The sequence below is a fragment of the Mirounga angustirostris genome, unplaced genomic scaffold (genome assembly GCF_029215605.1).
Source record: "Mirounga angustirostris isolate CCGP_5_RB_7025 unplaced genomic scaffold, mMirAng1.0.hap1 SCAF_13, whole genome shotgun sequence".
Classification (NCBI taxonomy): Eukaryota; Metazoa; Chordata; class Mammalia; order Carnivora; family Phocidae; genus Mirounga; species Mirounga angustirostris.
The window spans coordinates 81,097,629-81,168,674 of record NW_026991721.1 but is presented as its reverse complement, the minus strand read 5'-3'; the positions used below and the strand labels follow the sequence as shown (position 1 = coordinate 81,168,674).

General features: G+C 50.0%; 1 protein-coding gene across 1 annotated transcript; it reads right to left on the bottom strand.

The window, feature by feature from the left end:
- Positions 1-27,477: 27,477 nt before the first annotated feature.
- IGSF9B (immunoglobulin superfamily member 9B) lies at positions 27,478-64,172 on the bottom strand. The gene is made up of 19 exons (XM_064575862.1): positions 63,869-64,172; positions 61,973-62,119; positions 57,168-57,319; positions 56,778-56,895; positions 55,330-55,471; positions 54,865-55,010; positions 52,169-52,311; positions 51,713-51,853; positions 51,513-51,629; positions 51,082-51,232; positions 49,866-49,977; positions 47,315-47,490; positions 45,824-46,050; positions 44,930-45,014; positions 42,627-42,788; positions 42,208-42,253; positions 40,120-41,769; positions 32,222-32,343; positions 27,478-29,409 (listed from the first exon to the last, which is right to left on the bottom strand). Exons 1-19 carry the CDS (start codon positions 64,170-64,172, stop codon positions 29,201-29,203), a joined length of 4,350 nt encoding a protein of 1,449 aa, XP_064431932.1. The 3' UTR covers positions 27,478-29,200.
- Positions 64,173-71,046: the final 6,874 nt, after the last annotated feature.

Below are 71,046 nucleotides of genomic sequence, written 5' to 3'. Positions count from 1 at the left end.
GCTCCTGCATTGCTCCTCTTGGGGAAGAAGGGGAGTCTCCCCGAATCTGCCGCTTGTTGGGTCCCAGCTGGAGGAGCAGTGGCCCAACTGTGCCGCGGATCACAGTTTATGGCAACCCCGAGCTGAAAGCCCGTGCTTCAGCTCCATCTCTTAGCCGGCTTCCCCGCTTTGAAACCTGGGAGCTCTGCCACACTCAGGCACCCCCAATCTTTCTGTGACCCGGAGGGCCCTGAGACCACACTGTCCCCACAAGGGTTCCATCCCCTGCCTATCCCCTGGAGTGACGTCCCTCAGCAGAGCAGACTTCTAAAATTTCTGATTTTGTGCTCCTCGGCTCTATCACTTGCTGGTATTGGCTGATGGAGGCCCCCTCCCCAGCCATCTATCCTCTCAAATATCACTTCGGATTCACTTCTCCACACATCATACCTTCCAGAAAGTGGTTGCTTTTCTGTTCAGAGAGTTACTGCTATTCTTTTCTTCGATCTCCTGTTGAATTTGTAGGTGTTCAGAATGGGTTGATCCTTATCTAGCTGAATTCCTGGGACCAGACGAAATTTAGGTCTCCTACTCCTCCACCATCTTGCTTTTTGTAGAATTTGCTATGAATCCTGTTAATGCTAATTTATGATTTTTGTCTTTTTATCTTCACTAGTCTTGCTAGAGGTTTGTCAGTTTTATTAATCTTTTCAAGTAACTATCTTTTGTCAACTTTCATGTGTGTGTCTGTGTTAAATTTCAATAACATACACCTTTATTACTTCCTTTGTTCTGTATTCTTTAGGTTTAGTTTATTGTTATTGTTTTAGCTTCTAGAGCTGGTGCTTTAGATCATTGATTTTCAACTTTTTTCTTTTCTGATGTATGCATTTAGAACTGAAAATTACCCTCAGAACATCGCTTTAGTTGCATTACACAAGTGTTTTTATTATTATCTAACCAGAATGTTTTCTGACTTATATTGCAATTTCTTCTTTGAACTTTGGGTTATTTAGAATTCCTTAACTGAAAAACTTTTGGAAATATTATAATTATTAATTTATAATTTAATTCCACTCTAGGAAAAGAACTATTCTGAGTTCAGTCTTTTGAAATTAACAAGATTAGTGTTCTGGCCCCTTAGATAGCCTATTTTGGTAACTGACCCATGAGCACTTAAAAAGAATATGTATACGGCAGTTGTTGAGTGTAGACATCTACATATGTCAATTAGTTCAAGTTAGTTGATCATTTGTTCTACTCTTCCAAATCTTCACTAATTTTTCCTTACTTGTTCTATAAATTACCGAGAAAAAATATATTAAAATCTCCAACTCTGATTGTGTCTAATTTTTTCTCTTAGTTCTGTCAATTTTGACTTCATACATTTGGAAAGTATGTTATTAAGTACACACAAATTTAGCATTGATATATCTTCCTACTAAATTGCCCACTTTAGGGGAGCCTGAGTGGCTCAGTTGGTTAAGCAGCTGTCTTTGGCTTGGGTCATGATCCTGGGATCCTGGGATCAAGCCCCATGTCGGGCTCTCTGCTCAGTGGATCCTGCTTGTCCCTCTCCTCCTGTTTTGTGCTCTCCCTCTGTCAAATAAATAAATAAAATCTTTTAAAAATAAAAATAAAAATAAATTGCCCACTTTAGGAGAACCTGGGTGTCTCAGTCACTTAAGCATCTGCCTTCTGCTCAGGTCATGATTCCAGGTTCCTGGGATCAAGCCCCACATCAGGCTCTCTGCTCAGCGGGGTGTCTGCTTCTCCCTCTTCCTCTCCTTCTGCCACTACCCCTGCTTGTTCTCTCTCTCTCTGTCAAATAAATAAATGAAATCTTAAAAAAAAATAAAAATAAATTGCCCACTTTATCATCATTACATAACCTTAATGACAAAAAATATTTCTTACCTTAGAATTGACTTCATCTATCTACATCTGTGCCATTGAAACAAACAAGGTCATTGGGATTCCATGGCATGATTTGATTATATGGAGTCAGAATGATGCAGAAAATGGTGAAATTCAATTTTATGACTATGATCTAAAGGAAAACCTCCAATTTAAAAAAAAATCATAAAAAATTTTAAGACTTTCTTGGGGTCTATGGTTAGCCATGGACCCCATACTAAAGCACATATGTTCAAAGTCATTAGGTTTAGGCCAATGAAAAATTTCAGGGAAAAAAAAGCAAAAGATTAAGAGATAACAAGCCAATAAAACTCATTCCTTATTGGAAAAAAAAATTGACTTTGTTTGATTTAATAAAGCTTTGACAACTTTCCTTTTGTTAGTACTTCTGTGGTATATATTTTTAAATTTTATTGCTTCCCACCTTTCTGTTTACTTATATAATATGCTCCTGTAAACAGCATCTAATTGTGGTTTTTAAATCCAGTTTGACAATGTTTATCTTAGTAATTGGATTTCTTAGCCCATTTAAAATCAATATAATTACCCATATATTTTAGATAGTTTTAAGATAAATATCTTTTCTCTTTGTATCATCTGTTTTTTATCATTTCCTTATCTTATTTTAAATCAAGTATTTTAAATTATTCTATTGGTTTTTGTTTGTTTTTTAAAGATTTGATTTCATTTTATTTCAGAGAGAGAGTGAGAGAGAGAGAGCACGAGATGGGGGGAGTGGGAGAGGGAGAAGCAGACTACCCGCTGAGCAGGGAGCCTGATGTGGGGCTCGATCCCAGGACCCGGGGATCATGACCTGAGCCGAAGGCAGACGCTTAATGACTGAGCCACCCAGGTGTTCCTAAATTATTCTATTGTTTACTGAGTTATAGGTTGGCTGTTCCTTTCAGCACTTTAAAGATATTCCATTGTCTTCTGTCTTCCACTGTTTATGCTGAAAAGGTTGTCATTAATCTTACTGTTGCTCCTTTGAAGATAATGTGCTGTTTTGTTTTGTTTTTTTCCTGAACCATTTAAGATTTTTCTTTTTATCTTCCGTTTTCAGCAGATTGACTATGATGTGCCTGGTGTGTTTTCCTTTGTATTTATCTTCTGTATGATTCATTGAGCATCTTGAGTCTGTGGGATATCTTCCAACAGTTTAGAAAATTTCTCTGACATTATCTCTTCTGCCCATTCATTGTCTCTTCCTTGTCTGGGACTCCAATCATATGTTCTATTAGACCTTTTTGTTTGTGTTCCACATGTCTCTTTGGCTCCATTCCTTTCTTTCCCCTTTCCTTTTTGTCTCTGCACTTCTTATTATCCCAGCTTCTGGTTCCTTAGCGCTGTCTTCTGGCATGTCCAGTCTGCTCTTCAGTACATTTTTCTGCTAGAAACGTAGTTCTGCTCTTTGAAGATTTTGAGTTTAATTCTTCAGACTCCTTCCCCCATGCAGTTTCAAAATCTGGCAAATGCCTTAGGGAAAAGGCAGACTGTATTTGAGGAGGCCCTTCTCTCTATCTGGATTTAGTCTCCTTCGAGATTGCAGAATATTTCCCTCTGCCTTTCCAAGTCCTTGCCTAGTTCCCCACCCTCCTGTGCACAGACCCAATCTCAGAAAAATATCCTATTGGGAAAACCTAACCATACATTTGGGGCTCCTTGCATTTCCAATCTGTCACACCAGCTCTGAGCCCTAAAGCTTCCTAACTTCTGTCTCCCAGTATTGTCCCTCTGAGTGGGGCCAAGACTAAACACAGGACTGGTCCTAGAATCAATAAATGCCTCCAAAGGAGAAAATCATTGGCAGTGACCAGTTTTCCTCAGAAGGGCTCCTTCTCTCTGGAATCCCAATTCTTTTCTTCCTTATTGCTCACATGATCTCCAAAGTATTTTAAAATACACTTGTATAATGTGTCTGGCTTTTTAAAGTTAGGCTGCTGTCATCCAATCTAGAAGTAGAAATTCTAAAATCTATTCTTATTTCCCCTTCTTTCTTACTTGAAAAGTATATGCACTTGCATACACACAAGCATTAAAAATCAACTATAAAATGTCAGTGGCATATAACAATAAGTGTGTGTTCTTTATCTATCTGGAATCAGTTAGGTGTCAGCTAGATATCTCTCCTGAGTTGCCTTAATTTCTGGGGATCAGTTGATCTGCTCTGGCTGCCAACATAGGCTGGCTTCAACCGGAGCAATTAGAGCACTCTGGCTCTGCTCCTTGTTTCAGTAATCTTCCAGCAGGCTACCAAGGGCATGTTTTCATGGCAATGGCAGAAACATGATAGAGCAAAGCCCTAAAGCACAGGCCCATCCAAGCTTTTGCTTCTGCAATATCTGCTGATATCCCATGAGCTGAAGCAAGATACCTGATCAGTTCCAGAGTTCAGGAAGGAAGGCACTAGAAAACTACATGGCAAAAGGTTTAAACACAAGAAGGGATAAAGAAAGGAGGACATCTACTATATCCTGCAGTCTCCCAGATCCAGTTCATTCCAGATCTCCTCTCATCACCGTGGGCTTCTTGAAAGTCTTTATCACTCTCTCCATGTCTTCATCTCCCCTTTAACCCAGTCCACTGCAATTTGGCTTCCTCTTCTGATCTTTCCACTAGACTTGTTCTCAATAAGGTTGCCAGTGGACTCTAAATTGCCAAATCCAATATGCATTTTTTGGTCCTTATCTTATGTGACAGAGCCTGTTAGTTGGGCATAAATCTAAGTCCTACATTCTGTAGGCAGATCATGCTTGTGCCATATATCTTCCATTTGCCCCTCAAGATCTATTCTCCACCCCTCTCCTCCCTTCTCTCTTCTGCTGTATGGGTTACATCAATGGACACCTGTACCCTCTGGCCTCTAATTGGCTCCAACCTGTGGGAATTCTTATCAGGAGATTGGAGAGAGAAAGGAGGAGATCATGGTATTTATTCCCATGGTTCTATACCAGGAGCTGGTTCTCTCCCTTGCCACTGCTCTTCTCAAGGTGGCCTGCTCTATATGACACCTTCTCCTTCCCAATTATGGTGACTGCTCCTTCCCTTCTTGCCTTCAGGCATAAGATGGTGTCAGTCAGCCACCAATTGCCCGCTGTGCCTGCGTTACCTCACTGTGGTCTTCCTACATCCTTCTCACACCCATAAAAATAATCCCTTTATAAGTAAACCTTCCTCTAATTATCTGTTTCTTGTTGGAACTCTAATTGATACAGTGTAGTACCACTCATTATTTCCCTCTCCATCTCAGTATATCCATTTACATTTAGGACTCAGATGCTGTTCTTTCCACTCATCCAATCACATCCAATAATTTATTTTGAGGAAGAGAGGGAGAAAATGGTGAGTCCCTAGTCCCTACCCTTTGAAATTTTAGGAATTGAGATATCCTCATGGAAACAAAAACAAACACCTAAAACAGAAGGAACCAGCACTTCATGTATGCAATATGTGGCTCTCTCTGGACTATGGAGCACAGCATTCATGTTTGCATCCTTCCTGCTTATTTGGCAAATGAGACATGGAGTCATTGAAATGTATGGTTTCAATGGAAAGCTAATGTGATTTCATCCCAGCTTGTGAAGACATACAGATGATATTTACATGACCTTTCTATTATATTTTGACTTTACTGACCACTTCCTCCTTGAGACTCTCTACTCCCTGGTTCTCCTCCCCTTTCTGACCTGTCCTTTTAGGTCTGCTTCTTAGTCTCCATTTTCTCTGTCTTCCCCTTAAATGTTGGTGTTTCCCAAGATTCTATTCTTGGCCCCCTGCTCATCCCTCTTGCCATGTTCTCACAAGCAATCTTGACCACTGTCATGATTTAACATGAGGCTTCATTTGTTCTTCCTCTGCAACATGTTGACTTAGGTACAAGTGTTGGGAAAATCCTAAGATCAGGAAAGGAAATTGGTGTGCAGAGATACCTGAGCCCCAGAGGGGAAGTGATAATAGCTCATGGGACTGTGCCTGTTCTCTCAATCCTCCAAGCAGCAGAGAAAGGGCTGAGCAAATGAGTTCAGCTTTCTCTCTCCCCAAGCCCAGAAGAGTGAGAGATGATCAGGGAGTTGAGAGGCTTCACTCTGGTGCCTTACAAGAGGGTTGAAAGCTCCCTGCTGCTGTTGTTATCACAAGGAGTCAAAAATTATATTTGCAGATAGACATGGTCCAGGATATCACCTATGAACCTATATAAGAAAAAAAAAACTTGAGGAAAATCTTTACTTTCAATTTTTTTTAAGTCAAAGACTTCAAGATGGAGAGTGATGGAGATAAGAAAGTGGTGAGTAATAAATACACACCTAGATGTCATTTTGACTACATATCCATATGTACATATACATCAAATGTATATTGAAAATGAGTATCTGGAATATATAATCTAAGAAATAGGGATTCTCCCAAATTTAATAAAAGGGCAAAACAGCAATAAATAGCAACCAAAAAATAAATAGCAAACAAACAAAAATATAGAAAAGGAAAACCAGGAGACCACAAAATAAAATGAATAAAAAATATGAAAAAGGAATGCTACATAAAGTGTAACAGTTGTGACTCAGTGTGAATGAATTGAATGTTCCTTGGAAAAATACACCATTAGATTGCGTTTAGAAACATATTTATAAATATGCTATTTAGAAGAAAAGAAGCAGCATATTTTAAACAAAGACAAAGAAAAATTGGAGACTGTCAGTGTTGGTATGAAGGCTAACTAGATGACCTAGAAAGCTTCCTGCCTCAAAAAATCTAGAATGTTGGATGAAATAAAGCACACATATTTCTGAATGCAGAGCTTTCATAAGAAAGTACTAGTAATTGCCAGTAGCCAAAAATTAAAAAGGAATTGGAAACTAGAATCCTAAGCTTAAGCTGATGCTATGGTTGACCTGAGCTGAGGGTGGAGGGGTGGGGTGGGGAGGGAAGGGTCCAATCCCTATAAGTAAAGAGCTGGGATTTTAACACCTGGGGACAAGATCCAAGGCATAGTCTCGCATAAGGCAGAGTGTTGGTCCTCATATGCCACATAAAGCCAGGACCCCTGCAGGACCATATCCTCAGTGGAAAAAAAAAATCAGGAAAAATCCAGCCACCAACACAAGGAGACAGAGATACTTGTCTGTCTCAATCTGTGGTTCACATTTATTTGGGCTTGTTCTTATGTCTTTCTTTCTTTCTTTTTTTAGATTTTATTTATTTATTTGACAGAGAGAGTGAGAGAGCATAAGCAGGGAGAGCAGCAGAGGGAGATGGAGAAGCAAGCTCCCAGCTGAGCAGGGAGCCAGATGCGGAACTTGATCCTAGGACCTGAGCAAAAGGCAGACGCTCAACTGACTGAGCCACCCAGGTGCCCCTTCTTATGTCTTTCAATTAAATTTTACCATTTGATCTGTAAAGGTCTTGCCCATCTTTTGTCAGATTTATTCCTGTTTATATTATTTTGTTGTTGACATCACTATTATAAAGGTACTTTTTAATTTACATTTTCTGTTGCTAGTACAAAGAAATAGCACTCATCTTAAATCCAGCAATCTCACTTAGTTCTCTTATTATTTCTAATAGTTTGTTCACAGATGCACACAGATTTTTTATGTAGCTATTCATATTATTTGAAAATAATGAAAGTATTATTTTACTTTCTAATTTTTAAACCTCTTATATTTTTACTTTTTTCAACTACAGTGATTGGATTTCCAGTACAATATTTCACAATAGAATTGATGCCTTATTTCTTTTCTTATTCAGGGCTTTAAAAGGATGCTTCTAATGATTCACTTCTACAGGTTTTTGGTAAACATTCTGTGCTGAAAGTACATGATCAATCACCAGCCCCAGCCTGCAGAGATCAGCCACTGCTGAGCCTCCCATCCATGCTGGTGCCCTTCTCACTGACACATTCTTCTCTACTGGGTAAATCAGGAGTCCTCCAACCCAATCAGAAAACACAGTAGGCCAGTGGATTTCCTGGTTCTATATAATGGTCCATTCTAGCATGCCCACTTCTCCAAGCCTCTTGATTCCTTCCTCCACAGTCTGCAGCAGAGTTCTGATATATTTATTTCACTTCATGTGGGCCATCACATTCATCTCACTCTCAAGATAATTAAAAAAAAAAATCATTCCAGCAGCTCCTAGAATCACCTTCCAAGGCTCTCGCAAGATTGTGAAGACCTGTGTTGTGGGACTGTTCCCATGTTAACAAATTCTCCTGCAGAGTTTTATGTTTTGGCCCTTTTGGTTCAGTGCCCCCGGGATCTACTTGAAGGCACACTATCCAAATCCCTGCCCAGGGCATGTTAGCCAGACCCTGGTGAAACCCCTGTCTTCTCAGCAGACTCAACAGTTGCCCAGTGGGTCACACTGAGGTTTGACCCTCATTATTTGTCTGGTGATAAGAAGGGAAGAATGGGGTAGTTAGTAAGGAAGTGTCTTATGAGACACTTGCCTTGTTTGAGGCATCTGCATGTTCTTCAAGCAAGGAGGGGGTTCTATCTTCCAAGTGGTCAGAGGTGTGAGAGGAACCTGGAGGTTTAGGATTTTCCAATGCATTCATCTATATATTCCCATTCTGGATTACAGGGTCTCACTCCTTCTCTATCAAAGCTGTGACTTGGCATAAGAGACTCACCAGGCTGAAATTCAGCCTTGTCCATAATTCTTCCAGTCTCACAATTAAGTCCTGGGTCTGGTCTTCAGTTTTGTTTGCTCTCCTGTTGCAGGAGATGAAGTCTTTTTCTAGCTGCAAAGGAAGCATTTTGACTCACACTTGACTTTAAATTGGTGATTGATTGCCCTGATCCTGCATCTTCTTTCTTCAAAGCATCAGTGGCATTCTGCAACAGCCACTCAATAATTCCACATTCCTATAAGTATTCTTTTCCCAGTATCTCTCAAATGTAAGATATTCTAAGACCCAGTTCATCCCCTTCACCTGAACCCTACCTCAGTTCAGCATAGGTGATATCTTAGCATTTACGTTGTAAGCACATGCCGGGGGGTAAGGGTGCTCTTAACAATGTATTCACCACCATGATGTGGTCCTGTTGCCAGAGAGTTGGCAAGTGACCCAACACAAGAATGCCATCCTTAGAGTCTCCTAGCAGCAGGTCTTAGAATGGATTCCCTATGTGCAGAGCCTAAGGCAAGCAACTGGGCATATGTGGTATGTGGTAGAAATACTCTTCAAGAAAAAACATATAAGAGGGTAAGAAATCCTAGACAGAATTGGGGAAAGAAGGATGTGGTCTGGGGCACCTGGGTGGCTCAGTCAGTTAAGTGTCCCACTCTTAGTTTTGGTTCAGGTCATGATCTCAGAGTTGTACGATTGAGACCCACAATGACTCTATGCTCTGCGAGGAGTCTGCTTGAGATTCTCTCCCTTTCTCTCTGCCCCTCCTCCTGCTCACAAGCATATGCTCTCTCTCTCTCAAATAAATAAATAAAATCTTTTTTAAAAAACAAAAAAAGAAAGATGTGGTCTCAGCTGAATTCTAGCCTTGCCCTAATCCATGGAGATCACCATAGAGGTGCACTCTCTTAAGGAAAGGTTATGGTCTTTTGTATTCCTGTGTCAGTCATTGTCCCAGGGGGAGGGGTATATAACCTCTTGGCAAAAACTTGTGTCAGTCAAGGGTGCTTCTCTAGCAATGGGGAACTTGAACCATTAGTTACTACCACCAGAGAAGCTGGAGGATGGAAGTACCTGTCCAGTATAGGGGATCAAGATAGGACATTACAGCACCCACTGTGCTCCTAAACCTTTAAACAATGTCCTGGAAAACTTTCACTTAGTGGTCAGCAAATTCCCCCATGTTATCAGAACTTTCCCTCTGCCTCCTAGCCTTAGATTAGTCAATAGCCACTGTCTTGCCTTCCTCAGCCCACTTCAGCTGGACTGCTGTCCCCACCATTCCACTGAGGCTGCCTTTACCAACACCATTAATTACATACCTCTACACTGCCCAAACCTGTAGTCATTTCTCTGTTTTTACCTTACTTTTCTTCATTCAGTGGCTTTTAGTATATCTCTTATATACCCCTTCTCCACTCTACCCACTTCCTAGGACTTAAACACCATCCCTCTGAGGATCATCCCTCAATCTATATCTCTGGTCCTAGTCTTCCTCTGGAATTCCAGACTCATATCCAGTTGGTCACTTGTCATCTCCAATCGGATGTTTAATAATCATGAGATGTTACAAACTCTTGATATCCCCCCCTTTTCATATCTCCTCCTTCGGTCTTCTCATTCTCACTCAGGTAACAATTTTAGGAGTCATTCTTAACTCTTCTATTTCCCTCACCTCCCACATTAGATCTTTCAGCAAGCCTGTCAAACCTCCCTACAAACATGTACCAAACTGGCATTCCTTCTGTCCCTCTGTGCTATGACTGTCCTAATCTATAACACCATCTTCTCAATTTTGGACTACATGCATGGTCTTCTCACTGGTCTCCCTGCTTCTGCCCTTCCCCTCCTAACTTCCTACAGCCTACTCTCCACCAGCAGGGGAGGGATCTTTTTAAAGCGTAAATCGGATCATACCTTTTCCCAGCTTAAAACTCTCCAAAGAATTTCCATCACCCTAAAACAAAATTGAATTCCTTATTCAGGTTTGCAAAGCCCTGGTGTATCTCTCCAGCCTTATCTTCTGCCCCTCTGCCACTCTTTCCTGCACACTCACATCTCACTGCTCTTTGTTCTTCAGACATATCAAACTCATTCTTGTCTTAGGGCCTTTGCATTAACTGCACCCTCTACCTAGGATGCTCTTTTCTGGTTGGTCCCTTCTTACCACCAATGAGACAAGATTCAAATGTTACTTTGGAGAGGACTTCCCTAAACATCCAATCTAAAGCAGCCAACTAATCACTCTCTCTGCATAATGCCCAATACAATTTAATACTGATGGATTAAGAGATTGACTGGTTGGCTGGCTCCCTACACCAGAATTTAAGTTATAGGAAAGCAGAGACTCTATCTGATTGCTCTAGACCATTTCTCTCCCCTAAACCTGCTCCTTTGAGATATGTGCCTTTCAAAGCTACCACTTCCTCCCTCTCATTGCTCACATTTCCCTTCCTCAAGACCCTTCCATTCACTGAGCACCTGCCTCAGTCTTCCTCTCTTCCCAACTTCCACCATCACTTTTAGTGATGACCTGCCCAGGTGAGCCATCCATCACCCTTCTTATCTCTTTGGGCTCTTTGTCTTTAGTGAATTTTCTCTCACCCTACCTAAGCCATTCATCCACAGTGACAGCATGGACCTGGTCATTACCAGAATTACTCTTCCTTTAAATTATGAACACACTCTTATCAGGATCTGACCACAAGCCCCTATCCTTCAAGCACTGTGGCCCACACTGCCCTCCCCGCAAAAAAACAAGTAGCAATCAAGACTCCAAACCATTGGACCCATCACTTTATTTGTATTTATTAATCTTGTTCTATCTTATTTACTTATCAACATTAGATTCTAAGGTTTATTATGACTATTATCTTATAATCTCTCTCAACTACATTGTCCCTCTTCCTCCAAATCATGCTTTTCTAGAAAATCCACAAGGCTGGATAAAACACAATATATTGTCACCAACCTCAAACTGGCACACAAAACAGCCCAGCAATTCTCAGCATTTCTCAAGGAAGCTCATTTATTCTTCATATTTTTTCCACCACCACCACAACCCCTCTGATATTTTGTCTATCCAATAACCTTGTCTCTCACTTCATAAGAAAACATAAGTCACCAAATGAGAACTCTCCACTATTCCTATGACATCCTGGCATCAACTTCCTTCCTGTCCCAAAGGATAACATACCCCACCCTTTCTCAAAAGGCCAGTTCATTTGTATGTGGTCTGGATCCTCTTTGCTGTATTTAATCAAGAACCGTGTTACTTTTGTTGCCACCATTCTCTCTGGTATCATGAGTCTCTTCCTCCGTTGGCTCATTCTAGCATCTTAAAACATACTTTAATATCTCCTGACTTAAAAACAAATAAAGCTTATCCTTGTGACATCATTCCCTCACTCCCATCCCATTTTGCTGTTCCTCTTTGCTACAAGCTATATTAACTCTGTCTTTTGTTTCCTATATTCTAATGCACTGACATCTAGGGCCTTGCTGACCCTGGAGGGACTGCCCCTCCCAGGGCTAGCCAATACCTACAGATAGTAGATAATTTGCCCACAAGTGTATTTTTCAAATACAAACCAACCTATCCAGTGTCTACACCCCAACCAGCTCCTTTATCAGGCTCTCACACTCTAGGCCATTATCCCCCTACCCTAATCACCCCAGGGCCAGGGACCAGATGACTAGGAACAGCCCCTGTGCTATGGAGCCTGCTGAAATTATCCAAACTAGCCAATCCTTAACCTGTTTCCCCAGCCTTGCTCATTCCTTCCTGTGGAAACTACAATAAAGACTCTTGCCCTCAGCTCCCCTTCTCCTTCTGCCTCCTGAACAACTCTGGTGTGCCCCTGTATGGCCCCTTAATAGTATGGTATGTCCTCTCCCCTTGGGAACTGTAACAAACCATCTTTTCAGTGACAATTGTCTACTGATCTGTTGGCCCCACTACACCTCAGATTTTCTATTTTTTGAAACTCTAGTCTTCTCAAAAGTATTGCTTCTAGACTTGTCTCTCATGCTCATCCCCCATGCCTCAACTGATCCAGTCTAGTTCCTGCTCCCACCAGTGCACTGAAGCTGCTCTTACCAAGGTTACCAATGACCAGCAAATTCAATGCTGCCAAACAGAATAGGCATTTTCTGACCAGCCACTCATTCTTTCAATGTATTTATTAAATCTCTCTCTTGTGAGAGGCATTCGGACTCCAACAGTGAACAGGTCAGATAGGGCCCAATCTCCAAGGAGCTTACACACGAGTGAGGCAGACACACAATGAGCTAGTGTAACAGAGTGTTAAGGGGCACTTAAAGGGCAACACTCCTGCTGTCTTCAAATGGGCAACTAAGGCTCCAAACTGAGGATAAAGGGGAGCTAAGTACCTCTCCTTCTCAAAATAGCCACAGTTGTTAAGAGGGCCAGTTACTCCAGCACAACCTACCAAGAAGCAACATCCCCCACCCCATAACTCTGTGCTGGTAAGATAGAGGCCTGGGGAGGGAAGAGAAGGGACAGACTGAAGTCTACAGTCACTGCCTTATGGGGAGTGTTTGTAGATACTAAGAGGCTTATCTCTCCCCTCCCTATCTGGGCAGAAAGGGTAAGCTTTCCACTCAAAGCCAAATGAAATAAGGACTCTAAAATAACCTGTCATAGATATTGGGGTTGCCATCAAGAGGGAAAGAATGTTGTCTCTCTCCTTGGAATGGCTCCTGGCTGAGCTGCAGAACCTTGTGGCTCAATCTGGTGCTGCTAAGGGAACTCCCCAAGAGAGAATGACCAGTGCACCCTGATGTTTGAGAGTAAGCATCAACACAGAGAATGCATGTCTCCCACCCAGTGTTTCTTGAAGGAGGGATGCTGACAAGAATAACTCCATCAGAAAGGTTAAGTGATTTCCCCAAATTCATCAGTTACTCAATGGCAGAACCAAGACAAAGGGGGTCAGGGGATCTGAAGGGGATAGGGAGCAAACCATCATAAATATGACCAGTTTATAGATGGGGGCTGAGGGCACAAAGGAGAAAGGCAATTTCTCAGAAGCAGAGTGAGCTACAATCTGAGATTTCATGGTCCTGGGGAAAGATCTTACCCATCTCCCCTGATGAAGAAACTAAAGCATCTTTCCTTAACACCATGTTAGTGGACAGAAGGGTACAGGGGCCCTAACCATAGAGGGAAAGGATTCAGTGGAAATAGGGGAAAGGATCCCAAAAGGGAAGACTGGGGATACAAAAGGAAACTTCTGCTAGTTTACAAGTCTGACTTGGGCTTACCATGTACCATGTAGTCTGCATGAGGACAGAAGGTCCCTTACTGCCCAGGACAGCCTGGTTTCTTTCTAAAACCTAAAAGCAAAGGCTCTTGACCCCAGAAATCAGTAGTGTTTTGAGGTTTATAAAGCTTATAAAGTTTGCTTATCCCATGGTCTTTCCCCACCTTTCTTTGTCACTGTCATTTAGCTGAATTCCCACTAATAAATGTATTGGCTTTGCTCAGTAGGGTTCCAGAGTCTCATTTTCCAGACTCAGGGGCTATATGACCTCACTGGGAGAATACAGGTATCCAGGCACTGGAACGTGTCCATCTGAGAGGAAGCATAAGAGAAAAAATACAGGACCAGGACTAATGTCTGAGGCCTCTTCTTATTTTCTAGGCAACTTCTTGCTGCCTTATAGCCTTTGTGGAATGAGGAGGGGTATGGAAGGGCTGAAGGAAAGAAGGGAATGGGGGAGGAAGCAATGGGGATGCAGAGGCAGAAGGAGAGAGGGGGAGGGGAAGAGGAAAAAAGGGACATTGGTGACTCATTTGTTGGTTCTCACCCTCTCATTCCTATCTCTAAAAAATAGAGAAACACATATTTTACTTAAGCCATAAAGTTACCATAAGCACCAAATGAAACACATGTGAAAGAATTGTTTAAAGCATGGAGCACCAGGTCAACATGAAGTTAGGGCCAATTTTAAAAATAGATTGAAGTCCCTAAAATAACACAATTTAACACAGAGAAGGGCCTCCTGATCCAAACTACTTATTTTTTTCCTCACTAGTTAATTTTTTTAAAACTCATCTTTGCCACAGAGCTGACAAATGTGACAAAAATGTTCCTTTCTGTCCACAGGCTCCTCCTGTCAAATACACACCACTGGGAGAGGATTAATGGACCACTGGGTTTTGCCACCTACTGTGACGAAATTGACAGCTGGCCTGCGTGAGGGTGGGTTTGGCAATGTAGCCACCACACTCATTTATGTAAACAGGAGACAGTGAAACGCTCCTTCATGTATCGGCTTTTAAAAATCAAGTCCAGAGTCTACAAGAAGTATCAAAAAGATTTTTGTTATTGGGGTGCCTGGGTGGCTCAGTTGGTTAAGCTACTGCCTTCTGCTCAGGTAATGAACCCAGGGTCCTGGGACCAAGTCCTGCATCCGGCTCCTTGTTCAGCAGGGAGCCTGCTTCTCCCTCTACCCCTCCCCATGCTTGTGCTCACTCTCTCTCTCCCTATCAAATAAATAAAATCTTAAAAAAAAATATTTTCATTATGGTCTGCTAAGAAAAAGGGAGGGCAGAGGCCATGAAATGGAAACTAGGTATGGATGAGAACTGTGACCAATAATCAAGGCCAAAGCAAGATACGTGAACACTAGATAGAAAGCTCGCTGGCATCAGAGCCCCATCTCATGGTGTTCAGGGAATTTTATATGGAGACTTTTTACTCAATGGCAAATGTGTTTAAATTTGTAGATGGACCTATTTTTGTTTGTGTTTGTTTGGCTGATGGGTTGGTTGGTTGTTTTCTTCACTTGGGACTCTGAGCATAAATAGGGATATCATGGTATTTGCCCTGCACCCAAAGACAAAGTGAAATTAAAACCAAGCATCCTATGAGTTGATATTCAGAGAGTACTGCAGAGATAGAACACAGGAAGGATATCAAGAAACAAGAAAGGGGCACCAGGGTGGTTCAGTGGGTTAAGCCTCTAACTCTTGATTTCGACTCAAGTCCTGAGATCGAGCCTTGCCTTGTGCTCTATGCTGAGTGTGGAGCCTGCTTAAGATTCTCTCTCCCTTTCCCTCTGCCCCCTCCCCCCACTGGCACGTGCATGCACTCATATGAGCACTCTCACTCTCTAAAAAAAAAAAAAGAAAGAAAGAAAGAAAGAGAAGAAAGAAAGAAAGAAAGAAAGAAAGAAAGAAAGAAAGAAAGAAAGAAAGAAAGAAAGAAAGAAAGAAAGAAAGATGGTGTGTTAAGAGAGGGAAAGCATGCTGATTTAGGCAGTCAAATCCACCAAATCAACCTTGGGGATGATGGAATGAGATGTGGAAGCCTGCTAATCCCTTCAAATGAAAGGAAAGACATAATTCAAGCATGAAGAGTCATGGCACCACTGACTCCTGTAGTAACATTTTGCCTAGGGCCAGACTGGATTAGAGTGGGGGCTCAGTTAGACAAAGATGGAATCAAAAAACTCTCTTCATCTCATAATTGAAAAGTCAGCATATCTTCTAGTCTGTAAAGCTCTCAGGCATCGTAAAAAAATCTACCAAGTTAGAGAACTTTATGGGTATTAGACACTGAGCTGAGCTACCCATTAGTTTTTGCTAGTGTTATTGTCCCAGGGAGGCCCATTCAGGTGATCTGTTTTAAACTGCAACCAGTTTAAACTGCCCTCCCTCTGCACTCCACCTGTCCCTTATCCTGCTTTATTTTTTTTCCCAAAGCTCTTATCACCTTATTATATTCTATGTATTTTTCTTATTGCGGTAATTGCTTATTGTTGGTCTCCCCACAACTAGAATAGAAGCCCTAGAAGAATAGAAACCTTATCTGTTTTGCTCACCAATGGATTCCAACTGCATGGAACAGAGACTCACACATAAAATACCTTCAGTACATATTTGCTCAATGAATGAAGTCATTCTTTAATCTCCAAGCCTCAAATCCTTCCAGAATCAGGTTCAGTCATGAGTTTAAAATTTTAGGGTTAATTAGAGAGACCTAAAGCCAGAGGTGAGATTAGAAGATATCAGAAAATACTTCTTAGGTACAAATAAAATTAGAAAATAAACTTTTTTAGCAAATGTTTATTTATATCAAAATACAAAACATTTCTGAAGCAGAGTAATGTTACATGAGGAGCAATTAAATACTCAACTTCTTTCAATCAGTTTAACTTGCAACACTCCCAGGATACCTTCACTGGCTACACATCTTGTCGTTTGATGTGCCCTTTGTCCTTTTTCTTTGTTTGTGTATGTACGTGTTTGCTTGTTTTGATTTTTAACTCACTATATGAACATGCAGTGTTACTGGCGATGAGTTGGTTAGTATCCAGCAAGCCTGAAAGTCCCAGTGAGTGGAGCCTGGCATGGCAGCCTGAGCCAACACAGGCTGCAGATCCTCTCTAATTGAGTTTGGGGTGTCACTCGGTTTTTTTAACTGGCAAGAGTCTAAGGCCAAAGGAGTCCTTGGTAGCCAGGGCAGGCATTATTGCTTAGGGCCACAGAGCAGGCGTGGCTTAGGGGTCATCTCAAGCCGGGTCTTCTTTGTGGTTTGGGAAGAAGGGGTAGGACAGCCAATCGGAGCCCACCTGGAGAGGTGGCAGCTAGAACAGGCCTGGGGCCCGGGAATGGAGGTCAAGGACCCTGCAGGAGGAGCCCCCTTCCCCAAGGAAGCAAGCAAGAGCTGGAGAGAAGAAAGGTTCCTCCCAATCTTGGCAGTCTGTGATTTGGTGGTTGGAGATGGCTGCCTCTTAGATGGGCTCTTTATAGATGCTTAGCATTTGGAGATTTTGAGGGAAAAGCACCTGGTTAAGAGTATAGCTGTTTCCCTAACACCTCCATTCCCTGACAGAGAGGAAAGGGAAGGACAGGAAATAGGGGAGAGGACACACTCCCCCTTTCATTACAACCAGCCCACTCCCAGACCCAACCTGGGTCTCCCTTCCAGACCCCCAGTTAGTGCATTCACTTTGGCATTGTGCACCTGTAAGCACACACACACACACGTACACATGCACACACACACACATACACAAATGCCTGGTTTCCTTTCAAAGTCTACTCAGGAAGCAGAACGGTGTCCCATCTTCACCATCATCCTCTGCTCCAAGGGGTCCCCTTGGCCCACAGGTTCCCAAGACCCAGCCCCAGGCTTGGCACACACTGACATTCCCAGGCTTTTGAGAAGAGGGTGAGAGAGAGCAAGAAGCTCACCAGAGACAGGCTATACAGAGTGTAAATATGTTCATATAAGGCTTTGGTACAGCACCGATTTAATGTTCTTATAGTTTGATTTCTAAATTGTCTCTTAGAAGAAAAAAAAAAAGCTTACTGAAAAAATAGTGTTTTTATTTACTTTTGAGTTACATACCTGAAGTTCAAAAAGTAAGCCTCTAGTTGCCATTCAAATCCACACTTAAAGGTGTTCTGTGTGCAGCTGTACAATTTGTTGGTGTGTCTTTAATAATTAACCAAAGTCAGCCAACCAATACCATGAAGTCAGCTGCCCATGATAACTGACTTTAACCAGTCCATACATGAAGAAAAGAGAGGGAGAGAACACAAAAGCCATCCCCATGTCTCCCACCCCCAAACCCTAGGGGGAAAAAAATCAAATAGAAGACAAAATACAGCAAGATTTAAGGAACCAGTGGGACGAAGGAGGTTCAGTCCAGCTGGCCTCTTCAAGAACAGCACCATAAAGCACCCTAGCGCAGTTATGTGGTAATACTTGACATTCAAGAATGGAAACGAGGTTTGCATGGTCTTCACGAGAAGGCCTGGCATGGGTGGAGAGCAGCTCCCAAAGAAAGCTGAAGAAGGAAAAGAAAGGGGTTGAAATGAGAGCAAGAACTCCCATGACGAAACTGATCATCACATCCAGATTCATCAGAAAAGAATTCATACAAGAAGCTACCAGGCATCTGGAGGTATGGAGTTTTTAAGAGGTCTTGGGGAGGGGGCATCAGGAGCCCCTCCCCACCTGCACTGCCTAGCCACCCCCACCCTCTGTGTGTCCACAGGCCACTGGGTGAATGAGGAAAAGAAATTTATACAAAATTGCCTCCAGGTGTGTGATGGAAGAAGTCTACTCAGGATGACAGAATCTGTCCTGGTATAAGAGAAAAAGCTGAAGGTGAAGGGAACCGAGCATCCCTGGCATGAAGCAGGACGCAGTCCCTGCAAGTCAATGGCTGTGGAGAAGGAGCAACATGGGGAAACACATGTCATCCGTGCCCTCGCTCTCTGGCCCCACAGATGGTAGTGTGGAAATGAAATCTGAATGAGATGTCAAGATCTTTTGAGATTGATGTATACGACTTGGTAAATGGAGCTTTAAACTGCTATTCTTTCCTAAACCAACCATTCCATCTAAAGTTCCAGCAGTCGAGATCATTCCATAAAGCATTCCCTCCCAGTCCCTGGGCACACTGCACTGTGGCTTACTAAACAACAGAAGATAGCCCCACAGTCCAGTATTGTGGCCAATCCCTATGGACAGGAAGAGTGCTGTGCAGATTCTCCTGTTCTCCCACCTCCCACTTCTTATACTGCCCAAAGTGGTGCAGCAAGGACATCTACAGCAAAGAGGAGTGGAAGGGCTGAGCAAAAAGCCAAAGAGCAATAGACAAACCCCTCTTCCCCAAGATCCTAGTTGATGATAAAGGGGGAAAGGATATGACCCACCCGGATCCTTGGGTGAGCAATTCCCAGTGACTCAGTCTACTCCAAACTCTTGTTCCATCTAGCAGAGGTAGCAAAAGTAAAACAACTCCACACATCCTGCCACCAGCTACCAAAAGGGAAAAGCCAAAATTCAATATCCCTTCTACCACGTGGGGACCAAGGAGCATGGCACAAGCATATGGAACAACTCATGTTCCCAACAGGGGCTATGGGCCTCATAGGCCTAATCGGAGCACCCATCCCACCAACCTGTCCTGTTAACTGAGAGGTTCAAAGACAGGGAATTTTGCTTACTCCATGTATAATCAGATCTCAAACCATTTTGCTCCATGTGCCTTTGCAAAAGGATGGCTCTTCAGAGAAACTAGAGATCTACATTGGGCTATCTATCCTTCCCCCCTCTTCAATGTCTATCTTTTCACCATCTTTCTGAGGGCTTATGGCCAGGATTATGGAAAGGGTAGAAGTAAGCATTACATCCCTTCCACATTCGAAAATTTCAAGGTGGGGGCTATGTCCCTTGTCTTCACTTTTCCTTCCATAAATGAAGAGTCCAACTGGAGGTTAAAGAATGAAATGGGAATGTGGTCAACAACTTTTGACCTTGTATACTTTGATGCTGCTGAGGATTCTTAAGAATCAAGCCTTAAGTATAATGTGGGAAGAAGTAGAGTTTTAGAGCAACTGTAGATCTACTGAGGGTACTAACCCTCTCAGGGGCCTGGGATGCTAAAGTGATTTATTTTGCTGGTTGCATTGAGTACCAGAAATGGGACAGGGTCCATGGAGAGAGAAAGGATGACCACTTTAAGAGCAAAAAACCCAACCAAACAAAAAACCAAACCAAAACAAAAACCAATAATGGAAAGCCCTCTTGGTGTGGAGGCTTGGGTAGGTTGGAATGGGTTAGGATGCGAGCTGGGAAGGGACATAGAATGTGCTGCTTTGTCTCTTGCCCAATCCCTGAAAAATCTTACTAAGAAACATCTGGCTATATCCTCCTTTGGCCTCCTGGAAGACTGCAGAAAAAGTTAGTCAAGGATGGACACACGGCCAATTGGACTCATAATTAGAGCCCTTCTAGTACTGCATGGACAAAGCCCATTTTCCTTCAGTGTCCTTGGAAAATGAGAAGTGTTTTGAGCAAGTAATCCCAGGGTCTCTAGGACAGTGCCTGAGTGAATGCCAGAGCCCTATAGGGTCTACGTTGTGAGGGCAGTAGGGTCAGGAGTCAGATTCAAGCTCCACCTCAACCTACTCTTCCCATAAAACCCCCAAAATGTAAAGAGAGCCCTTTCAGTGGCTGGGGCATCTGAGTCCCTTTAAAGATCAAACTCCGTAAGACAAAAGCTCTTGGATAACATGACACTTTGGTTGGAGAGGAGGGGTTAGTATTGCCTTTTGTAGTTGATGAGCAGGATGAGGGCAGAGAGATTGCAGCCACAAGTCTCTCCTGGCTGCCTGTACCATCTGGCCCTTTACCAGCTTCAAATACATCATTCGGAGCTCTTGGCAAGTCAGAAGAAAAAGCTAGCACCCAAGAGACGACTGTTGAGGCTGCAAGGTGCACAGCCTTGCAGTATATGTGAGGTCTTGAATTCTCAAAGAGGTATTCTTCAGGCCACACAGAGTTTCCTGCTCCAATGCAAGTAAGCTCCCACTCTCTAGAATCTCCAATCTGGGCCAAATTCTTTCAATATACTGTTGGGGTCTGTAGGTCCCAGGCCAGGTGGCAGAAGGTTCCACCCAGCCCCATCCTCCCCATCATGCCCAAAGTTCTTCTCTTATACCTCATCTTCCGCTCAGTGTCCCAGGACTGGACCACCCCATTTCCAACGACACTTTATTTTCCAATTAAAATAATAGCTGTAAAAAGCATATATGATATATTTATATTAGATATCACATTCACACTGGTTCCAAGAATCTGCAGCAAGAATGACCAGGGTATTCTCCATATCTGAGCCCATGCAGGCAGCCTGGCCAAGCTCTCTCAAGATGCACCCGTCTCACTGCCACACCCTCCAGGAGTGCTCGAGTCAAGGTGCTACAACCAGGACAAGTACTGCTGTAAGCCCATAGGTAATCCTAACCTTCTCCTTTCTAATGCTGCTGAGCCAGATTCCTTCAGAGGAACTGAGTACCAACCCCCAGCAATAAGAGGATAGATTCACAGTCTTCAACTCTCCGTCCTCACTGTAGTAAGCACCTGTGCCAACGTGTTCAAGCCTCAGGGGCCTTACTAGTGACAAGAGATACTGGATCTGTGTTTCTTGCGACTATCAAATCCAACAGCTTCCCACAACCTTCAGCTCACTTGTCCTTCTGCAAGTGGATTATTGTTTTGCTATTTTTTAAATTTTCATATACACACATTTCTATCAGAAAGACCCAAGCAACTCTGAACAGAGAGTGTCTCAGAGGAAGAAAGGCATGGAGGAAGGACGGGGGAGGTGGGGGCATCAAGGCATGAGCTAGTATTCCAGACCACCTGGGGAAGGCAGTCCTGCTCAAAACATCTCTAAGCACAGGTACAAAAATAAAGCAAACTATGACTTCATATAGATATATAGATATATAGATAAGCCAGCTAGCTAGACTTTATATAGGTTTTCTGTATATTTATATATGTGCGCCAAGGGCGTGAGCCCCACTCCTCCTGCCCAGCTTGAGTCTCCTGTCCTCCCACTTCCCACTCCCCAGATGCCCCATTTGCCTGAAGCCTCCCACTCTTGACTATTGCATCTGATCCTTGCACCCACCCACCCCTTACATAAGTTCCCCTCTCTCCTTAAAATAGAACAAATTATATGTATTTATATAATTTTATATACAATCTCCATAAAAAATACACTAAAGATGGTGTACTAATTTCACCCTCCTACCTAAACAGAAGTTGCCTATCAAAGAGTCAACCAAAAAGAGGGTCGTCTAGGGCCTGATGCTACTCAGGCAAATTAGTGTGTCCTTATAAACCTCTACACATACACACACACACACACACACACACACACACCACATATACCCCAAACCACAAACACACCCCACACCAACACACGACACACATGACAGACACAAACACCCACATATCACAAACACACATACCACACACTCACATACACACACCATAAACATGCCAAACAAAAACACCATATCACACCACAACACACACCACATGCCCCCCAAACACCATATACACACCATTCCCACTCATACCCACACACCACACACTCTCACACCCCCTATACTCACATACACAGACAAACCAGACACCCTCATACCCACATAGCATGCACACTCTCACTTCCTGAGCCCAGGAAAGGAACACAGACTAGACAGCTGGCTGGGGCTGGAGACCAGGGAGATGACCTGACAACTTCAGAGGGACATGTGAGACAGCCCCATTTCTCTGACCCAGCTAGGACACTGTCTACTCATGACAGACCTCTCATTGTTCGCATAGGCAATATAGATATTCATTGACAGAATGACTGGCAATTGCCTTCCAAGGATTGCAAGATGACCATGAGGAGGTTTATTCCCCTCCATCAGAAATGAGGCTTCATAGATGCCCTAAGCCAAAAGGAAGCAAAAAGCCTCTAAGTCCTCATCACCCATGAGGGGGGTCAGCATTTGCCCCTTCCACCTACTATGTGAAAACCCCACACATCACCCAAAAGCATGCTCGCAGTATTTCTAAGGCTGAAAATGTAAATCCCCCCTCCCAGCCCAACCCATCTCCCCTCCCAGATTCCCTTCCCCACCCAACCATCTCCCTATCGTAAACCATGCACAAGTTCAAGATCCCTGGAGCCATAAAGAAGTAGGGTAAGGAAGGAAAGGCCTAACTGGTGTGTATATGGGGTGGAGGTGGAGAGCTTGCCCTAGTTCCTAAAATAAATCCAGGAAACCCAGTGCTAGGGAGAGGTGGGGATGGTGGAGCACATGTCTTTAAGACCAAAAAGAACAACAGGCCCAGACAGCCATTCACGTCCCCCTCTCATGAGATGGGAAAGGCAAACAGCCAAGGTACCAGCGACAGGAACTGAGAATCTGTACACTCTACCTCCCCAATCTAGCTCTCCCAGCCAGGGGTCCAGAGCTGGCAATTACTTCTTCAGCCCTCTTCAGAAACCCCAGCTAATACTATAGACTATCACAGAAGAGAATACCTAAGTGATTTTAATTGCTGGTTGCTCTCCTACCAAAGTATTTATTAATCAAGATACTTCAACTCTTCCTTCTATAAGGTGTGGCGAGCCATTAATGATATTTGCACTAATGCTTAATTTTTCCTACCCAGAAATCTTTGGGGAAGGAGGGCCTGTGAATCAGACCCAATCTACTGGAAATTATTTGATCAGCTTAAAATGAGGTTATGAAAACACGTCTACCCTCTCAGCAACCCAAAACACAGAGCATGTGGTGAGGATATTATATTTGTTCACAAAAGACTTATTTGAAAGTATAGACGGGGGCCCAGAAATAAAGCACTGGACCAGTGTGGTTTCACAACAAGTTGGAAGGAGGGGTAGTAATGGATACCCCTCCTCAACCAAACATTAAGGTGCTAGGAGGGCTGAAGTCCCATCTGGGCTTGATTTTTATGGACTTCTTCTAAAGAGATTTTTAATTCTACCTCTCAATCTGAAAGGAGGCAGGGTTGGAGACATCAAAGAGGACAGCGGAATGGCTGGTCTGACTTTAGAGTGAAACTCTTTTGTCCTTCTATGTCAATCAGACTGGTGGCCTTACCCCGTCAAAGGAGGAGAAAGTGAGACCCAAACCTCTAGGCATAAAGCCACAGTGTGGCTTCATGGTCTGAAGGCGGTCTCTGTGCCTCAAGAAGAAAAGGTGACAAATGTAAAAGCAAACCCCAGTCCTTCCTCTCCATCACCAGCAACAATGTCTTACAAGCAGTTTAAGATCATGGGAGAGAGGGAAAGGGCCATCTGCCACTTCTGCTTATGAAAACAAACACACAAAGCTCATGAGAATGAGTCTTTCTTCCCTACTGACACAGAGCTGGCAATACGATGGGGATCTCAAGACAAGTCTCCTAGCTTTGGGCCTGAGGAACCCCTGAAAACAAACAGATGAAGCTGAAGGACATCACAGAGAATATGACCATGTTGGGTTTGGGCGCTTCGTGTTGTAGGCTAATTCTAGAAGAAGCAAAGAGGTCCAGCTAAGAAGCAAAACCTCTTCCAAGATCCAGTCTGGGCCTATGTGCCAAGACCCCACCCCTCAGTCTTTTTTCAATGACTGTATCACCCTCCCACACCTGTCCCCCAAATGATCTTCACTGCCACTACTCCCCAGCCTGCCCCACCCCAGGCAACTGCTCCTCTTTCTTTTCTTGGGATGACCCCCCAACATGTACACTGCACCCTTAGGGGTAATTAAGTTATCACATGCCCCAATGAGAAAGGTAAGGCTTGATGTCCCCTGGCTTTGGCCTTACTGTCATATCTCAGGATCCCCACCTTCTTTCTACTTCGTGATTGACCTAGCCCTCTATTCCCCTTCCAGCCTTACAGACACCAGGCAAAAGAAACTGACCTCCTTTCTGTGCTCCAACTCTCTAACTCCCTTTCCTGAAACACCCCACCCAATCAATTCCCTTATTCAGTTTAGATCTGGACCCTCTCCCCAAAACAACAAGCACAGCCCCATGGGGCTCCAAGCCTCCAGCCTGCTGGAGCCTGCCTCCTTTTATTTTGAAGAAGATACAAAGGCGGAGCTGGCCCAGAAGGGTTGGTGAAAATGTGCACTCTTACCCAGGCGGAGCAATGGGGATGCACTCAGGGGAGCCGCCCCTTGCTCCCACCCATCTCTCCCCTTTGACTCCTTCCTACTGCTCCCCAGAAATCCCTGTGATGGCGCCCAAAGCTCCTTTACATGCAAGCAAAGCAAGCCCAAGATTAACCGTTAGCTTCTCTTTTCTTATGTTTCTACGTAGTAATAAAATGTACTTTATGTACAATTCTCCCCCCAGCCCACCCCAACCCCCCAGAAGGCTTTCCTAACAAAACTGAAAGAAACAGCTGCAGCCATGCGCACCTCAGCCCTGGGTTCTAATCCCGGGGAGTGGCAAAGTCGCCCTGACGCTTTGTGAAGTCTGTTTCTCCCTTGAAGCTACTGTTTTGTCAACTCAGCAAAAAACAAAAGAAGATATAACAAAAACCAAACTAGTCAGGAAATTCCACATCTGAACCCTATCCAGTTTCCTCTGCATAAAAAAAGACACAGGAAAACAACTGGAATCAGTACAACCCTAAATATTTTAGATCCCAAATCAAAACAAAGAGAGCATTGAAAAATATTAATAATTACTCACCCCAATCCACCCCTGCTTGAGATGCCCGCAAGAGCATGATCATCGGACACAGGCTCTTCAAAGTGGGGCACAGACCCCACCAGCCCTGTGGGATGAAGCATCCTTCCTATGTAGAAAGTAGAATCTCCAAAGGTCTCTCCTACTCCGCCCCCCATCTCGCCAGGAAAGAAGCTAGGGAGGCAGGCAGGGAGATACAGTGGTGGGGCTCACCAGCACGTGCTGAACTTGGCCACAAACAACGATCCACACACATGGCCCCACGCAAGCCATGAAACCCACTCGGTGTGGTCAGCCAGCAATCAAGGAACAGGATTCGCCTTCTCCTTATTGCTCATTTACTCCCCAAACAATTGCAGTCTCAGACCCTCCTACATACTTTCAGCTTCAGGCTCCTTCGAGAATCATGTTACCCTTGTCCCAGTCTGCAAATCGCCTAACCCTGAAACAGTCACAGTTTCTGGTCAGGGTGCAGAATGAAGGGGCAGGCAAAAGTCTGAGACACAGGAATAGGTTTTTATCTGAGCTGCTTCTACTGCAAAGGTACCAGACCATAAAAGAGGAAGTCTGGAAGACATTTGATCGCCCACAGAGTGGAGCGCAAAAGTCGTAGGAAGCTCAAGAGTGCACATTGCAATTGTTCAAGGGCAGAGTACAAAGGACATTTGGTCCCAAGGAATGGCTACACCCCCATTTCGCACACGTGTACAACCACACCCTCACACATGTGCACGCACCCAGCACGGAAGCGTGTTCCCACATCTTTACCCTCCATCGCATGGACAGAGGGGACTGTATTCTGCCAATTTCCACCACAGCCCTTCAAGGAAGGACTGAAATAGCTGCCGGGGGTGCAGAAAGGCTGCCGGCCTTCAAGGACACTGTCGCAAGAAGGAGGCCATCTTGGGAGGAGAGGTGAGTGTGAGGCCATTGAGAGATACTTCGGCTGTGTGTCCTTTCCCTAGCCTTGGGGACGCCCCAACACAGCTGCCACTCAGTGGCCAGCAGAAAGCACAGTTCCCACCATTTGGTCTGATGTGCTGAGGTAAGGGGCACTGCCAGAGGAAGAGAAGACAGGAGTCAGCACCTTTGTTAGCCCTGGAGAGAGCTTGCTGGTGGGCCCCTCGGGAAAGCACAGCCACAGTCTGAGGCACCTCAGCCCAGAGGTTGGCTCTCGGCCTTGTAGGACATCCTAAGGAGGCACAGCCTTCCACCTCACCTTCTCCTCTTCTTTGCTAAGCTCAGCACCTGGAACTCCCAGCACAGGGCTCAGAAAGATTGGCCCAATTCACCCTGAAGTCCTACAGCCCTGGCACCCCACATTCACATTTCAGCCAGGATCCTCCCTGCTCGGCAAACCACACACCCAGAGGGGCTACAGACTGAGCTGGTGTGAGACCCCACACGCCCCAGGAGAGGTACTCAGCGAGTCACTTGTCGGACATGGTGGCAGAGGTGGTGCTGCCTCGGAAACCAGATGGAGTCGCCCAAACTCTGCTTTTCCATTTCGCTGGAGCTGCCGCCTGGTGGTAAAGTGGGGGGTCTTGGATGCCCAGAGAAGGGCATTAGCCCAAAGGTCCAGGCTCCACCCCAAGGGCACAGGCCCAACCCAGAAGAGTGGAGCAGTCAGCAAAATGAGGGCCAGAAACTGCCCCTTCCCCCCTCGGTCACAATGACTCATCGCCCTCAGAAATGAACTCTGGTTGTGCGACATGTGGCAGAACCCCAACAGCAGAATCAGTCCCCCCTCGTTAGGCGAGAGAAAGGAAGCACAGGGCTTGTGTGGCAGAGAAGAATCCACTCCCTAAGATGGAAGTTCCCAGCAAGAAGCAGCTCCCCAGCTCTCAGAGCCTCCCCCTGCTGAGGTCATCAGGGCTAAGCCACTAGCAACTGCAGTGAGACCAGCAGAAGCCTCTAGTGCTTTGACTTGGACAACTTCCAAGCATGCAACTGGGGGGAGGTAGATGTCCCCAAACCCGCCAAGACAACAGCACCGAGAAGGAAATACTTCAAGGAACCTGATAGCCACCTTTCTTCCCAGGCAGCCAGAGGGTAGGCTCCTGCAGAAGAAGAGGGGAAAGAGCAGGGGCACCCCCATCCGTCTTCAGGACCTTCTGCCCTACTCTTGGGCAGCATCATTATCTCACTGGAAGAGAGAGATGCATCTTTAGTCACTTAAAGACAACCTCACAGAAGCTTCTGGGTGCTAAGAGTTCGAATTAGGACAAGATTTTGGCAGAAAAAGGATCAGAGCCCAGGCCCCCACCTACCACCCCTTCTATCTTCACCAGCCCCCTCACCTCAGCCAGTTTCACATAAGTAAAACTGGGGAGGACAGAGGGGATCCAGAGTGCCCCCAGAGCCTGGAAACCGGGGGCACCCTCGCTTCCTCTGATCCCATCCTGTTAGAGCTTGGGTCCACGGGATGGAGGAGGGCCCAGGGCAAAGAAGAGTCTGCAGGCAACACGTGGAGAGATGGAAAGGAGCCAGCCACAGGCAGGCTCCCCACAAGTGGCAATTAATCAATCTGGGGAATTAGCTCCCACAAAAGGAAAGGAGGAATCCAATCAGCGCCTTTGGAACAGTCCTCTGGAGGGTGCCGAGCCAGAGGCAGGATATAAATAGAGCCGCGGCAGCTTGGTGCTCAGCACAGATCGCTCCAGAACGGGAGGCCCTTTGGCCGCAGGGCTCCTGTCCCTGGCTGGACTAAGAGGGACTACTGACAGATGAGCTCGAGTTTGTGCATCAGGACCTGCCTCTTGGCCCCACTGCTAAGCAGCTTCGACTGCCGTAGCATGAGCCAAACTGTGGAAGAAAGAAAGATACCAGTCTGGCCCTTTGCTGGCCACCCTCTCTTCACCCAGGAACCAAGAAATAAAGGCTTGTGTTTAGTTCTGTGGTAACTCATCACTGAACCCCCCAAAGCAGGCAGCCGGCAGTCATGGCAAGCCCCATTTCTGCTCTGGATGGGAGAGGGTAGAGAGACGAAGTGAGTTCAGCTGAGAAGGCATGAATCCTGTTTCAGGAGGAATAACACCCAGGACAGACATCAGGACGCCCAGCCGGCTCTCTGCCGGTCCTCCTTACAAACCCCTCAAGTCTGCTGCCCTCGTCCTCCTTCCTTCACTGACCACAAAAATAAACAGCACTTTGCTTCAATGTACATATATATATACATAGAGAAACCCACAAACTACATACATATGCATTTGTATCTATATCTATATATATGTAGATTTGGAAGATGGGATGGGCAGTCTAGCCCTCTTGCAGGACTTGAAAAACTGAAACAGAAGCAGAGAGCAGTAAAAGCCATTGTTTTCCCCTTCTTCACTTCCAAAGGTATTTGAAGAGGTCAGAAAAATCAAGCCAGTGAAGAGGGGAGAGGTGGGGAGGAGGCAGATCCCTGTCCCCAGTTCACTTCCTGATCTCTACCTACAGGTCTGCCACTGACCCGCTGTCCCCAAAGCGAGACACGCTGGCCAGGATTCGGAGGGCTGCACCCTCGCTGGAGAGAGAATGAGCAGAACAAAGGTCGGAGCAGCCCCCGAAACTGCCCCTCTGCTGGCACACCCTCATCCTCCCTCCCCGCCCCTCAGCCCAGAGCTGCTGCTCTGGGACCACTTAGAGTTGCGCCGCGTCACAGCAAGGTGGCGTGGCCGGGGTCGTCGTGATCCACGCTGTTGAGAATCGCCGTCTGGTCTTCCGGAAGCTGGCGGTGGCACAGGTCTGAGAGGCGGGCAAAGGGGTCAGGCCGAGAATGTCTCTTCTTCTTTCGGAGGCAGACGGCTTCATCAGGCCACAGAACCTGGGAGTCTGGAAGCTGCTGAGCCTGGGAGGCAGAACCGTCTAGGGAGAAGGGAACAGGTGCACCAAACAAATGGGAAGAAAATAAAGTGGGTGAAAGCGAAGGTGGTAACCTCACACGCCCACCTTTTTCATCTGCTGAGACGTATATCCTGGCTCTCTAGCATGAAAATGAGGCAACTGCAGCAGAGAACCCCCGTCTTCACCACCAGTGACCCATCAGTCCCTTTGGCCCAGCCTCTTTTATTTAATATTAAATATTTTTATTTAAATCTGTTACCTAGTGTTTCTAGAATTTTAATTGTTATTAGAGTAATATCAGTATTTCCTTTTTAATGCCTCCCGGGCACCAAGCATCATTCTAGGTGTTGGGGATCAGGGCTTCAAAGAATGGGTTGGAACTCAGTACGTTTTCTTCACCCCCATTCTCCCCCAGCAGTGACGGACTTTACCCAAGATTTCCATCCTTGCCATAGAGCCAGGCGTGGCCCTTTCTACACTGCCAGGGCCACTCCTCTGTCTCACGGTTCTTCGGCAGATACGGCAGTAAAGTGCTGGGTTTCTAGAAACTATGCTTTAGTGTGGGGTGAGGAGGAAGAGACAAACATTAAGGACTTAAAAAATACAGAAATGAAATTTCCAGATACTGAAAGCCCTACAAAGAAAGATGAAAACAGGGCCATGTGAGAGCAAAGGACTAAAGCACGGTTCTATTTTCACATGTGAGTCTTGAACGACAACGAGACTTCTGAAGCTTTGGGGGAGAAGTGTTCCCAACAGAAGGAGGGGCAAAAGTGAAATCCATGGCTTAAGAGCCAATGTAAAATGTTTCAGAGAAAGAAGGAAGGCTACCATAGCTGAAGCAGAGCGAGCAGAGGACAGCGAGGCAGGAAAGACGGAGAAAGGTATCATAAGGAGTTTGAAATCTGCTCTGGTTGCAGTGGGAAGCTTCCGGAAGGTTTTCATCAGATATGTGTATGTGTGTGTGTGCGCACATTGCCATGACTGAAAGACCATGCTGTTACATTTTATGAAGATCACTCGAGTTGCTGAGTGTAGAATATACTGTAGAAGGAGCAAGGATGGAGCAGGACAGCCAGCTAGGAGGCGACTGCAATAATCAGGGTGGGAATCACAGTAACTCAGAATTTAGTTATAGCAATTGAGGTGGGAAAGAGTGGTCAGATTTGGGGAGCCTGGGTGGCTCAGTCGTTAAGCGTCTGCCTTCGGCTCAGGTCATGATCCCAGGGTCCTGGGATCGAGCCCCTCATCGGGCTCCCTGCTCAGCGGGAGGCCTGCTTCTCCCTCTCCCACTCCCCCTGCTTGTGTTCCCTCTCTCACTGTGTGTCTCTCTGTCAAATAAATAAATAAATAAATAAATAAATAAATAAATAAATAAAATCTTTTAAAAAAATAAAATAAAAAAAGAGTGGTCAGATTTAGGATCTGCTGTAAAAGTTGGGCCCAAGGACCTTACCAAATGGATTGGAAGGGACGTGTGAGAGCAAGAGAAGAAGCAAGGCTGAAGTAGCCCGAGAAGCGAGGTAGTTAGTAGTGCTATTTAAGAAGCTGGGGAGGAAGTGAGGAGACGCAGATTTGGAGAGGATAATCAATAACTCTATTTTGGATATTTCAAAGGCTTACAAAACATCTAAGTGCGTGTTCAGCAGGCAACTGGAAATATGAGACTCGAGCTCATGGAAGAGACCGGGGCTAAAAACAGACATTGGAGAGCCATCAACATATTACAAGGAACAGGATGGTGTGACAGAATAAGAGGGAGTACAGGCATCTGAGGTGGCTCTTTTTGTTAAAACAAAACAAAACATAGATATGTAGGTAGGTCGGTATATTGGTTCTTCAACTGCAATGGGCTTCAGTGGGTTGAACGTTCAGCTTTGGGCTCCAATTTCTCAACCAAACCCTAAAAAAATCATCTTCCTCTTTTCTGCCTCAGTACTCCCATCTATAAACAAATAGGATAATAGCACCACCCAAAGGCTAAGTGAGAAACAGTGCTCACTGTCTTCTGAAGATTCCAGGAACCTCTGTAGAACAATTTTCCATAACCCAGTCTCTAAAGAAAGTTACTCTCCAGTAGTTATTAAAGATCTGCAAGGAAACTGTTCAGCTGTCTTTTTTTGATAGCCTGTGACAAGATTCCTAAAAACTATTGGTAAAAAAAAAAAAAAAGAGTACATGATAAATACTAAAGAATTTTCTAAGTGTGAAAAAGGGCTGAATCATTTTTGCACTATCTTAGCAGCTACTGATCACTGCTGGATATAAACATCAGATATATTTCAATAGAAACATCCTTTCTATGATAAGGAGATTTCATTCTATCTCACTGAGAGAAGTTTGGTCATCCTGCAGAGGCTGGGTCCATGCCATGATGTCCCCTAAGCAATGAGTAGGACCCCATAATTCCCACATCCAACTAGAAGGTCTGAAATAATAGAGAAGAAATATATAAGGAAATAGGGATAGTTCCAAAAGGCATATGGCAGAATGGAAAAAAATAAGATACTACTTATGTTATTTAAAAATGCATTAAAACAATACAATGTATTTTTGAGAGGTGTATGCCCAGAAAGGCTCTGAAAGCATGCATACTACCAAGAAGGATGGCTCCCAGGGAGAGGAAACAACTGGGAGGACAATCAGAGACTTTATCTTTCTAATTTTTACATGAAAATTATATTTATGTATTATTTGGTAATTAATATTAAAAAGAGACAATAACATAAGCCAGTGGATTTAATTCTAGAGAAAACCCAAGGATGGGATCCTGAGCCAAACAATCCCATAATAACGGCGGAGAGAGGGGGAAAAGAGAGGATCCGCCATTTACCGGATCTTTTCTTTGACTTCGAAGAGCCCTTGGATGACTTTTTGGGCTTCTTTATCCGTTGGTATTTCAGAGCCTCCAGCCTCTCAGGTACAGCAGCATTCTCGGGTGCAGGTGGATGTGTTCTGGAAGGGACAATTAGAGAGGCACAGGTCAGCTCCCAGAAGAGGGAGCTTCTGAAGAGGGGCTGGAAGAAAACCATACAGCCGACCCACAGGAGGACAGAGTCCCAGGTGTCCACAGTGGTTCCTTGACACCTGCCTCTTGATTGCTCCTGGAAAGGAGAAAGGCCAGTAGAAAGCTCCAGCAGTGGAAGGCCTGCCTCAGATGGAAACCAATCTGTAGAGCAACCAGAAGACCTAAGAAAGGGAGAGAGAGACTTTAATAGTGAGCCTCATCACATGCCACTCAAACGGGGAGGAGGAAGGTCAGAGAAGAAAGCAGCTTCACTGCCCAAAGTTGTTAGAAATCATCACGACCTTTAAGTGAAAAGTAAAAGGGTGGGTCAAAGCAGGAGGTGAGGAACCCCATCCCAGTGAACTGTCCTCCTCCAGAAAAGAGAAGGCCAGGGCCAAATGAGAAACCCAATATCCAGTGAGGGGGAGGGTACATAAAACCCAGCTTCACTGGGCTTCTTTCCCTCCGTCCACCAGAGTGAGGCAGAACCCCAGCAGCTAACAGCAACAAATACTTGTCATCTACCCACATTTCAGCAGGGTGGGTCTCCCTGGACCTCTGCAGACTAGGCTCAGATGTCATCAGTCACGCACGAGAATAAAAGAAGGTGAAAGTAGATTACGACGGTTAGTGTCCAAATCTGGCAGCCTTGCAAAGCCCTTGCCTTCGGTAGCAAGTGCCCAAGTGAATCTCTACATCTTGATATTCAGTAGAGAAACTGGGGTTGGGAGAGACGCCACGTATGTCGGTCTCTCCTTCTCCCCCAGCTTCGGGGCGGATGCTGTCATGTGCCTGATGGATCAACCATGAGGTTAGAACAGAGCCCACAGTTCCCCTGGAGCCTGAGCAGCCCCTGTGACAAAGGGGACCAGAGGGAGCCGAGAGGATGAACTGGCTGTGACAACCGGTGCATGTTGGAGAGAATTTTTCAAGAGTCATAAAAGAAAATCTAGAAGACATGTTATCAATGTCATTTCTTCTCAAAGTAAGCCAAACTTGGAGCCCGAGGAATAAAGGCAGAGAGAGAGGAGTTGCTCTTTCCTTCCCGCCAGGACTGGCATTCGCATACCATCAGGGGAGTAGGGACATTCTAGGGCCACAGTGCACTGAGGTGAATCACACTCTTCCTCAGTCCCCACATCTCCCTCTTCCAACTCCATCACATTGGCTTTGGGTAACTCCTGATTAAAAGGAGGACAGCCAACCCTGTGAGGGGAAAAGAAGTGCCCAGTAGTGAGCAAGCAATCCGAAGCAGCACAACAATGACAGAGGGATGGGGGTCTGCAGCCCCATCTCCCCAGTACTGGTCATACTTGTGGGGATGAAGGAAGAAAAAACTTACAGACTAATTGTTGATAAGCCTCTGGTCTCTGGGGTTTCCTGCATTAACTGGCAATGAAGCAACCTCCATCTTCTTTAATGAATGCCATCATTCCATAGCCTCTTAGTAAATAAAGTATCAAGAAGCTCCTCCAAAGTTCAGGTCAGACACAGCTTCTAGATTTTCCATATCCCCCTGACAGCATGGAGCTCAAGGGCCCCACCTACACACACACACACAGGCAACACATGGTCTCAGACAGAAGTCCAACGCACCGTGAGAAGTCAGGTCTTCCACCCCCAAAGATGCAACCTGCAAATTTCCCGTCCCCTCCTCCTTCAGACTCTACCCACAGAGATCCTACACAGCAGCGGCAGTGGCTGCAAAGGAACCTGGAAGGTGGGCAAAGGGTGGAGATGGCTAGGGTATGAGGGAGCATGACTCTGCCATGCTGGCGGAATGTCCTCACCCCCTTCTCATCCTTGACTAGGGCTTCTTCAGCTACCTAAAAGGAAAATCAGAGGTATGAATCAGCCGTTCAGTTTACCTGTCTCCTGGTCCTGGCCAGCCTCTTCAAAAAGACCACACAAGGTGAGCGACGCATGGTCCGAGGAGGCATATGACAAGCAAGTGGCCCCAGGGAGCAGTGTTTAAACCATAAAACCCAGGGTGATCCAGGAGGGCATGAGAGAACTGGCTCAGGGCGCCCCAAAACATTCCTAGGGTTTCTCGAAGCAAGGTGAAACTTCCAAGAATATTATTACTAAAATTAACACATCATTACCTTTATCATTTCTGTCACACAGCATTGATTTACCACTTACCATACTAAGCAATGGTCTATGGTCCCTACAATAGTTTGCGTTCATCCTTACAACAACCCTAAGAAGTAAATACTAGACTGATCCTGTTTCTCAGAGGGAAATACTGAATGCGTAGGGTTAAGCAGCTTGTCTACTAATCCAGTTATTATGTGATAGAGCCAAGACTCTCAACATTAGGCTAAACTGCTCTTCCAACTTCCTCCTAAAGGAAACAGGCCCAGAAGCTATCTAGAAGAAAACAGCGCTCCCATACTTCACCTGAGTGGTAGTCACTTCACCCTGCTGTGGTAGTCCCTGACATTCTCTGCTTCAGTGGCATGGCCAGGGTAAGACAGGCCAGGGATGGGGAAAAGCTGGCTGAAGTTATATCTTCAGGCAAAAATTCCCAAACAGTAATGAACCACTGAGGAGGATAAGCCAATTTTCCCTTGTGAAAGAGCCAAGCTCCAGCCCTTCCAGGCCACCTGCTGTCCACCTGTTTTCTCTTTGAGCTCAGTGCTCAAACACAGAAACATGACAGAAGGCTCCTGGGGGCACCAAGACACTCTACCGATGCAGGAGGGAAAAATAAAAGCAAGTGTCTGGGAGGATGGGGTGAAGGGGGGGGAAGAGGGGGCAAAAATGGATCTTTGTTTTTAACAAATTATACAGAAAAGACATATGTGAAATGCGGCCCAACAGACTTTACCTGTAGCATGTAAAGCCCTTTGGAATCAAATTGTCTCTCTTTTCTAGGACGCGTGACCATGTCCCCAGTCAATATCAAGCCCACAGGGGACCTATCAGATAATGAAGCTTTTGGTGCTGCTCTCTGTCAGACAGTGGAAAGCTTGGGTTAAGCAACCTCATCCTATCCCTGGAATAAAGCTGGTAAGTGAATCTGAGGTTGACCAGTAGGTTACTCTGTTAGAACAGCATCCAACCGTGGGCTCTCTAAGAAATGGAGGTCACCGTTCTCTTCCCAATCCAATCCAATTCTTCTAAAACATATAGGAATCCAGCAAACTCTGGGGCTCTCCTCCTCACAGAAAGTAAGAGTATGAGGCCTAAAAGCCTAGAGGTTTTTCTGGATCTTCCATGTCATATGGAGTTCCCCCTAAACCCCAGTTCTCTGTCCCAGTGATGTTTCTCTGTGGTTTAGAACTACCAAAAACTGCCTGGAATTTACTCTCTCTCTCCCTCTCTGTTTTCATAAAATCCATACAAAACCCAAATCACAACCATTTAGCCTGGGGCCTTGGCTGCTTAGCTCTGTGCTTTCCCAGAATAGTGGAGAAAAGACACAGACAAAAAGGTCTAAAAAGTCGGCAAACCACAGGTCAGAAAAGTCAGAATCCACTGGACAGTTCCTGCCCTTACTGCCCTAAGGGCTGACCACTTCAACAGTTGGCGGCTGCCCCTGTGATTTAAGGAGTGTTTTCCTCCTTTTCCTAACCGCCTGACAGTAGACTCTGCTCATCTGACCTTAGACCGTGGAAGGGGGACGAGGAAATCCACTTGTGTACAGGGCACGGCCAGGAAAAAGGTCCCCACCCCGCCATTCTCCACTTATAAAACAGAAAGCCAGGACTGCGGAGGTCAGCTCCCACCCAGCTGTAACGAGAGATGACAACTTTCTCCAGTGGGGTCAGGGGACAAACCCAGTGTTTGGCCTCAGGGCTCAGGAGAGACTTGTTTCCAAATGGGAGCTCCTTCCTACGGTCCACCAGTAAAAGGGGGGGGCCATCCACCCTCCCAGACCCACCTGATCAGAGAGGCCAAAGTCGGCACTAACAGCAGGGGGGCTCGAGGGGGAGGTGAGAAGAGAGCTGTTAACTGGTATGAGACAGGAAGCCGAGAAAACTGCCGGCCTCCCAGCCGGCCCCAGAAAGGGCAGGTCCATGAACTACAACTCCCCGCTCCAAGATGGGAGTTGGGAAGAGGAGAAAAAGGAGAGAGAGAAAGGAGGAGAGGGGGGGAAGACCACTGCAGGTACAGGGGGGGAGAAGGAACAGGAGAGAGACTGAAGGAAACAGGAACAGAGCAAGAACGAACGTAGACAAGACGTGTCACATCTTCTCCAAGCAAGACCGACTGGAGAAACATGCAAAGGCGCAGCATGAAGACAGCGTCTGAAGAGGAGCCTGACGCCTCCCAATGGCCCCAGCAGCTACCGCGCCCGGGGGGAGGCTCTCAGCAAGCAGGAGTGAGAGGTGGCTCTTGCTGCCCAGCACCATCAAGATCTAACTCCAAGGCTGCGGGGAGCACGTTATTCTCCTAGGCTGAGGATGCTTGCTAGGCCCCCAAGGAACCAATTCGCCCTCAGCGCTGCCCTTGGTTTCTGGGTTTGCCACAGCAGGGACAGTATGACAGCTCAGCTCTCAGATCTGGTGCAGTGGGGATGTGGTGGAGAGAGGGGTCAACAACTGGGTGAGGGAAGTGGCGGTAACAATGGGGAATGGGGTCCAGGCACTTTCCAGGAGTGCAGTGACAGCTGGCCCTGCAGCTATCACCTCTCTGGGGGTGACAGAGTGGTCATAACTGGGGTTCAGGGAAGGAGAGCAGGGAAGGTGGAGGATGGTCCGGTCATTGTCACTCTGGGGCATCCATCCAGCAGGCCACAGGAGGCCCCTCATGAAGGTAGGCTCATAACTCCTTCCTGACACCCTCCCTGCTCTCTCCAGTGTTAATGGCCACAGTGTGGCACCCAACCAGCCTCAGAGACAATCCCAGGGCCTCTTGACTGTTAACAAGTTTATAGCTGCAGATCATAAAGAAATGGCAAAGCAGTCCAGTTCTCCTTATGGGAGGCCACTCTTCGGACTGAAGACTTAAAGTCCTGAGTTAGGATCATCAGCCCCCCTTGACATTTCTAGGTGGGCGAGGGATGCAGCTGTTTCTCACCTAGAGAAACCAGGAAGCTTTCCTGCTCCCACACTGCTTGTTCTCAGAGGCGCAGGCAATAGGTCCATGGCAAAAAGAAGCATCTTAGTTGCCATGAGAGACAGTGAGTCTCAGGTGCCCTAAGCCTCTATAAGAGACTTGCTACCCCTCTGAAATAGCCAAGTTCCCAAGACCTCCACCTGGAAGAATGCCAGAAGAGGACCAACCTCGGCGGAGAGCAGAGGAAGGAGACAGTGCTTCCCCGCTCAACTTCCTCCCACCCGGGGGAAGTCTGTCCTCTCCCCCTGCGGAACCCCTCCCAAGACCCTAGAGCTGTGACCCAAGGAGATCAGAAATGGCTACTACAGGGATCCTGAAAGCAATTTGAACCTGAGGGCGAGGTCCACATCTCAGTCCTGTTACAACCAAGAACGGGCTACCGAAGGCAAGGGACATGGGAAGTGGGGACATTCCCCTGCCCTTGCCCTCACAGGACTACAGGTGACCTGGTCCCAGCTGGTGAGGGGAGGAGATGGGCCACACCCCAACCCTGTGCTCCTTGAGAATATTAGAAAGATCCCAAGAAGACTGTGAGGGACCAGCAACCCCAGAGGAAGATCTGAGTCTCTGGGGGGCTAGGATGGAAGTGGAGGGGGCACTATGCCTGAGGCTGCTGGGAAAATATGGCAAAGGGTGGGGTGAGGGGGGATTCTGGATCTGAGTGTGGCCCTGATGTTTCCAGAGGTGCAGAGATGCAAAGCGGATTGTAGGCATTCTAGGCCTCTTGGGGTGCATGCAGGGTTCCAGGGGGCTTCTGTGGGAGGCCCTGGGTGTGTTGGCAGCAGGGGTCTGAGTGAGGAAAACTGCAGGGAGGCTCTGGGAGAGGCTTGGCATGTGGGGTGGGGGTCGGAAGCTTCAGCTAGGCGGTGCCCGAGCGTGGCCTGGTGAGGCTGTTAGAGCAGCATGATGTGGGGAACCCAGAAGCCGTGGCGTATGGAGCAGCGAAGGCTGCTGCCCACAGAGGGGGTGAGGGGACATGGTTTGGATTCCCCTATAAAGGAAGCGATGGCCCTGCCGAAGCCCCGTCCGCCTGTCCACCCCCCGCCCCGCCCCGGCCGCGGAGCTCCCTTACCTATTGAGCTGAGGAGAGGCTTGTCTCGACAACACTGCCCAGATAGCTGAGATCAATCAGAAACAAAGCAGTTATCAACACGGGCCGTGGGCAAACCACCCACGCACACCCAGAGGGGAGGAGGGGAGGAGCACAGGGGCCAGAGAACCACAAGCGAGGCCAGAGAATGGGGTGAGGGGAAGGAGAGGAGAGAGACAGAGAACCAACGGCACGATGGACGAGGCAGATGAGCGCTGCACAAAGCACAGACGACAGGGCTGCGGCGACAGCATCTCCTGCACAGACAGAGGCACGGGGTCCCGTGGGCACGCCAAGCCCGGCGTCCTAGCTAGAGCTCTCCTCCACCTTCTCCGCCCACCAGGACCAGGGGCCAGTGGGAGGAGAAGCTGTACTTCCAGGTACCAGAGAGGGTGGGAGTGCACGGGGCGGGGGAAGGGCGCTGGGCTCCCTCCTCTCCAACCACCTCCCATCCTGCCTACCACCGGGCCAGCCTCCTCTGGAACACTCTGCTCCCCTGCACAGGCGGCCACATCAAGAAGAGAGACCAAAGGACGGAACCAGAGAGAAAGAGAGAGAGGGAGGGAGGGCAGCAGGGACCGGGGGCGGGGAGGGGGGCACTCCAGAGACGTTGCAAGCTCTTCGGAGCAAGTCGGGCCAACCCAAAGAAGATGGAGAAGGAAGAAAGACAGACAGAAAGAAAGCCAGACTTGAGGAGGAAGGAAGGGAGAGGGGGAGGAGGAGGGAAGGGGGGGCAGGGGAAAAAAGACGAGAGAAAAAGAGGCACAGATGGGCGTCCAGGCCGACTCTGGTACCTGGAATACCAGCTGCTACAGTTTAGAGTGTGCTCTCTCAGGCAGGCTGACCGCAGGACCTTGTCTGTCTGTCTGTCTGTCTGCAGCTTCCTGCGAGGCACACAGGTTGGGATAGGGTATGTGGCTCCGGGCACACAGTTCACAGGCCTGAGATTTTGCTCCCAGCCTCCAGGATGTGCCCCCTGGAGAGCTTGTGGGAGGGGGCTTCCCCCCCCCCCCCCCCGCGCTCACTAGGCTGCTAAGGGCAGGAGATTGGGAAGAGGAGCCCCAGGCCTGGTGGCCCAGGAAAATCAGGCTTCACGGTCCTGCTTAGCAGGGAGGATGGGTCAGGGGAGGAAAGGAGGCTGGATACGAGGTCTCTGGGTAAACCCTGGAACCACCCCCAAAGCCAGGATCACAGGGATGTGGAGAACTCTCCACTCTAAGAGTAACTGAGGTGACCACTCACTCGGACACACCATGTACCCGGCCCCCACCCCCCACTTGCCCATGTGTGTCCACTCCCCATCACCCTGGGGTCTTCCTGAGAGCTCTGGGCTGGGTAGAGAGGCTCCCTCATGCTCTTGGCAGGGTACCTGGGCAGGTAAGCCCCACCCTCAACCCCATGACCACACCCTGCTGATGCCAAGACCAGAACTCTCCCGAAGGGATGCTGCAGCATGTCCAGACAAGCCCTGTCATTTGGGTTGATGGAAGGGGCGGAGGGTGGGGAAGGAATGGGGGGTGGAAGATGACCAGGTGGAGGTGGGCGGGAGAAACCAGCTCACACTCACCCTGAAGTAGGTAAAGGCGGTGGGGGGGGCTCTGGTCTGAGCAGTTCCTCCCCCATCCTTCGAGGGGAAGGCGTCTGTCCAAACACATCCAGGTTGTCCGCAGGCCCTGCAGGGCCCGGCGGAGAGGAGGGGTAGCCTGTGGCCAGCGTGGTGAAGCCCATGGTGGGCCGGTAGCTGGGGCTCCCGCTGCGGCTGCTCTGGGAAGGGGAGCCCGTGGATGGCGTGGACTTGCGAGAGAAGCTGACAGCGGCCGGTGGCTGCAGGGTGATCTCCGACATCTCCGCTTGCTGCAGGAGGCCCGGGCGAGGCCGGGCCCGGGCGGCAAGCTCAGGGGAGCCGGTGCGGGAGCTGAGGGGGCTTTGGGTCAGAGGCGAGAGCCGGGAGGGCTGTAGCACCACTTGATGTAAACTGGGCTCGGCGCGCCTGGCCTGCCGGGGGCTGGGCCGGGGCCGGGGCTGGGGCTCATACCACCGGGTGTCCAGGCCAAATGTGCTGGGGCCACTGTGCCCCCCGGGCTCGGCCGGCTCGGGGTAAGGCAACACGGGTATGCCCATACCTTGGCTGGTATGTCTTAGCTGCCCTTGGCTCACCAGAGGTTGCATAGGTCTGTCCTGCCACTTAGCGGAGGTGGGCACTGGGACGGGGCCTCTGCCTGGAGACTTGCCTGCCCAACCCTTTGGCGCCTCCAGAGACAGGATGCCCGGGTAAGCCGCGGGCACCTGCAGGGAGGTGGGGGGCAGTCCTCGGGGGAGGCAGGCCTTGGGCTGCAGACTCTCGGCTACATCACAGGGGTGCAGCTGGTGGGGAAACATCATGGCCGGGGTTTCCAGTCCCCCAAAGGGGAATTCTGGCCGGCCCCAGGGCTCAGGGGAGCGCCCTCCTGTGGGTGTCTGAGTCAAGGGCAGCGTGCTGTTGGAAGCGTTCTCTCCGTTTTCCTCAGGAATGGTGGGGTGGCCGAAAGGCCCCTCAGTGTGCAGGGGTGGGGAGGACATGACTGAGCTCAAGGGGCTGCCCACTTCTGGCATGTAGAAGGGTGGCGGCTCCACTTCCCCAGGGCTGCTGCTGCTGAGGTACCCATAATACTGGCCATGGTGGAAGGGCCGGGGGGCGGGAGGTCTGGCCTGGCCTGTGGCCTGGAGCCGACCTTCCAGGCCGCCGGGGCCCTCCAGCCCACGGGGCTGGAACCGAGGGCTATATGCTGGTGGTGGCAGGTAGGACTCCTGGCTAGATGACAGAGGGGTCAGCTGGGACTTCAGGGCAGCCACAGATGTGGGCACCAGCGGGTCTTCATTCTCCTCGTCCGACTGGCGGAACTCGGGGTACATGTCCGTCTCCTCGGCAAAGGGAAAGCCCTCGATGCGCCTGCTCTTCATCGAGGGCTCCATCTCAGAGGGATCCATCACGAAGCGGCCATCGGGGCCTCTGCTGATGAGCTCAATGGGCGTCGTGGCCTCGGCCTCGGCCTCGGCCTTGGCCACGCTGTACTTCTTGCTACTGATGGCCCTCTTGGTCTTCTTGTACAATGACAGCTCCTTCTCCCGGGTGGGACTCAGCATCCTCTTGGCCGCTGGCTGGCCTTGGTCATCGGAGGACTCCGAAGGGGCCCGGAGCGTGCGGATGCTCTCGGGGCTCACCTTGCCAGATGACAAGCTGTGGGGGTGAGTGGGGGAGCAGGAGTGTGAGGTGGGGGACATTTGCTCCTCCTCTTCTTTTTCTCCTCTTAATGAATAACCACAAACACCTAAGATAATACTCAAAAAAAGAGGTGCAGATGGGCTGCATATTTTGGCATGAAATACTTTGGCCAACGCTCCACTGTCTAGATGTGTGCTGGCCGTTTTTTGAATGAACACCCACATTTCCACCTTTCATCCTGCCCTGCCCTTCCTGTCTGCCCCGCTCTGTCCAGCTACACCTCTAATTTCACTGTCTACAGTACTGCCCCCTCTGTGCAACTTAAAAATACCGTGCAGATCAGTGGACAGCCAACACTTTAGAGACACGGTCTGGGGGCCGAGCGGAGCACACCACCTGCCTGTGTCCACCCTCCACCCTCTGTCCACACAGCACAACAGCAGAGGCACTTACGGAGACTCTAGGCTCTTTCTGCAGTGAGTGATGGAGAGTGGAGGATCTGGAAGGAAGAAGAAGGGGAGGAGAGCCTACTGAGGCCAGGGACACAAAACTCGTCTCACGTGTCCACAGGGCCCATAGCAAAGCCACAGAGGGGAGCAGCTCCTTCCAGGGTTAGGTATCTTTGGGCCCAGTCCCGAGTCCTGTGCCCACCACCACAGACCTGCCCTCTCTCACATTCTGGCCCCATCACACCCTCCCCAGCATCCTTCTCCCTTACTCCCTCTTCCAGACCAAGGCCCGCTGACAGTCCTACCCACAAGACCCCATTTCCCTATTTTCAAGGGGCCTGTGCTAAAAGTGGGCCATCTCTTCCAATGGGGAGCATTTGAAACTGGGCCAGGTAGAGCAGGGCGGTGGGGGCAGACACCCACCTTTTTTGCGCTTGAGCTTACGCTTGCGCTGCTTGTTGACAAAGCAGGCGGCCAGGGTGCTAAACAGGACGGCAGCTGCCAGGAAGCAGATGGTAGCTACGATTCCAGCCAACACAGGCCGAGCTAGCCCCTCATCAGTCAGGTCCGGCTGTGGGAAGATGTCTGCAGGGCGGTGCAAGGAGCATGCATGATTCCTCCCCTCGCTCCTGTAAAAGCCCCCACCTACTCTGACACTTAGCCCCCCAGCACTGTTCCCTACCTCTGCAGAACAGGCTCAGGCTCCATGCTCAACTCTAGCACTTGAAGAGAGACTAGTTTACGGAAGTCAAGTGATCGCTACAGAGCTTAGAAAGAAGGAATCACATCTATGTCTTACCCCATAGCGGTGATAATTTCGGTAATAATGTCTACCTGGCTAGTGCTTTTTGCAAAGGGTTCTCATGCATACTACCACACACCCTCACATGAGGCCAACAGACCACATGCCATCGCTCTCATTTTCTAAGGTAAAGAAAGTGTCGCTGGCAGAGTTTGAGTGACTTGCGGACATAAATATTGCCTATCAGTGTCTGCACGACACCATACCTCTGGCCTCCTGTTAGGATTTGCTGCCTTCTGCCATGCCATCTTGACAAAATGAGAACTTACTGTGGAGGCACCTTGAGGGTAAAATACTACAGCAGGGAGAAGAGGTTGTGACTACAGAATTCAGATCCATCCATCTCTAAGTCATTACAGCACAGCTGAGCAATTTCTACAGGGAGGGTGAGCACATCCTGGTCATTTCGGGTTCAGAATGCTGGAGCCAGCAGGGACATTCAACGCAGGTCCAATTTCATTTTACAGGTAAAGAAGTGAGTTTCACTTTGTGCCCAAATCCATACTGCTTGTTAGTGACGGAGCCAGAACTAGACCCCCATCTACTGTACCCCACTTCAAAGTCAGTTATAATAGAAAGTGCCACTCTTTAGATTCTGTGGATTCTGATATATTTGGCTAGAGCCCATCGTTCTGCTGAAAAGAACAATGGATGAAAATAACCCAAATCATGCTGATGAGTGGGCAAATGGAATGCTATAGCCTTTGGGAATGGGGGGCTCAGAGACGGGCGGCTGAGGGCGCTGTGCCTTCATTCACCCATGGGGAGTCTTCCCGGTATTTGGGCTTCCTTTCAGGTGCCAGACATAAAGCCACTGAACACAGAACAGTTCACTGATGAAAACCCTCAAGTTTTCTATTCTGGCCTTGGCTTTAAGCTCTGTTCCCTGCTCCTTCTTCTCTCTGAGTCCCCTCCCTGGAAGGAAGCCAAGACAGGGTACTTTTGTAGTAAAAAAAAAAAAAAAAAGAAAGAAAGAAAGGAAAGAAGGAAGGAAGAAAAGAAAAAAAGGTCCATGGTGCCATCGTGTCTCACATGAGGCAAAAGTCACACCCCACGGCCCCCAGTGCTCTGGTGCCACTTGGGTCCTCCCCGTCCCTCCCCAAGTCTGCCTGCCCTGGTGCTTCTGTAGCTCTGTGAGTCCTGCTGCATGAGCTTCTTGGCCAAGCTCCTTGCCAGCTGGTCCCGCAGGTCCTTGTGTGAGCAATGCCCATGGAAATGGTGCCATTGCTTAATCACTAAGCAAAAGCCTCTTCCCATACCAAGGGCCTTAGCCACTTCACTGGGCAAGGGAGGGGCTCTGCTGTCTCAGGAACCGTAGCTAGAGAAAGATGTGTAGAAATGGGACCAGGGCCAAGAGAAAGAAAGATAAGTGGGGAAAATGCTAGGGAGTTGGCTTTATTTAGCCTGAATAAAATCTAGGGAGACGAAGGAGTGGAGGAAACAACACCAAACAGCAATTTTCCAAACAAAACCACCATAATTATAAAGCAGTCTTATAATAGGCCTTCAGCAAATATGTGCTGACCTGCTGTCTCTCCAATTCACCACCCCAGTCCATTACAGAGGACAGCACTGGAGGAAACAGGGATTTTATAGCAAAAGAACATAAACCAAGTTCTTTTTGACTACTATCATGAGAAGATGAGCTACATTTCTCCCTGTGGCTATCTTATAGAAAGTGTCATAAATGCAGCTCTTTAGTTGGAGAAATCCTGTCCATCATGGAAGCAGAAGGATGGGTTGGAGAAATGCGGTGACCTTAAGAAATGCAGTGACTCAGTTTCCACCAGAGCTCTCGTTTCCATTTCATCCTCCCTCCCCATATTAGCTATCTTGCAAAGGACATCCACATGGCTCTTGTATCCTACAGCTGTAACAGACCCCCCCACCCCCCCCCACCCGCTCCCACCCCCCGGCCAAGTACCTGTGCTGGAGACGCCGGCGATGTTGCTGGGCTCGCTGATCAGATCCTGCATGACGGCCAGAACCCGGAATTCGTACCAGGTGTCCTACAGCCCCCAGGACAAGACCCTGTCAGCCTACAGACCTGAGACAGCCACTGACCCACTACTGACCTCCCCCACCCACCCTGCAATGATCTCTCATGGAACAGGGTACCCAAAGCAGTGGCATACTGGAAGTGATGAACAACCAGCTCTCAGTTTAAAAAAAAAAAGTCCTGATTTGTAGCATTTGCCAATTTCCATGGTAAAAATACTCCCACCGTGGCAGATTTCAATCTACAACTGTGAGGTCACTGAAAGCAGAGTTGGAAAGAGATGCACACAATATGGGCTCTCTCTTAGGAGCCCCCATGAGCCAGTTCTACCACTAAATGAGTGTCCAGGGAAGGAAGACAGAAAGATAGATGGGATTGTCTGTATCCATGAAATAAGCTGCTTCCTCTCTCCAGCTAGAGAGACATCAAAGTTTAAAGGGGGTCAGCTGGGAAAAAAAAAATAATGTATCTTCCTCCAGGGAGTCTAAATTGTTAAAGCAGGGGTCCTTCCCTGGGCAAAGCTTGAAGACTATCGTTCTGGGAAATCCTCTGCCCAGCCGAAGTTAGACTCCTAGCAGGGAGCTGAGGTCACTCTCTAGTTACACATTCGGGGCTCCTCACCTCCCCTCAGTTGCCATGACCTGAGGATTCCAGACTTTGGTAGCAGATCTGAGAATAAAGGAATTGGTGTGGAGGGGGACAGTACATGGCTGGGCCTCGTACACCTGACTTGGGTCACTCAAAGCTTCCGGTGACTCCAGCGAGTCGTGTCACTTTCAGAATTTGGGAACAGCAGCAGGGAAAAGCTGGGCACCTCACCTGTGACAGATCCTTGGCAAAGAACTCTCCATCAGTGCCTGGGATGGCACTATCTAAGATCTCCCAGTGTTCCCCGACACGGTATTCCATGATGTAGCGATCAATGGGAAAGCTGTGATTGGCAGGGGGGAGCCAAGACAGGAGTACACCCTGCTGGGTCCGGTTGGCTGTGAGGCACCTCGGTGGGGTAACCAGCACCAGGGGTTCTGGAGTTGTGATAGGGAATGCTGCAGCACAGAGGGAAGAGAGAGAGAAGGGGCATGGTGGTGCTGAGGTCACTGCTCCCTCACCTCCCTACATGCTGTCTTCTGGCTCATCATGTGTCCCTCAGAATGTATCACATTCCCTTGCATGAGTCATTTCAGGGACAAGACTGTCACATAAAAGAGCCCTCCTCACCCAAGGGAAGTGGCCCACATGATCCTACTTTCTGAGCACTTCTAAAAACATAGATGCGGGGCGCCTGGGTGGCTCAGTCGTTAAGCGTCTGCCTTCGGCTCAGGTCATGATCCCGGGGTCCTGGGATCGAGCCCCACATCGGGCTCCCTGCTCCGAGGGAAGCCTGCTTCTCCCTCTCCCACTCCCCCTGCTTGTGTTCCCTCTCTTGCTGTCTCTCTCTCTCTGTCAAAAAATAAATAAAAAATCTTAAAAAAAAATAAAAAATAAAAACATAGATGAGAGAATGGAGTCGCTCAAAAGGAAAGGGAAAAAAAAGACAAGCTAACAAAGGGGAACCAAGTGAGGAAGATGGAAGAATTGAATGTAATCTTTTAAATAAGATCGTATCTTTAAAAAGATATTACAAAACATATCTTATGTTCTCTTCTAAGGAAGTAGGAATGTCTTCCCATAGCTCACTTCTGCTCTCAATTGCCTTCTTGGCCCAGGTGGGAAAACAAGGACCAGGGAGGAAAGTTCTAGAGCAGGGGTAAACATCCCATCACTGCTGCACCCCTTGGTGGCAGTAAAGGATCCAGGAACAGGCCGGAGGGGTGCCACTTGTTCACAGCTGCTCTTGGGGTGGGATGGAGTGAGCCACTGGGTCCAGGAAGGAAGAGTTGGCATGACTAGAAGATTCGACGGGGAGCACTGGCCACACGCCCACCACCAAACGAGGCCATGGGCCAGAGGAAAGAATCGGTAAGAGCACAGAAGGAGGCAGGATTCCCAGCCTGCCCTGTGAAGCCACAGGAAGATGCAAACATGTGGCTTAGCAAGGAAGGATAAATGCTAAGCCTCTTCCTTAACAGGAATCTAGCCCAAAGTGCTCTGACGTGGGACAAGGCACTATGGTCCAGGCCAACCCCACAGAACAGCATGACAAGTCCTCCCTGGGAGAGCAAATGACATGATTATGTAAGGCACGTAGGAAGGTGCCTGGCACATAGTAAGCAGTGAAGTGAGTTGCAAGGACCATCACCACCACCATTATTGTCTTTACTCAGCTCCTCCAGGAAATATCCTCAAGACACCCCAGCCTGAGGCCCTCACCTAAAGTGTTCACAGTGACCACCTCACTGAAGGCGCTCGTTCCCAGCTTGTTCTGGGCCAGGACGCTGAACTGGTATGCTGTCTCAGGCTCCAGGGCGTCCACTAGAAACCAGCTGGGTCCCGGTGGCACTGGCAAAGACAGCCAGTCGTGGGGCCCAAACTGTGCCCGCTTCATCCTGGCCAAAAGAAAGAGAGAGGATCGGGGACAAGGGGGTGGGGTGGGTTACACTGGAGACAGGAGAGTGCATGCAAGGTCCTCAAGGAGGTGGCGGTGGGCAGACCTGGCCTTCCCAGGCTTTGGGACAGAAGGAGGTAATGACCAAAGGTGGGAAATACCCAACTTTGGCTGTACCAGGTCGCCGGCCACTGCCTTGTACCTCCTCTGCTAAGAGGAGCCGTTAAGTATAAGTGACACTCAAGATCCTGGTCAAACTACCAAGTGCATTTTGGGAGAATCTCACCCTGGTCACAACGCTGAGAGTGGCTCTGCCTTGAGAAAAGTCAGGACACGAGGAACAAGGCAGGTACCATCATGGGAAAGTGAGGATGAGCAGCTCAGCAATGGCAGACTAGGGAAAGAACCCAGGTGACCTCAGCTGCGCACCCTCCCAGGGACAGCCAAAAGTGGGACGTCAAGTAACCCAGAGGGCTCACTCAGTCCAACCAGCTTTGAGTCATCTGAGGAAGTCTAGGGTATATGACAAAAATAACCAGGGGTTTCCCCACAGTGAGGACCAGGATCCTTAAGGCCTTAACGGTTAGAACTCACCATCAAGGGGAAGGTCACGCTGTGCGTGGAGAACACTGGAACTAGGAGTGAAGGTTAGGCCTTGTTCTATACCGCCCACCTAACTCTCCACTGGCAATGAAGCCAGCTGTCTACAGGTGCAGTGCCCCGGCATCACCACGGGGAGGAGACATCATCCTATGGGATTGAGACCCTGGGCAGCTTTCTTCTTGCGGCTCTGAGCTACAACTTAGCGGACGCCCGCCCACCGGGTTCCCTCTATGTTTAAAGGCTCACTACCATGAATGCTTAGGAGTTTGAGCTGTGGCAGCAGAAAGCACAGCAAAAAAGAAGCTAGTGCCAAATGTCTGAGTCAGTACTGGGAGAGTCAGAGGCAATCAGAACGAGAGGAGGGAAGGAGAACTCCCCAAACTCTGCAACCACCCATACCCCCCATCCCAGCCCCGGGCACCAAAGCAAGTGAGCAAAGTGTAATAAAGCGGTGCAAATGAGCAGCAGCGTGGAGCAGGACCGCAAGCAGTGAGGGAAACCCCAATCTACGCCCAGACCTGCCACTTGGATGTCCCCAAAGATGGCTTGGCCATGCCAAACGTCCTTCCCTGGACGCACAGCCACCCGGCAGCACCATGATTCTTGCAGTGGCCACCTGACAGAGTTGTCAGGAGCAACCCCCTCCCCCTTACTCCAGGCCCCCTCCCCAACCTCCGGAGGACCAGAGATAAGGATTGGAGGATGTTCTGGTTGCAACTCAGAGAGCTCCCCACGCTCACCATCTAGGTCCAGTGTGCCTATCCAGAACTCAAAACCCCTAGGATATTCAGGACATATCCACAAATCACCATGATGGGAAAGAAGGTAGCTTCCTCTCAACCTCCCTTGCTGTTGAGAAGTCTATCAAGGGCTCTCCCTGAATCTCCATGAGTTGTCCTCTGCAGGGATGTTTCCTCCTTCCCAGGCTCTGGCTGAGCCTGATCAGGCATACACTCAGATGAGGCAGGTCTGAAAAGGAGGAAGTGGGAGGACTCATCCTTCCTGCTCAAGGATGTCCCACGCTTCAGGTGGCCAGTTCCTGGCTCAGGATAGGAATGTGTGGGAAGAGAAATCTTTGGGGAATGGGAAGGAGGTCACCATGGCTCCTCTCTCCATCTTTTCTGTGCCTCCTGACCTCAGCCTGATTTGTGCATCTTTGAGATCCCTCAACTACCCCAAGGCTTAGGCAAAGATCTCACATCACTACATCTGGCCAAATTGACAGCAGAGATATAAACACAATAGAGACACAGGGTCCTAGAGAAAATAGAGATGCTGAAGACAAGGCCAGAAGGCAAGCACCACTTCAAATCGGTTTCTGGAACCACTGGGGAAGTGACAGAATAGAAATTAGATTCTACACTTCCAGCTGGGCTGTTTCACAATGCCCTTGAAGATTAGGAGTCTCTTCCAGACTCCAGAGGACAGAGGGACCTAAAAGAAGCAGGAACCAAGGACACAAAAAGGGGTCATGAGATAAGCTGGGGCAAGAGCAGCAGAGGGTGATGGTCACTTCAGGAAACAACCTAAACTGGCATCCCAAACCTTCCAGGCTGGGAATGCAGAATGCCCGGAATCCCTCAGACAGACACACCCCTTCCCCACAAGACCTAGTCACTGCGTCAACACACCTCACTGCCTAGAGGTCTAGCAGGCGAAGAACCATATCCTTCTCATAACGTCTACCCACCCCAGGGACTGACTGAAGTCGGGGGTTGGGGGAGGGAGAAGCAGAGAGCAAAGCATGCGGGGGTGACTCACAGAGGTCCGTACCAAACTGAGAATGTCTGCTCGAATCCTCCATCATAGCCTGGCTCCCAGGACACGTTGGCAGTTGTCATGGAGACCTGGACCCGGACACTGCCCGGGGCATGGGGGCTGGTGCCTGGAGACCAAGTGAAGTCCTCTCAGACTGAAATGAACTGGGTCCAGTGAGCTGGACACCCACAGGGGCACACTGCACAGTAGCAAAATGCAGTGCCCCAAGCGCAGCGCTCAGGGGCCAGGGATGCTCTGAGGGGCGGACACCCTGAGCAGTAGGGCTGCAGAAGGAAACCTGTCCCGCTGTGCCATCCAGTCCTTCTAGCAAGACATGGCATGAGCAACAGGAATATGGCCAAAGGGAAACCAGGACCTTTGTCACCCCAGGCTAAAGTCCTGTGCTCACCTGGCAAACAGACACTCTCCCTTAAGGTCACAGGCACAGCCAAAAAGCCCCCGTCCTGTCAAGTTCTCTGGCCTCATGAGACAGCCATATTCCACCCGAACATCAAAGTGAGAGGCAGCACAATACAACTGTTAAGAACTTCAGCTTGGGTTCGGGTCCTGGACCCAGCACTCATTAGCGATGCAATGCTCGGTGAGGTGTGCGATCCATGCCAGCCTTGGATTCAAATGGATGTACACTGGGGACTTACCAGCTCTCGCCTCACAGGTTATAAATGATGGGGCACCACTTGGTACAGAGCCTAAAACTGGTGGTAAATGCTCAAAGTGCTGGCCACGTTACAACTGGCTGTCAGTCCCCAGAGGGGCAGGCTCCAAAGGTACAAGCTGAGGTCTTAGGGACACACACCTCAGGCAGAAGAAGTGGAAACATAACACCTGGCACCCCAGGAAATGGTAATGCCAGGAATCTCCATGCCAAGCCCAGCCTATGGAGCTCAGCGCCCGGGTCCCCTCCCAGGTCCCCCTCATTCCGTTCTTCCAGCTCCCCTTGTAGGTCCTAGACACAGACCTCTGAGCAGTTGCCCCTGCCCACGCACCTGCCCCATTTCTATATGGCAGTGTTGCTGGAAACATTCTGCCAGAAAAAGATCTCCCCGGGACAGGCCCCGTGTCACCTTCCCTTACCCAGAGTCTATAGAGGGCTAAGGCTACACGCGGCAGGCTCCAGGATCAGGGGTGGGCTGATTCAGGAAAGACGCCCAGAAAGGGTGGACAGTGCCCAGCACCCAGACCACAGCCCTCCTGCCCACAGCCCCCGTACCGATGACGGTCAGGTGGGTACTGGCAGTGATGCTGGTGACCACGTTGGTGGCGATGCACTCCCACTCCCCGTGGTCCTCCTTACTCAGGGCTCGAAACTGGAGACTCCCGCTGGGCAGGGCATTGTGCTTGCTTCTGCTGGGCTTCCCTACCTTGGCCAAACAAGGGGGCAAAGAGGAAGGCAGGAGCAGGGTGGCAGGGGAGGAACCAGGTCGGCAGGGAAGAAGAGAAGCCACCAACACGTCAGAAGTCCGAGAACAGGAAGAGAGCAGAACCCGCACACTCGGCCTGCACCCCCGCCGCCCCTCCTCCAGAGGACCCATCACTCTAGAAGTCAGCCCCGCTACTCAGCACCTGGCCCTGTTAGAACAGAGCCACTATAGGTCTTGCCCATCCGCCACACTTCCCAGGAGCTCCAGAACCCAGAGGTACCTTTTTCCACGTGATGACAGGGAAAGGGTCCCCTGCAGCAGCGCAGGGAATGAGCAGCTCCCGGCCGGCCTCCTGCCTATATTCCCAGCCCGGTAGCACCGTAAAATACGGGGGGTCCTAGGGAGAGCACAGCAAGGCCATGACGTCGAGCGTTTCAGGTACCCACTCCCGCGGGGGCCACTCTCAGCCCCAGGCCTCACCTTCAGGACAAGCCGTGCGGGAGCAGACTGGCCCATGGTCCCCAAGGTGTTGTAAGGCACACAGGTGTAAGTGCCAAGAGCCTCCTCTGTGGCCTCCTCAATCCGAATGGAGCCATCCTCCATCAGGGTCCAACCCAGGTTCTGCCAGAGCACAGAGAGCAGAGCAGGGAGCAATGGTCAGGGGGCAGAAGCTCGGTCCCGGCCCCTGCCAGGCCAGCCCTGAGCTGGCAGGCCCGGGCAGAGCCCCAGCTAGCCTGGGGCAGGGGCTGTCTAAGTGCCCTGGGAGAATGGTGCAAGCTCTACCAGATGGCAGACCCCCACAGGAAGCAGTTCTGTGTTCCTAGAGTTTTCTGATGGGGAGTGGAGGAGTCCTGGCAGGGAACCAGACCCTCAGAGGCAGTACCTCAGTGGCAGGAGAGTGTCTCACTGTGACCCCCACATGCATCTCTCTAGCACCTTCTCGACCTGCAGGGGGCGGCCATCCTTGTTCCATTTGACCACGGTGGCCGGTGGCTCTGCATCCACAGGGCATCGGATATAGCCGTGAATTCCCACGGGCACGTAGATGACAGGGGGCATGTTGAGGACACGGGCTGGGTCTGCAGAGGGGTCGTGTGGGGTGAGAGAGAAGAAAGGCATGAGGGAAGTCAAGGAGTGAGAAATCTGGGCAGGGGGCCAAGACTCCTCACACACCCCCGGGGTCTCATACAGATACCCCATCTCCGAGGAATTGCCATTCACACCCACCCACCCATGGGTCCTCAGTGCTCACAACAGTGCCAGGTGCCGGGACCACCACAAGGAGCAAGACGGACAAAGCCCAGAGGCCACACCAGGCCACCCCAATGCAGTGCAGGCTGCAGGTGGCTTTTGCCTGTCCAGAACTAAGGCATGTTCTAGCCTGCTCCGACCCATAACACTCCTCAAATGCTTCCACGCATGGACTGAACTGCAGAACAAGGACTCTCGACGTGCATATCTCCAGCCCCTGGACTCCAAACTCGAAGTCAATGTTTGACCACACCCTCCACCAATTGCTCCTTATCCCAAATCTCTCTCGGACACCAAGCAGCTCTCGGTCCACATCCTAAGCCAGAAGAAGAACGTCAGTTCTATGCATAAGGTGTTCAGAGGCATGACCACCGGTGGTTCTTTTCTCTCCTCTCTATTGTGCTAGTTGCCGAGGCACCCCGAGCCTCAGTTTCCCCTCTGTGCAGTTGAAATGCAGAATGAACCTTGGCCACAGAACGGATGAAAGGTTCTCAGGAGAACACCAAGAGCGGCACATCCTGTGATGTGGGTGACTCATCAACTTTAGATTCCCCCAATTTCCCCTGAGGGCTACCAAGGAGAAAGATCCAGAACTTCCAGTGAGGCAGTGAGGATGAATGAGCTGGTATCTTTTAAGCATTTGGAGCTCTTCAGAGAACAGCATTACATAAATACCAGGCCGAGTTATATATTTAGACATAGCTTCCTACTTTTGTATGTAGAGTTTTTTTTTTTTTCCTCCAAGATTTTCAAAGGGTTTATGAATGGGAAATACTCTGAACACTGCTTTTTAGCAGAAATAAAGATCCTTGTCTCACCCACCTGGAAATCTCACCCCCCGGATTCTCTTTGAAGGCAAGAAGGAGGTAAAAAAGGACAAGCGGGAGTGGGTGATGGCACTGGGGAGAGACGGGGAAACCACACACCCCTCTCAGCAGAAAAATGGCCCACGGCTTCATGGACGGGGGGCTTACTCCTGGTTAGATTCATCATCCTTCTGAAGACCACCCCTGTTGGCTCTCTCCCTCTGCCACTGCCACCTTTTTGCCCAAGTGACCTAGCCAGACAAGATGCTACTCCAAGTGGACTTTTCCCTTCCCCCAGCCCCTTCACATCCAGCACAGGTTGGGGCACAAGCTAAGTCATGTGCAAATAGCTTCTTGGCTGGCTTTTTCCTACTGCAGGTCTGGGTGGGACAGGCCTGATGTCCTGGGTCACATCACATCACTTTTCTTGGGCCTCAGAGCCCTTAAAAACTCGGGACTCATAATGTAGCAGGCTGAAAGCCCTTTAAAGTTGATGACAGTGGAAATGGTGAAGTGCACCTTTGTCCCTGCTGGCAAAGTCACTGCATCAAGAAGAAAACGATGAGAATGTGAGGTTAGCAGCTGAGCAGGGCTCAAAGGTCCAGCCTGGCTCTGACACCCCGAGGCCCATTCAACAGGAGACAAGTGCAAACACCCAGCTCTGCAGAGTGGCTTCGGAGACCAGCCCCACCTCCCGGGGTCACCGACTGTTCTTCTGCTTGTTCTCAGAAGGCTCTCCCACACCAGCCCTCAAGTGATGGAGAGCCTGTCACCTACGGCAACAAAGCAGCACCTTTGTTGTCTGAGTGACAGGGCCATCCACAAATCAAAAGGAAGAAATTAATCCTCATTACTCATCCTTCTCTCTCTTTCTCACAATGATCAGCTTGCCAGGGGGTGGGAAAGCATTGACTATGCTGACGGATTCAAGATTAGCAAACTGAATTATTGTGCTTGCACAAAAGCCCTCGGCTGTTCTGCCATGAGGAGCAGCTCATCCATTTGGATCTCTGGCAGCCCGAGAGAAGAGCAAGGAGAAAGCCACGAGGAAGCCAGGTGTTGGCAGAACTAGATCAAGTCACCCCAGAAGAGGGCTCTGTCCCCTTCACCCCACACAACCGTCCACAGTGGGGGAAGGCATAGAGCTGGCAGGAAATCTAACCCTGCATCAGTTTCACCTGCCTTCCCTCGTATACCTGAGGGAAATAAAGCACCAGAGAGCATCTTGTTCATGGTCCAGAGAGAGGTGCTGGCTAGCATTCACTGCAAGGACAACTGCTCAGAAGGTCTGCCGATCCTTGAATCCAATCTAAGCTTGGCTGACGGAATGAATCAGCTAACACGTGGAGCGATGCTTGGCCCATAAGAGACGCCCAGCAAGTGCTAGCTTCACTTCGACTGGCCAGTCCAGGTCTTGGCCTCCTGTTGGGCTGTCCCTGCTTCCTGTCATTCCTCTGCCCACATTCCCTCAAATGACCCTCGGTCTCTTGCTGTCCTCCAACCTCTGGTCCGGCTAACGAGGCCTGCGTCTTCTGGAACCCCCACCATGTGTGGCTCTCCCTCGCCCCTACTCACACTGCACAGTTAAGTACGCTGAGGCAGAGGGGGAGCGCCCCAGGCTGTTGCTCGGGACGCAGGTGTACTTCCCCGCATCCTCAGGCTTCACCCGGAAGATGATCAGGGTCCCATCAATCAAGATCCGCACTCTCAACTTCAGGTCGCTGCAAACACACAAGGAGACAAGGAGGGGCGGGAGTTGGCACGTAGGGAAGAGGGTCTTCCATGAGACAGCAGAGCAAGGCAGCAAGGAGTCCCCTCACCCTGCGAATGAGGCAAGGAGAGCCAGACTTCCTCACCTTCCTGGCCCCTCTCAAGGCTGCTCCGTGCAGACCCTGGCCTTGCACAGGGGACAGGCTAGACCACCCCTCTTGCAAGCTCCCAGAGGCCAAGGGCGGCCTGTGGCAGCCCCTGCTCAAAGCCTTGCCCCTGGGAGGCCTGGTGGCTGGAGACCCCCCTGAGAGGGCAGGACAGCATGCTCACTTCTGGAAGTAGACGTTCTCATCCTGCCAATACCAGGTGTAGGTGAGGTTGCCGGGATACGCCTCTGCCCGGCAGGTGAGCAGAGCATCCTGGGATATGTTGACAGTGATGTTCTCAGGAGGGGAAACTATGAAAGGAGGCCCTGGGGAAAGAGGAAATAAACATGACCTTACCTGGTGCGGAAGGGGAGAGCGACAGCTCGGGGGGCCTCCCAGGAAGGTCTGAGACACCTCGGGAAGGGGTGCCCAGAACTCTGGGAGGGAGCTGGGGGGCAGCACTGGCCCACGAGGGAGCAGCATACCCTGGGCACCTGTCACAGAGATGCTTCTAGCTGCTGCCAGTGCTCAGCTTCTTACTCTCCTTACAGGTCCCAGAGATGCAAAAGGTCCTGGGATGTGGCCACAGTGTGCCCCAGCCCCTGGAGCCCGCTGCAGACACCCTTCTTGGTGTATACCTGCACCCCACCTCCATGCACACATGGCCTCTATAAATCCTGGCTCCCCAAACCAGCCCTCTGATGCCCCCCCACACACACACACCCCTTCCTGCCCATCTAAGCAGGGGGCATGCAGGAGGGACAAAGGCCACTCTCTTCAATCCAGAGCAAGGAATAATCTGGCCTCTGAAGGAGTTAAGGGGCTTGTGCTGCTTATCAGCCAGAGGTCCAGAGGGCAGATTGGGGGCAAGGAGGCAGGGGGCAGGCAGAGTCACCAGGGCGTGAAATTCCAACCCTCCCTGGCGCTGGCTTTCCAGACAGCTCTCTGCTGAGAGGGCAGCTCTTCTCCAAGCTGCAGAGGGATCTCTGGCCCCCGCCGCCACTCAACACTCCAAGTCAGACGGAGGCAGAAAGAACATGTGTCTCAGCAGCCCTGGCAGCCCAGACAGCCACCCCTAGCCCTTGCTGTTCCTCCGGTAGTGGGGGGCAGGCAAAGAAGGTGGCTGGGCTCAGCACAAAGAGACCCCGACACCCAGATGCTGCCCCCTCTGGAGCACTCTGGGGTCCCAGGCATGGCGGACTGGCATTTCCCAGTGCTGACCAGGCAGACCCCAGTTCTGCCAAATGCCCTCAGTGTTGTTTAAACGTCTGAGGTTTGGACTGAATTCCTGATGCCATCACTAATGGGGTGGGAACCTGAGAGAGGTCCCCTCTCCTGGGGAAGATGGAGGCATGGCAGAACACTATTTGGACAGAGAGAGAAACCCAAAACCCACTCAACATGGTGCCTCCCGCCATCCCACGTGATGGCCACAGCAGGCCACCACGGGAGCTCTGGCTGTGAGCTACACAATACTCGGGAGGAGCCCGACCCCACTCCTCATGGGCTGCCCATCTCTCCAGCCACCCCATCTGTGCCAACTATGCCCCGGGCAAACCCCTCTGCAGCTCAGATGGGCTGGAAGTCCCTGCAAAAGGTCCAGGGCATGAAAAGGAGAGGAACTGCTCTTACCTTGGACAAGCAGGTGAGTGGTATGGACAGCCTCTCCCTGGATGCTGTATGCACGACAGGTGTAGGCGCCTCTGTCCTCCCTACTGACCGATGTCACCGTCAGGCTGCCATCACTCACCTGGGGCCAAGGAGAGACGGAGCTCAGCACCCACCGGGGGCCCCACCAACACCACCCCCAGGTGGAGAGGGACTTGGGGCTCATACACTAGGGGAATATGGAGCCAGGCACTTCATGTTTCATCTCCCTCCAACCAGACACCAGCCAGGCTGCGTGCTGAGCAGAGTGTTACCAGTCACATGAAGTGGGAGGCCACCGAGGAGAGGGCGGAGGCAAAGGAAGGGGAGCAAGGAGGAAGAAGTGTAGCAGTTCCAATGGAGAATCACACTTACCTGGTATTTCCCACTAGCACCTAGGAGTGTCCCCTCCTTGAGCCAGGTGACAATGGGCTTGGGGTTCCCAAAAGCTGTGCAGGTCATGGTAACACTGCCACCCTCCTTGGCCTCAATGTACTGGGGGGGTGTTTCTGTAAAGGTGGGAGGAGCTGCAGAGAGACCCGGGGCGGGGGTGGGGGGGTTAGCCAGTCTGCTGCCCTGCATGCAGCACCACCCGCGCCAGGCACCACGCCCGCTGTGTTCATACATAACCCTCTGCGCGGTGCTCAGATAAACAAAGGAAGGGGCAGACAGGTAAAATCCTCTGCCCATGAGTCGTACAGGGGCAGGAGAGACCTGAAATTCAAAGTCAGTCTGGCTGGGTGCAAATTCTCCACTTCTCCCACCATACTCGGCTAATTCCCAATAAACAAACGTTTGCTGAGCATCTATAAGGAGGCCACTATGCTCAGCACTGAGGACAGAGCAATAAACAAGCAAGCTCTCTCACAGCATGCACACACTTGCCCCCAGCTCCAATCTTCTCTGTCATCTCCCAGTCTCTCACTCAGCCTCTCTGGGCTTTACCTAAATCTGGCCCCCTCCAGGATTGAGGTGAGGAGTAAGTGAGATAAAGTTTGTGAAAGGGATCTTGTAAGATAAATATGTGTGAAATATTGGTTATTTTGCCATTACTCTTATCATAATCATCTCCCCAGAAACCTCTGAGGCATCCATGAGAAAGAAGCTCTGAGATGGGTATCACCTCTCCAGACCCCGCTGCCCTGAGAACCAGTCAGAATGCTTTGAGATTTGGTCCTGCCTGCCCCTCATTCTGCCAACCTCGTCTGCTACCACATACCCCCTTCACTGTACTCTAGCCACCCTGGCCGTCTTTGTCTTCCTCGAATGTGCCAAGAATGCCCAACCCCAGGGCCTTTGCATATGCTGTCTTCTCTTTACCCAGACCTCACTCCCTTGGTTCATGCAAACCTTTGCTAAAATGCCATCTCTGCCTTAAGTGGTCAACCCATCTAAGATAACACTTCCAGCATTCTCTAACCCCTTGGACCACTTTATTTTCTTTAAAGCAACAATCACTGACTCTCCCTGAGAACAAAGGTCTTTTCTGCAAATCCCACTGTATGCCCAGCTTTTTGCACAGCTCCTGGCATGTAACAGAGCACACAACAAACATCTGTTGAATGGACAAACGCATTGAGTATACACACATACACACACCTACAGACCAACACAAATTCAAACATACAAAACCTCCTAGGAGCAAGATCATGACAAGACCACTTTCCTCAATCATTTCCAAAGCCCTTAGCCCAGCGTGGGCACACAGGGGGCACTGGGAGGGTGAATACCGAGTGAATTAAGAAGCATACTTCATCACACACGAAACACACACAACGGACACCTTCAAGCATGTCAATCCTCATCCAACATCTAATGCAATAAAAGTGATGGCAAAAACCATCCCAAATCCTTATACAGGGATTCTGAAATCCCAACTTCTGAAATGGAATGTGTATTCATCTCCAACAGAGCCCATCTTGCCAAACCTGCCCCTTGAAATGCAGCTAATACAACCTCAGCCTCTATTACCTCTGGTGTCAAGCTTAAAAGAAAAGATAATAAATTAAATTACGTCCTGAAGTGACAAATTAATTACTAATTACATAATTACTTTATTATTTAGGTGCTAATCAGGAAAGTACTTTGAACAATCTCTAGTTTTCAGGAAAATAATGGTTTTCCTTTCGATTATTTACAGAATTAGGTGTTAGCTTGCCAGCTGCATTTCCAGGCTTAATTCTTTTTTACAAGTGCCCTATAATTAATAGTGCAGGTTAGAAATAGGCTGGCCTCTCCTCCAAGTAATTCACTAACCTAAAGCAAGACTTGGCTTGGGTTTTTTGGGTCTTTTATATGTGATAAAGGAATAATTGGGTTTGTTTCCACCCAACTGGTCTCAGGAAAACACAGCAGGAGAATGAGACCATTTGTAATTCTAATTTTTCACTGGCCTTTCATTTTCCAAAGGTGAAATCTGTCAGAAAATGCCTGACACTAAACATTCTAGTTTGGAACCAATGGAATGTTGGCACTCTCTCTAGACTCTTTCCTTCCATAATGGAAATATTTATGCTGGAAGGAACCTCAGAACTCGGGATGAAGGGAGGGGGGGAATAAAGGGAGAGAGTTCTCTCACCTTGAAAGGTGTCTGTTCTTTTCTCCCCATTTGGGAGGAAGGCTCCTTGGTAAGGGCAAAGTATTCTATGGTAAACTCTGGTTCTGAAGCCTGGGGCAGAGAGGGAAGCAATTCTTAGCTTTTCCTGCCCAGCACCTCCCTATGAGCAACCTGCCCACCCTCCCTGAACGCACTGACTCTCCTTCCTCTAGGCTTCCAGGCATGCTGTTCCCTCTGCCTGGAATACCCTTCCGCACCTCCCACCCCTGCACCTGGCTAACTCCCTAGTCAGGTCTCTGCACAGGAGTCACTCCCTCAGAGAAGCTCTCCCTCCTATGTTCTCCCAAAGCCCATACTGCAATTGTCCCTGGGCTTACTGCCTCTGGAAGTCTCCTTAAGAGCTAGGTCTGGGTTGGGTCCATTGCTATGTCCCCAGAGCCTGCCACAGAGAAAACATTCAAAATGTGTGTGTGTGTGTGTGTGTGTTACTTCCCTTTACTTACAAGATTTACAAGGAGCACTCCAGCCTGATCTCCAGGCCCAGGGTATACAGGTTACTCATGTAAATACTAAAAGCCAGGATTCGAGATGTGTTGTGAATTGACAAGGACTTTCAAACTACCATGGTCCTCTGCATCTTCCAGTCTGAGGACCTTCCTGTGTCACTGCCTCCCTCCCACTACACGCTCATCTGATTCCATCTTTCTTCTCTCTTGAGAAAGAGGATGGCCAGCAGCTCACCCACATGTAATTAACGTTCCAGACACTATGCAAAACGCTTTCTCACACAGCATTTCATCTGATCCTCACAACACCTCTGCAAACAGGCACTGGAAGTTGATGCTCAGAGACTTACCCGGGATCCTACAGCTATCGGTGGGTTCGTGAAATAAACCAAACCTTCTCAGGTCTTGTCCCACGCTCATTCCACTCTGAGCAATTAGGAATTCTCAAAGAATCAACTCCCACTCATGCACACAGGGACGTAACAGAACACACAATTCTTAACTAAATTCTACTTTCCTGTCATGTGAGCGCCTACTGAGCACCCGATGTCTCAGGTAGCCAAATGGACACTGCCAGGATGACATGAAAGAAAAGTGGGTGGAGATTTCAGCCCGGCTTTGGAAGGGCAAAGGAGACACAGAAAGCAACATGGGGACTCTTGGCTCAGTGTTCAGTCAGTGAAGCTTTTAGCAGCCGATTTACCTTCCTAATTATGTTTTGCTTGGGCTAATATTAAGACGAGTTTTCGTTCTGGGCACACACAACAGCTGTCATCAAAAGGAGGTGACTCAAAAGCTTGCTGTGTGGTGGGGACAGCCCACCCAAGACTTAAAATAAGCCTCCAATCAGTCTCTTGGGGCTGACTGACAGGAACCAACTGCATCGAATGGGTTGGGCAGTGTGGACCAACACTGTTCTAGGACCACAATGGCTAAGAGATCAGTGCCCTGGCTAAAATAGCCTGTTCTTTCAGGACCCTGGAGAGGTCTCAAGCCACAGAGCATAGCCTGACCCCAGTGGGAGGAATGACCCAACCCCACAAGGCATGGCAGACAGAGCCATCCTTCAGAGCAGATCAATACCATCAGAAGCTTCCAAGCCAGGAACATCAATTTCTCTCTCCCACCCACAGCATCTATAGTCACAGACATCAAAACCATAAGGACCCAAGCTGTGTGTGGCACATCCAAAGCATATATGCCACTTCTCCAGATTTTTCTCCACGGTTCCAGCTTCTCCTGGCTCCTCCAGAGTATCTCCTCCCAAGTAAGGACTCCCAGAGACACAAGAGAGACTCTCCATCTGCGGACACACAGAAGGCCCAGTGCCTGGTGTGGTCACAGCCTCAGACCCAGGCCCCCAGCCTACACCAGCACTGGGAACTGGGCCAGCTCACATGTGGCCTCTGCAAACACTTGAAAAGCATCAACACACAGCACAATTCACTTCATGAGAGCTATAAACACCTGACAGCCATTAAAATGGTTACTCTTCACAGGATTCTTACATTTCCTTGGACAGTAAACCCAGTACAAGCAGGGACAGTGTCTGGACTTTGTCACCACTGTTTTCCTATCACCTGGTGCAGGCAAAGCACACAACAGACCCTCACTGCATGTCACTCAAATGAACATATTTAACAAGGAACCAAAATATTAACCTAAAAAGGAAAACTGTCATGGTGGGACTCCAGGAATCCCACTAGTGTAGGAAGGCATTTCCTGGGCTAGCAGCGTCTTCCCAAGGCTGAGAAATGGTGTCAGCAGTTACAAATTTGGCTTCCACAAAGCCTTAACCCTCTGGTTTCAAGAACCAGATTCCAACCACCCTCTAAGGAACTCTGACGCCAACACCCACAGCAAACCCCACCTCGTGCTGCTTCTCCCATGCTCCTCCACTGACCCCAGAGGCTCTAGGGAGACAGCTGAGGGCAAGCAGGAGGTGGGAGCTGCTAACTCAATGGGGCCCAGCCCTGCTGACTCATCCTTGCAGCAGAGATTTGGTGCACGGATAGGGTACAGTCAGGAAAGAGGCTTCCCCTAAAGCAGGTCCTCAGAGTGTAGACTTCCAGGTCACCCCCCACCCACCCATCCCCAGGAATGAGGCCCATACGCACCGTTGATGGTAAGATGGACCCAGCTGCCGTTGTGAAAGGTGTCATACTGCTGGTCCAGCATGAGCACTTTGCACTCATACCAGCCCTGATCCTCAGAGCGAACCTGCTCCAGCCGCAGGGATGCTTTATCATGAAGACTTGCCCGGCCTGCAGGAAGAGAGTGGACAAAAGCCCAGGAGGCCATCAGGGCGAGGCTAGCAGCACACGACCGCCAAAGGCAGAGGACCCATTGTAACATTCCGACCATTTCCCATGTCAGGGCCTCAAAATTACATTTGGCACCAACCCCAGGCAGCAGGTGGCAAAGGGAAAGGCACGCAGCCTGGCCACAGAGACATTCTTCCAGCCTCAGTTGGCCCCACCCAGCTGCAACTGTAATTCTGGGTTTGGCACTGGGAAGAGCTGCAGTCCCTCGGAATACTCCTGTCCTTTTGCAAGTCTCTTGGGACAAAGTAAGGGCACGGGGGATGCAGTGTTGAATAAAGAGAGTGGGAGGAAGCAAGGGAGGGAAAAAGGTGCAAACAGAAGAAGGTGAGGTAGGGGACTCTAGGGCAGGCCCCTGAACCTCAGTTCAGGCTGAGTGACATCCCTCTCCCACCTGGGTCCCCACCCCCAGCACCTCTCTGCCTGGCTTCCCTATGGTAAAGCAGAGGGAGGGCACGCAGGAACCAGAGTGGTGGGAGACACCAGGTCCTGTAAGCCAAGAATGAGGATAGGGCTGGCAAGCAGAGCAGAGGCCCCCCAGCTACCCTCCTTAACCCCATCCTCTTCCCCTTTAGGAGGCCATCTTTGTCTTACTCATGGAAATGAGAAGGTAAGAGATGCAGCAGGAGGCAAGCAGAATGGGAGTCCAGGATGAGGAGCAGCCCCCAGGGCCCACCCTTCCCTCACCCACCACCTCAGCCCACCGCTTCTCCAGTGTCTGTTTTCATCCTTGTCTCAACACTGACAATCTGCCTAAAAACCAGAATGTCAAAACCAACCACGGCCAAAAAGAGAGTGAGAGATAGGCCCAAGAGGGAGAGAGAGAGAAATGGAAGCTTTCTGGGAGAAATGCAGTTCAGACCTCAAGAGTCAGAAGTAAAGATAAAAGCAAGGTCTGCCAGCTTCCTGTCTTCCTTTAAAACCCCAGCACACACATGCACTCATGCACACACACACACTCACACTCCCATTCACATATGCACCCTGATGCACGCCCCACGCTCTCCTCCCTGGCCGGCTGGCGGGTAGGCATGGCAGTGACACATAGCGAGGCCCCTGATGGCAGGAGCAACTGCAAAGCAAGACACCCGGGGGCCCGGGGAAGGGAGGCCGGAGTGGCAGAGGAGGCAGAAAGCAGGTGCCCACCGCCATGGCATGAACTAGCCCCAGACGTCTGCCTCTGCTCAGGGATGGGATGAGGCCCCAACTTCAGAGCCAGAGGGAGGGAGTGGGCCAAGGCAGACAGAGCCGACTCCACAGCGGCCACGAGCACACACCGGGCCAAGGGCAGCAGGGCTCTGACTCAGCTTCTTCCTGCACAGAGCTGCCCTCCAGTGCAGCCCTGCTGTCCTGCACAGTGGGCTCTCTAGGCTTCCTTGTCCTTACTCCGCCTCTGCCCCTGCACATCCCCAGCTGTGCCGTGATGCTCTGTGTCGGCGCCACCTCGTCCCTCTCCTCCCCACCACTTAATTAAAACCTACCAAAGTCCAAAGGATGGGAGGAAAGAGGCAGAGACAATGGAGAACAGATAACAGATAACAGACCAGTCAGAAAAAGATAAGCAGCAATAGAGAGAAAGGCTGGAGGAACAGTGACCATGACCACTGAGAGAGGAAAAGGCCAGCCATGCCAAAACCAGGAGAGGAAATGGCAGGGTGGGGTGGGGGGAGCCCCCTGCAGCCCAGACCTTACCTGCATACTCAGGGTCCACATGAGGTGGATAGTAGCCAAACTTGATGAAGATAGGGATGGGTACCCCAAACTTGAACCACTCCACGACATAGGGCGGGGGCTGTCCCGTCACCGGATGAATCACGTCGCATCGCAGGACCACAGCCTCACCGGCTCTTGCGGTCACAAACTCGGGCTCCTCTCTCAGGCCGTGGGCAGCTAGTGGGTCAGCAAAGTTGGGATGCACAAAGGGGGGTGACAAGGAGAACTTGCCCTTGCAGCCCAAGAGGCAGCCCCCTGCCCATCCGTGTCCAAGGACCTCCATCCCCCACCCCCCTCCCCAAAGCCAGCTGCCCACCCCAGCCCTCCTCCTGAAAAGCTCAGTCACTCCCCAGAGGGTCCCCAATGCACCCTGAACCCCCTTCTCCCCCTCCCTGTTCATACCTCCCATGGCCCTGGGGGTCCCAGGTATCCATGAACCTGAGACGGGGAAGAAGCAGGGAAGAAGAGAGGGAAGCAGTTCTTTCCAGTCCTGCAAGCCAAACCTTCCCTCCCCAATCCAAAAAGCACAGCCATGATCATGTCCTCCCCCACTGTACCCCCCCAAACAGTTACAAGGGGTCTGGCTACTGAGAAAGTAGAGGGGCCTCAGCCTCACTGTGGAGACCTGCAGCCTGGGCTACAGGGGCCTGCTGTAGCTGAGAGTATAAATATGGAATCTCTTCCTGTGCAGGATGCTTCCCACCAGAGCCTGGTAGGAGCCGCAGAGACAGCCTCCTCCTACGCCCCACCCCTAGCTCAGCCTGATGTTCGCAGCACAAAACAAGAGTACTCCATACAGGAGCAGGGGAATCCCTAACAAGCTGAGCAGAGGCTGCTCATGGCAACACTAGAGGGAAAACCCCACAGGCCTGACCGGCCTCTCCAGGCCCCTCCTCCCTTGCCCACTGCGCCTGCTGCAAAGAGGGGAGCAGGAGGGGTCTCCAGCCCTCCAATTTCCAAGCCCCAGACATCATCATTAGGAAAGCAGGATGCTGGGGACAGAGTCGGACCTCTGGGACTGGGGAAATCACCCCAACTTTGGCAGATGATAAAACACACATCTGGATAGGGTGCACACATCCTCTTGGCACTGGGAAGGCAAAGTGGAGAGAGACCCACCCCCAACCCCAAGCTGGAGGACACAGAGGACAGGTTAACTCAGGCACTGCTTCTCTCGCCTGGCAGCCTGTTCCCAAGCCCCTACAGGAGGCGTGCTGCCCCCACCTTCAGCCTGAAACTGCTCCCTCCCACACGACGACTCCGTGCCCACAAAGTCACCTTGTCCAGCTTGTTTCCCAGTGAAAGGGACAGCCTGGAGAAGCCTCTCCCTCCTGCCTTCCCTCACACTACCCAACAGGACTCCGGACTAGACCACAGCTCGCCCCATCCAAACTCGCCTCCTTTTGCAGTCCCGGCGGGGCCCCTCCAGGCAGCACCAAGGACAGCAGCTGCTCTGTGAGAGGCACAAAGCCAAGAGCTGATGGGCCGTCCCACCACAGAAAGGATGCCCAGAAGAACAGCGTCCGTCTGTCCATCTGTCCCTCTGTACATCTGTCTGTCTGCCTATCTGTCATGGTACCTCTGCATCTGACTCTTACTGCATCTCTGACCCCTGTGTGCTCCTGCCTGTCTCCTTCTCTCGTCTCTGTCTTTCCTTCATGTCTCTGCATCTCTGGCTCCTTCTAGAGGTCTCTAGACTCTTATGTCGGTCTCTCTGACTCTTCCTCTGTCTCTCTGGCTCTGAGACAGAAGTCTCCCTCTCCTACTCCTTCTCCATGTCTCTCTGTGCCGCTCTGTCTCTCTTCAAGTCTCTGTGTCTCTGTCTTTTCCTCTTTAGCTCCCACTCTATATGAATGCTTCTACTTGTCTTTCTGTTTCATGTCTCTATCAGTATGTATGTCTTTGTGTGTGTATTGGGGGATATGTGTGGATTTCCTTTCGCCTATACACCAGGAAGAGGTTCTCCCTGCTTTTCTGTGTGGAGGGACCTCTGTGTGCTTACGTTTCTGTGTTTGCATCTCTCTCCATGTCTGCCTACACGTTGTCTGCTCATCTCTGTGTCTCTCCTTCTCTCCCTCCCCATCCCCCTCTCCCTCTCCTAAGTTGCGGAAGGAGGAGGAGGCAAGCTCTTCTAGAAGCTGATTGGCTACTGGTGACATCACTGTTTTCTAGAGAAAGAGCTAAGATCACAGAATATTTTTGGAGCAGAGCAGAGTGTTGCACTCACCTGCCTGAGGCCCCAGCAGGTTTCCCAATCCCCCCACCCCCAACCTTGCTTCAGGCTAGGTTTGAATTCCAACCCCTCAGGGAAAGCAAGGAGAGGGCTTAGCTGCAGCAGGCCCCTCCCCCACAACCCCAAGGGCACCTAGATAGGCAAAGAGCCTGCCTCCCAGCCTCCAGGAGCACAAAGGCTGATCCTGGACCCAGAAGGAATGGGCAAACAGCGGGCACCACGAGTGAGCAGGGGGAGCAACGTGTGTATGCATGTGAGAGTCTGTGTGCATGAGAGCAGCTCATGGCAAAAGGATGTATGAGTATGTATGAGTGTATGTGCATGTGTGCATATGTGTAGCTCTTAGCAGAAGGACATGGGTGTGTGTTCATGGGGGAATGTGTGTGTGCCTGTGTGAGTGTGTATATGTGTGTATGTGACTGTGTGCGTGTATATGTGCGTGTGCATTGCACAGACTTTCCGGGAGGTGAAAAGAGAAATACAGGAGCCTAGGGGAAGAGGAAGGAGTTATTCCAGGGCCTGGTTGCCAGGTGTGGGGGACAGAGGCTGTCCACAGAAGGGGGCTCCTTCCCAGGGCTTTACCCTAAAGCCTAAGGCAAGAGGAAGAGGGTCTGAGGAAATGGCCAGCACTGCTGAGCAGGCGATTGCCCACCTTTGGCAGTGAAGCTCGGCTCTGTAGCTCCCCCCCTACCAGGGTTGAGGGCTCTGGGGGGCAATGCCAGGGGGTGGGTCGGCTCTGAAATGGGTCCCCACAGTGCCCGCTGCTCAGGGCTGCCTCATTCTCACCGCATGGCAAAGAGGCAGTCTCTTTCACACCTCCCCCAGCACTGGCGCTGGCTCCAGGTTCCCAGCCCCACCCCCTAGCCGGCCCCTGGGCTCAGGACTGAGCACGCAACCCAAGGCCAGCCCCCCCCCAACCCCAGCCAGTTAGGCCCCACCCCTCCTCTCAGCATAAGGACCCTTTCAACCAAGGACAAGCAGCGGGAGAGGGGACTCAGTGAGAGAAGCATCCCAAGGATTCTAAGCAAGGCAAAAAGAGATGGTGTTTCCCAAGAAGAAAGCAGAGGGGTGGGAGCCCCTGCCCCCACCTCTGCACTCGGTCCAACCTTCCTGGTTTTCTGAACCCTAAAATATTTTTTTAAGATTTTATTTATTTATTGAGAGAGAGAGAGAAAGAGCAAGAGTGAGAGCACAAGCAAGAGGAGCAGCAGAGGGAGGGGGGAAGCAGGCTCCCTGCTGAGCAGAGAGCCCTCAATGATCGACCCCAGGACCCCAGGATCCCAGGACCCTGGGATCATGACCTGAGCCGAAGGCAGATGCTTAACGGACTGAGCCACCCAGGCATCCCTGAACCCTAAAATATTTATCAGCTTCCTCAACTCCTCAACACACACACACACACACACACACACAGCACTCTCACTCGTCACCTATACTCACTTCTTCCTAAGCCTGATCCTTTCTGAGCCAAAGCATGTCTAATGAAACACTTTGCCCAGAAAAGCTCGAAGCAAGAAAGAAAAAGTAAACAAGCTGGCAGTAAAAAGGGAAGAGGGGCTTGATGGAGGAGAGAGAGATAAACTCTAACCCAAGAGGGCACCAAACCCAAATCAAAGAGTGAAAGAAACTTAAGAAACCAGGAAGGAGAGAGAGGCAGGGACAGGCACAGTGCGCACCAGACACAGGCAGAGCCCAGTCCAGGGTAGGAGAGAGAACTCTGGGGCACAGGGGACACAGAGACACAGGCCTTCAAAGGACCCTAGAACCAGGATGGGGACAGAATGGAAGCAATTCCTTCAGGGAGCGAGTGGGCTTCTCCCCAGCAGGGCTGACTGGGGCAACTGCCCACTGGTTCTGAAGGGAGCAAGAAGGAGGGAGGGAGAGTGAGGGAAAACAGAGCAGGGAGGGAGGGGAAGGGAAGCACGGATAGTGACCTGGGTGAGGAGGGGCTGCAAGAGGGGGTGACACCCCCAGGCCCCTTCCCCACCAAACAAGCCTACAGCAGCCCCAAGAGATGAGGCTCCAACCTCAAAGGGGAAACTAGCATCTGCAGGGGTGAGGGTGGTAGGAGGCCTGAGGTGCCCTGGATTCCACATACCCATTTTTGAGGAGGCAGGAAACAGCAGTCCCCTGAGCAGAGTGAATCTGCATTTTGGGGCTCTGCCCAGCCCACTCTGGAGTTGTTTTATTGGGATAAGGAAGAGAAAGCAGGAGAGCAAAGAAGGACAGAGGACGAGGTAGCCCCTGCTGTCTGGCTGACCTTTTGGGAAGCCCACAGAGTACAAATCCCCTGCTCTCTATGCCAGGTGGTGCCCAGTGGGCAGCCAAGTCCAGACTGCCACTGGATCCCTTGTGGGCATAGAACCATGAGGAGCCAGGCCCTGGCACAAACCCTGTGCCCGACACTCACAGCCGGGGGCTCTTCCAGCAGGGCAGGGCTGGAGGAGGGAGGGTCCCTGAGAATGAGAGACACTCTAAATGCCTGAGAAGGTCTAAGAGCCAGAGCAGGGGGCACTTTGGCTGTCAGGCAACGTAACTTCCTCTGAGTACCTACCACATAGCAGGCTCTGGGCCGGGCGGGCATGTAACACAAATCTCCTGTAATGCTCACAGTGCCCACCTGACGGAAGTACTACCGGCTCATTTTCACAAATGAGCAAACTGGGAGGCGACCTGGCTCAGCAGTGACTCAGGGACAGGTGGGGCAGTCAGGCTCCAGCTGCCATGTCTCATCTTTGCCCACACTCACAGACAGCATCCTGCCAGACCACAGGCCCAGGCACGAAGACCCCTCCTGTTCGGCACCCCAGACTCAGCGCCCTGCCCTTTCCTCCCTGAGTCAGAGGGCAGTCTCTCCCCATTGCATGCTCTGCTCAGGCCTCCACAGAGAAGGAAGACATGGTGGGCCTGCGGCGGGATGCAGCTGGTGGTCTGTGACTGACTCTGGGTTCAGTATCACTCTGCAGCCTCTGGGTAGGTCTGGTAGTGGCTGCGGTAAGGAAAGACCACGGGGTGAGCACCAGCCTCCATCATTCATGAGTACAAGTCCTTACTGGAGCCTCCTGTTCTTGTTCTTCCTCCTCCTCCTCCTTGTCCCCCGCCCCCTCCTCCTCTGGGCACCAGACTCCCAAACCACAGGCCTGTTGTCTAATAATACCAGCGACAGCCACCGCCACCTCCATCTGCTAGCCTAAAAATAATCCCTGCTGAGTCCAAAAAAGGCACAGCCCCCAATAGTCCCCCGATCACTCCTCCCCAACAAGCCAGGAGGCTCCAGGAGATTCCAGGAAGCCGGGGACTCGGGCTCCCAGGGAGCCTCCCACAGCAGTACACACCCAGAGGGATGGCCTGAGGAAGGCAGAGGACAGACTCCCTACTGCCCAGAGCAAAGAACACTCTACAAGTGTGAGATGGACACAGGACCAAAACATCTGGTCATGTCCTTGTTCTTTCCTGAAGGCAGGTGGGCTATCGGTCATCTGGCCATCATTCTGCCTTCAGCAAGGGCCCCCACACCCAGCCTAGGCAGGCTCACAGAAAAGTCCCCACCTTCCATGGTCTCCCCATCAGTGTCCTCACAGCCCTTCCGGCCCCCATTCCCCATCAAACCTCTCAGGGTGGAAAGTCAGAGGTCAGGTGAGCCCAGACAGGCCCTAGCCAGGAAAGCTTCCATCTTCCAAACAGCAAGGCACTGGGGGGGAGGGGCAGGAACTGCAGGCCTCCTTCCTCCTGTGGGTGCCTCTCCTTCCTAACCCTCTTGGCTGGGCTCCCCTCAGCGGCCCCCGAGGCAGCGATGCTATTAGCAACCTTAATTTGCTCTCAGCTAGATTGTATTTCCAAGAGCCTTTTCCCCACGAGCCACTGACAGGAAGCAGTCAGTAATTCAAGCTCAGCTCTGCTCCTTTAATGGCTCCTCAGTAGAAAGGCAAAGCTACACCCCACCCCCACAGCCCTGCCACATGGTGGAGGCCTGCACCCTGCACACTCACACATGGCCAATTGCACGCGGGTCCTCCAGAGCCGGCAGGCAGGCCCAGCCAGGTGAGGGCACCGTGGGCTCTGCCTGCACCAAGCCACCCTCCTCTCCTCGGGTAAGACAAGAAAAGGAAGTAGGAAATCGAAGCCCCATATTTACTCACAGTGAAGCACCAGCATTTCCTACTCTGAAGCCAGAAAATGAGGACAGTGGCTCACCTCGTATAATTTGTGAAGGCGAGCCTGGGTGCAAGCTATCTGCCACAGACCTTCTCGGTGGGTGACCATGACCAGGAGGGAAGTAAGGGCACTGGGGATACGATGACAGGCTGAGGGGACTGTCCCGGTCCCCTCTCTTCTCAAAAGGACCGTTAGGCTGGCTGGCACCTCCCTCAAAGCTTGGCTCACGTGGAATTGTTCTCCAAAACCCTTACGGAGGCCCTGTCTCTGCTCACCAGTCTCCTGCTTATTCACGCAAGAGAGAACAGAAAAGCAGGAAGATTCCTAAGAAAAATAGGTCAGCTGCCTCAGGCAGACCGAGCTGGCACCCGTGGGCAGTGCCCCTGAGGGGGCCAGGCTACCAGCTGCCTCTGCAGCTCCAGCTCCCTCTCCCATCTCCCCGGGACCCAGCCCCTTCTCTACTCTAGAGAGCACTGTGTTAACAGGAAACTGATACCAGAGCCCACTGTAGCAAGACAGGCCCATTTTCTGTGTCCCCTGGAGCTCTGCCTGGCTTTGTCCCTCCCTCCATCTAGGCTTCCTCTCAGGGACCTCCAGCATCTTTCAATCCAGCCCTGGGGCTGAGCCTCCAACTTCGAAATCTTCTGGGCTTCCTAGACTCTGGTGCAGAGCAGGGGATGAGGAAAGTAAGGTATCTGCTCTTAGTCTCACTCCCCACGTCATGCCTGGAGCCTAACTGTCCCCCTGTCCTGCTGCATTCTATACACGT

Bases quoted from the DNA above. Each gene is read 5' to 3' on its own strand.
- IGSF9B (XM_064575862.1), bottom strand. From the start codon at position 64,172: ATGGAGGTCCTTGGACACGGATGGGCAGGGGGCTGCCTCTTGGGCTGC. The intron at 55,472-56,777 runs GTAAGAGCAGTT...CTCTTTCCCCAG, and splicing joins CACTCACCTGCTTGTCCAAG to GGCCTCCTTTCATAGTTTCC. The intron at 51,233-51,512 runs GTACCTCTGGGT...TGTTTGGCCAAG, and splicing joins CTGTCATCACGTGGAAAAAG to GTAGGGAAGCCCAGCAGAAG.